The 72,089-nt window shown below is 35.7% G+C and overlaps 1 protein-coding gene and 1 pseudogene across 1 annotated transcript; one reads left to right on the top strand and one right to left on the bottom strand.

Moving 5' to 3' along the window:
- The first annotated feature begins 32,210 nt into the window (after positions 1–32,210).
- On the top strand, positions 32,211–34,485 carry LOC149203745 (palmitoyl-[acyl-carrier-protein] 4-desaturase 3, chloroplastic-like). The gene is made up of 3 exons (XM_089400238.1): positions 32,211–32,380; positions 32,670–33,171; positions 33,605–34,485. The coding sequence occupies exons 1-3, from the start codon at positions 32,247–32,249 to the stop codon at positions 34,163–34,165; spliced, it is 1,197 nt and encodes a 398-aa protein (XP_089256364.1). The 5' UTR covers positions 32,211–32,246; the 3' UTR covers positions 34,166–34,485.
- Positions 34,486–35,994: 1,509 nt separating this feature from the next.
- LOC149203744 (U-box domain-containing protein 13-like) lies at positions 35,995–37,245 on the bottom strand (annotated as a pseudogene).
- Positions 37,246–72,089: the final 34,844 nt, after the last annotated feature.

Here is a 72,089-nt window from a genome sequence, read left to right as displayed (position 1 = left end):
CCTCAACAAAATGTTGTTGTGGAAAGGAAGAATATGACTATTATGGAAATGGTAAGGAGTATGTTAAAGGGAAAGAATTTTCCAAATGACTATTGGGATGAAGTTGTCGCTTGTGCAACATATATCATTAATAGGTGTCCAACAAAAAGTATCAAGAATATGGTTCCTGAAGAGGCATGGAGCGGAAGAAAGCATAGTCTCACTCACATGAGAGTGTTTGGATGTGTGGCTCATGCACATGTCCAGCATAAATTGAGGAAGAATTTGGACAACAAGGGGGAGAAATGCATATTTGTTGGATATAGTGATGAATCCAAGGCATACAAGCTCTACAATCCAATAATAAAGAAGGTTATAATCAACAAAGATGTGGATTTCATAGAAGAGGAAGCATGGGATGGAAGTTTGGAGAAGACAATCAATGTGAAAACATGTATAGCACATGAAGTCAAAGATGAATTGAATGCAACAAGTAATTCCTCAATGGTCACACAGTCAAGAAAGTACTACTCCAAACACACCACAAAGATCTGCAACGTCACCTACCTCAAACACAACATCAAGTCACATGTCAAGCCCATCTTCCACAAGCATAAGAAGACAAAAATTTAGAAATTTAAGTGAAATTTATGAGCAAAATGAAGTTGATAGTAGTGTTGGTTTGAATTCCTTATTTGCATTGTTTTGTCATGTAGATGACCCAATCCATTTTGCGGATGCATTTAGAGAGGATTTAAAATGGATCGTAGTAATGGATGAAGAAATAGAAGTAATAGAAAAAAATGATACATGGGAGTTAGTTGACCTTCGGCAAGGAAACGAAGTCATTGGAGTGAAGTGGGTTTATAAGAAAGGCTAGTTATCAAAGGATACACGTAGCAGCATGGAAGAGATTATGTAGAGACATTTGCGTCAGTTGCTAGGATCGAGACAATGCATACATTTTTGTCAATTTCCACACAACATAAATGGAAAGTGTATCAAATGGACGTAAAATTAGCTTTCCTGAATGGAGTGCTAAAAGAGGAAGTATATGTTACGTAACCACCATGTTATGAGGTGGCAGGCCAAGAGGACATGGTGTATAGGTTGAATAAATCTCTTTATGGGTTGAAGCAAGCACCGTGTGCATGGTATAATAGAATATATTCTTACTTGATGGATAATGAAATTGGCAAACGTGATGGTGAACCTACTCTCCACATCAAAGAGAGTGATGGTAAGCTTATTATTGTTGTTTTCTACGTAGATGATTTTATTTTTATAGGGAGTGATGATTTCCTCATTGCTGATTTCAAAGAAGTCATAAAAAGTGAGTTTGAAATGACTGACTTGGGGTTGTTAAGGTATTTTTGGGGCATAGAAGTGAAGCAAATAGAAAATGGTATTTTTATTTCCCAAGCAAAGTATGTAGTAGACATTTTGGAGTGGTTTAATATGTAGAACAACAAGCTCACACCAACTCCAATTGTCATGGGGTTGAATTTGAGAAAAGAAAATTGCAACAACAATGTCAATCTGACACTATAGAAAAGTATGGTGGGAAGTTTGATGTGTTTGATAACAACTAGGCTGGATATTACGTATATAGTATTCTTGGTTTCAAGGTTCATGGAGACACCCAAGGAGATGCATTGGCAAGCAGCGAAAATGATTTTAAGGTATGTCAATTAGAGAAAGGAGTATGGTATATTGTACACCATAGAAAATGATTTTAAGCTGGTTGGTTACACTGATAATGACTGGGTAGGAAGTGTTGATGATAGAAAGAACACATCAGGATATGTTTTTCATTTAGGTTCGAGAGCCATTTCATGGGCCTCTAAGAAGCAACCAATAGTATCATTGTCAACTGCAGAATCTGAATATGTCGCCACAACAACAACAACATGTCAAGCAGTTTGGATGAGAATAATGTTGAGGGGTTTATGCCATCAACAAGGGGGAGCAACAACTATTTTCCGTGATAATAATTCTACAATTTCATTGTCAAAGAATTATGTTTTTCACAAGAGGAACAAGCACATTGACACTAAATATCATTTTATTAGGGGATTTATTAACAATGGTGAAATTCTGTTCTAGAATTGCAGGTCCCAGGAATAATTTGTAAACATCTTCACAAAGCCATTGGCACGTGAAATTTTTATCTACATAAGAGACTATTTGGGAATTTTCAATAAAAACACTTGTTATTAAGGAGGGCTATTGGAAAATTAATCCTGATCACCACAGTTAAGTTACTAATGACAACCGTCCTTTAAAAGTACAACAAAAAATTGAAGACCATTTTTCCTTGCACGGAGAGGATTTTGTTTATAAGATGGACATGAATTAAATGAAATTCTAAGTGGGAGCATAAACTTCCCATTCTGAAACACATCAAGTAGTTAAGAACAAATAGGAATTTAATGTAGGGTTGGTAAAAAAATATTGTGGACTTGTATTCTATTAATTGTATTCCGCAACATGTGCAGGCTCATAAAACTACTTTTCATACAAGTATCCATACTATGTTTTAATTCTTTGACCTGTCATGAATTGATGTGTTGAAATGTATGTTTGAATATATAAGTAAGCAGAAATCCCTTTTTGTGTGGAGAATGCAATTTTGAGAAGTCAAGGTGAGAAAACTGTGGACCAATTTTTGGTGGGTGCTTGAAAACAAACAGTTACTTGGATTTACAGTTTGTTACTGCACAAGAACTAGTAGAGTGTAAATCTCAGTAAGAACTATTGTTTTTATTTAGTGAAGGAGCCCCATCTTCCATATGAATCTATTTCATGCATTTGAAATTATAATCCAAAATTTTATTGTATTTCTCCCATTTTATTTGTTTTTCTCTGTTTGGTTGTGCGTAATTGTTTTGAGTTTTTAACCCTATCTTAGTTGTGCAAGTCAAACTTTGATTTAATATGCGCAACTATTGTCTTGATGAAAATACTCCGCCTCATATTTCAATATGGACCTAACTCCCTTATGGGAGGGCCCACGATTAGATAAATGTGAAAAGTATTTTCTATAGAAGTAGATTAACTTTGATGCATGATGACAATGTGTTTTTTAATTCTTTTCTTATATTGTTAGGGTGTGGCCACTGAGTGTTTGTGACAGCTCACAGTGCAATTTTGATGTTTCTCGGAATCTTATTTCGGATTTCACATTACAACGTCGTAGTTCTGGTTCATTTCTAGATGTATATCTGTGTGAACCTAGAGACATGAGTGTTGCCCTACGAGATTAATTGTATATAGTGTGAAGTTTGTGCGAGAAACAAAATTTTGCATGGAGTTGTTGAGTCATGTGAATAAGAAGCTTTGCGTTCTGTTTTGAAAAGAAACGAGATGCCACATTGTAACTGTTGTTGATTTTTGTTGTTGGATATAGATCATTGGTTGCCTAATCTATGTGATTCAGTTGTCTTTTTTGTAATCATTGGTTGGTTCTGGGATCCTTGTGAATGAGCTGTGTCTCGTTGTTGTAATCCCTGACGATTGGAGCCGCCGGAAAAGATCGCTTTGGAACATTCCTTTTCTTGGGGATATGTTGTGATGATATTGGTGAAGAGATGACACTGCATATTGCACATGAATACCACACTGATTTTTGGATTAGTTGGTTGTTAGTAGAGACACATTGGTTAACCCAAGTTGAAGTAGTGTTAACCGCTACGAAAAATATCCATTCTTATGGACTGTAGACCTCTAGTGACTTGAGACCATTCTAGAGACTTGTTGCCACATTGGACACAGTGGAGAACTCATTTGGTCTCGCTGGCATGCTAAACAGAGTAATACAGTTATATATTAGTCAAGTCGAGCCTACATAAATATAAACCTTGATACTAGGATTCATTTTTCTTTTCCTTTTTTTCTACGACAATCATGGAGTATAACGGAAGAACGTTATAGTTCTTTGGAACGAACGAGTTTGAACACCCATAGTGTGAGTATGTCATAATTGAAGGAATGGAAACTTCATATTTAGGGTTATGCAGTTATAACCACGAAATCTCTGTAGCTTTGAAACTTTTTCTCAAGTTCCAACGCTAATCTCTATACTCATTACTTTTTATGCGTTTCATTGTATTTTGTCAACTAATATCATGGTCATGCTAGTTTTCCAACGACGTAACATGTTTCCGGTTCAGTTTATATTGGCATATTTTGGGTTTTTAAAAGTCGCAAAACAAATTATTGAAGAGTGTTGCATAATTCAAATTAGTGTTTTTTGGTACTCAAAAACCCTTAAATATATCACTAGTTTGATTGTGTTTATATATTGTTATGGTTTAATGTTATTGGCACTCTGAAATTTCCGAACAACAGATACAAGTTAAATAATGAGATCTTTGTGTGAGATGGGTCAAGTTGTTTGATCAATTTTTGAACAAACTCATTATCCAGAGTGTCTTCCTAGAAAGTGACGGATAGTTGAAAGAGAAATATCCGACAGATGGTGGTAGGTCCATAGGGTGGTTCATTATTTGAAAACTCTTATATTGGAAACCCCGACGAGACGAGATGTCAATATTTTTGATCTTGCAAAATTCATCAACGAGGGTTAGAGACAATTACGTTTTAAATGTAGGTCAAGTGGTAGATTGAATATGAGATGGTGAATAGAGAGTGGTGTTTGCGAGATTATAGAGTGGATGTGAGTGTTGATGAAGACCAGTAAGACATATGAAAAATTTTAGAAATGTAATTTGTATTTCATGTAATGTAAATGTTATGCAAGGGACTTGGAAATAACACTTACATTAGTAATTAGGTAGATTTTGTTTGTCGATTGGTTGAGTTGTTGAGATATTTTCTCAACCAACAATCTCTTAGTTTAGAAATTGTTGGGTCTCATAAGCACCGTGGATAAAGTAAAGTAAAGTAAAGTAATAGAGGAATAATTTCTCTATGGTTTGCAATTTCTGTTTTCTTTCCCTTTCCACATATGTATTGTATTTCCATTTAATTTACTCAAAGAATAAGTATATGTACGACATTTGTGTTATAGTGTCACATGGAATAAGTTAACTATCAACCATCGAAACATGTGAACAAAATATAGGTTTAAATGAAATTTGGTTAAAAGGCATACATATGTGTCAATTAGTGCCTCAATTCTATAGCCATTACTTATTGTTCCCTCATATTTAAACATTTGCACTACATAATGGGGTATGAAATGCATATTGGGCACTACATAATTTGTTGGCTTTGAAATGGACACCTGATAGTATTATTGTGGGGTTTTAAAATGAACATGTGCATTATATTGTCTAGTGTATGTGGCAACTAGTTATTGGATCCTTCTCTCACCTTCCTATAATATCCCTTTTCTAGTCCCTACATTTTGTAAATATAATTAAAGGATGATAACATTGTAGGGAAAATATGGATGTCATGCCAAAATCGTTTGATGTAAATATCGTATTTGAATAAATAATAAATTGATAAAGCTAAAGAAAAAGGACCACCCTATATCGATTCCAATATTCGAAAGGATAACTTGATTAAGCAAGTCATTAAGGGGAAGTAGAAAGATTCATATCTTCCCTGAATTTAATGTTTGTGACCCTTAATGTTCTATTTAAACCACCCAACTCCCAAGAAATTATGAGAAAGATGGCAGTGAAGGTACTAAATTTCCCAAGCGTGGGCTATGTACTATGTGTTAGTTCTAGTTAAATATGCAACTCAAGGAGGGTCCCTAAATATATCATGTGATGATGTGGTGCTAAGAAAAGTGAGATTTTCCATTTGTGATGATTAAAGGAGATGGGCTATGTGATGTTAATTGTAACAATTGGAGATAGAGATGCTGGGGAAAATCACCTAGAACTATTTGTGAGACTAGTAACCTATGAAACCATGTGGATTTCAAATCAAGAAGGCTTAAAAGAGTGACTACAAAAGAGGTAGACGAAGTAGTGACTTGAGTTACAGACAACATGTGAGGGATTCCCTCCTTTAAATTTTGACTAGAAATCAATGAGAAACCCTCAAACTACGTCTAGTAGACTGAAAAGGAATTCGAATATTTAGATGTATTGTACACAATAAGCACTAAAGAGGGGTGGGGGGGATCACCGAGGGACCATGGGAAGTATTCAAGGGGTCTCCTAGTGTGTTTTGCAGACACATAGTAGCCATATCTTGTTTTGTGGAAATCCCATCTTAGTGTTAGTGAGGAAACACTCATATTTCCTATTTTATGTGAGTGAAGAATGAACTTTATGCTCCATACACTGAATTGAACCCTGGTTGAAATTCCATGAGAGAATCATCCTTTGGATATTGAATATGGCTCAGGGGTGTTCAATTGCAATAATATTATAGTGTAGTTATGCCTACAATTGAGTTGAGAGTGGCTTCCTCTTCATTAGTTTTCAACAAATTCAAGTGGAAAATATGAGTATATTTCCCTCTTTATATGTGAGATTTAAATGTTTCTCAATACTTCATGGTTAAATGTTATGATCGATTCACTCTTATGTAGGCTACAATATGTTGAAAACTATTGTATTGTCATATTGAATATGTTTGGCCAGTTTGCTAAGTAACTAACTTGGCTTGCTTGAATTTTAACATGCACTTTTTTGTGATGGAATGTTGTATTAATTGGAAGCCTTTCACATATGTTAATTGTGACCTCTATATGTTATATATTTATAAATTGAGATGTTAGGCTTGATTGTAATGACTACACTTAATATTGTTCCATATATGTTGTCATGATGGATTATTGTGCATAAGAATTGAATCATACATGAGACACATGACAATTATGACCACCAAAAGTAGTTACAATTTCCAACACAACAAACACCCCTCACATGTTAAGTATCACCCTTTTCAAAACCATTTTGGCTTTAATAAATCTCTAGTGAACATGATCCCAAGGTCAATTTAAAACTAGTATGTTTTCCCTTTTAAACTAAGAAAAGGTGAGGATAATTTCAATATGAATTGGGAATAATGAATATAATATGCTTATAATATAAAAATTTCTTCATTGCTTTTGTAATATGCTAAAACAAAAGACTTTAATCTACTCTACTCATCAGCAGAAACAAAAAATTGATCGATGAAAACACTAAGCAGAAAAAAGAAAGATTTCAATCACATACAACACATAAAAAAATTGGCGAAAGTAACTGCTCAAAACCCTGACTACCTATATTGAATTAATCATAAAATCTGAGAATTAAATACAATGCGTGTTCAACCCTAACAATTCTTGCACAAGTACAATCTATCTATCTACTTCACAAACTAGCTCAATCCAACACTTAACCACTATTGCCTGCCAGGCCGCTACTTCCTTGCACAATTCCTGAGAGAATTAGCCCATATTTAATTGGGAAAATCCCTCACCATAATTGTGCAATCCATCATAGGCCTTCTACTAATTATATGCACCATCTTTATAACTTAGAAAATTATACAACTGATAGTACATTGTCCCTAAACTCTAATTTAAACTGGATCTTCCTTTGAACTGACATGCATGAGTTATTTATGAGTGAATATGTAGTTAACTGGTGGAGCAGTTAAATTGCACTGAAGCTACTCCCCACTATTAGACCTCCTACTAGTTCCTCCAACTGTTTGAACTAATTTAACTGACTATAACTCAATTATATTGAGTTAATTAATTACAACTCAAAAGAACTCAACCTGGACCCCTAAAATTTAGGAATCACTCTACATGGCTCCAGATCGACTTAAAACTCGAATTTACTGAGCCAACGAAGTCAAATTAACTTAGTTAACTATTACAAGTTGCTATGAGAATAGAATTTCAATTTAATTCAAGGACTAATTTAATTATGATTTCTTGTTATTATTTTAACACCCTCTCAACAAGAAAGGGATTATTTTCTACCTTGATCCTGCCTCTGTGAAACTCGAATTTTCATCTTGACAAGGCCGTTTTCAAAATATCTGCATCCCACTCCTCAGTGGGAATGTACTCCAGCAACATGATTCTCCTCTGCACACAATCTTGAATATGATGATACCAGATATCAATATGATTGGATTGATCACGAAAAACTGGATTCTGAGAGAGCTTGATACAAGACTGATGGTCAAAATAAATCATTGTTGGATCCATTTGCTGAACAAACAAACCAACAAGAATATTCCTCATCCAAATAGCCTCACAAGCTTCTTGACTAGCAACCATGTACTCTTCTTCTGTTGAACTGAGTGCAACTGATCTCTGTTTCTTTTTGTACCAAGAAACAACTTCTGGCACAATATTAACGATCCCACATGATGTGCTCTTCCTGTCGGATGGACTCCCTACCCAATTTGCATCAATGGGCCTTGAAGCTTCATTCCCTTTGTCCATCTATATGAAATACCAAACTGAGTGATGCCTCTAAGGTATTGTAACACATGTTTGGTTGTCTTCCAATACAATTTGGTAGGTTTAACCATAGCTTGACTAAGCTATTTAATTATGTAACACATGAATTTCAATCACACATAACACCATATTTTTCTAGGGAAATAAACTGCTCAAAACTATGACTATATATATTGCATTAACTAGAAGACCTAAGAAGAAAATACAATTCTTGTTCAACTCGAAAAATTCCTACACATTTAAAATCTATCTCTCTACTTCAGAAACTAGCTCACAACAACACTTAGCCAATTTTGTTGCCTACCAAGCCCTACTTGCATGCACAATTACTAGAATTAGCCCTTATTTAATTGGGAAAATCCCTCACCGCAACTATCCAATCCATCATAATCCTTCTACTGATTGCATGCACCATCTGTACAACTCAAAAAATTATACAACTGATAGTACACTGTCCCTGAACTCTAATCTCAACTGGGTCTTCCTCTAAACTAACATTGATGAGTTAATTATGAGTGAATCTTCAATTAATTGGTGGAGCAGTGAAGCTGCATTGAAGTTGTTCCCACTACTAGACATCCTACTAGTTCCTCCAATTGTTTGAACTAGTTTAACTTCCTATAACTCAATTAGACTGAGTTAATTAATTACAACTCTAAAGAACTCAACCTAGACCCCTAAAATTTAGGAATCACTCTACATGACTCTAGATAGAATTCCAACTCAAATTTACTGAGCCAACTGAGTTAACTATTACAAGTTTCTATGAGAATATTTCAATTTAATTCCTAATTTAATTCAAGGAAAAATTAAATTAGGATTTCTTGTTGTTATTTTTAACAAGTATCACCATTTTCCAACCCATTTTAGCTTCAATAAATATCTAGTGAACATGTTACCAAGGTCAAGTTAAAACTAGTATGTTTCCCCTTTTAAACTAAGAAAATGTTGAAGATACTTTCAATGTGAATAGTTAAGAATGAATACACCACATTTAATGATCATTAATAATTAATACTAATATAGAGTTGCAATGGAACAATAACACTAGAAACTTTGAATGATATATCCCTCTAATCCGTTAGAGTATCTAATCTCACTCATTGACCTAATTCAAATAATTAGTTAGTTGTTTTTCTATTCTATTATTGGTTAGATAAAAAAACTAGTTTTTAGTTGCATTGTTATTAATATTTGACAATTTTAAACATTGATTGGTTTCTACTTAAGGATGAAAAGCACAACCTAGCCCCAATATTTTTCTAGTGTTTTCTTTCATACTTCAACATGGTATCAAAAGATGTCCATAAGGCTCTTCATAAATTAGAGAGTGGATAGTTAGAAGTAGATAGAATGTGGAAGAGAGAAATGTGGGTGAAGAATTGTTGCAAGTAGGTGAAGCTAGGTGAAGTTGGATCTAACCACAATTTAAAAACCAGGATTAGATTTTCAATTTTTGGTTGCAATCTAGAAACTACCTCATGTTTGGATCCTGACGAGATTGAGTCGTGAAGCTAGTGAACTGAAGCCAATAGGGAGGTAAACTAAAAGGTATATTTGTTCCCAATCAACTTTGGATCAACTAGAAAATACTCCAAAGAGTATTTTCCAAGAGAAATATTGGAGTCTAATGTGTTAACTATAATTTCACTCTTTGAAACCATGTGAGAGAAGAGCATCAAAAGTTTGTCACCTAGATAAATGTGTTGAGGTTGCACACCAATTTTATTTTTCATGGAATTAATTGCTATAGCCTACTACAACTACGAATTTGAGGAGATATTAATTGCATGCTTGATCCTCTCATTTCAAACTTACATGTTGTAGGCTTCATCAAATATGTCATTTTAGTCGAGACCCATTTTGTCTGGTGATTTCATATTAATGTGTAATGTTTAGTGGCTATTTAATTCCTTTTTTTATGCAAAGTTCCCTTCACCTTCATCGGCAATTCCATGATATCCACATTGTTTAACTATGAGATGATTCATTTTATGGTTCCATGGAAAATTTTAAAGGGGTGAACTACAACTTATATTCTATAGTGGAAGGCTTTTAGTATATTGTCGAAGTATATAATGAAATAATTTTTTCCTCTACCATTATCACTATGATTAAAAATAAATAAATTATTTTCCACCATTTCTAATCTATCATTGAAGTTTCATTTTGAAAAATTAGCTTCTACAAGTAATATAGTGCAAACATAGGGATAATTTCTTGTTGGAAATAACTATGAGTTCTAATATTTTAGGATGAAAACCTTCCTACAAGTATATGGATGCTTGAAATTAGTGGATAAATGCTTCTTACAGGTTTATCAAGCGCCTCTACAAGCCATGACTAATTATGAGAGAAATGATCTTGCATAAGTGACGAAAAACTAGAACAAGGCGAAGCGTTGGATCCTGATTTTAGTGAATGAGGAAATTTTCCCTAAGATAATAGGATCATCTAATGCAAAGAAATATCATGTATTTATCATATAAATCTAATAGAAAAGTGAATATAGTGGATCTTCAAATTGTAAAGAGAGAGTTTGAAACCTTGAAGATGAAGGAGGAAGTGAAAATTGGCCACCTCTCGACCAAAGTGATGGGAGTTGTGAATCGGATTAGGTTTCTTTGAGAGAATATTGGAGATCATATAATTATTGTAAAATTTCTTAAAAGCTTTCCAAAGAAATTTGAAATGGTTTTCATTGCCATAGAAGAGTCCAAATGCCTATCTTAATTTATAGTAGAAGTATTTATGAATTCTCTTTTATCCCATGAATCAACAATCATATCAGAAGATGAATCCTTATATCATGCCTTGAAGACTCAAGAATTCATTGGTAAAGGTAGAGGTAGAGTTCAAATAAGTAAAGGTAATACTTAAGAATAAGAGATAAAAGCACTAGAATAGTCAAGCCAATAAAATTTTCCTAATCCATCTCTGAAAACTAGAGTGAAAGAGGCATAAAATAGAAAGACAATTCCAAAGTCCAATGTTACTACTACAAAAAGTGTGGTCACGGTGAAAGAAAATACAAAAAATAAATAGTCACATTTGAACAAGGTTAAATCTAACATCTCCAAACAATGAAGAACGAACATTTAAGGCAATGTTCATTTCATGTCAAGTCACTAAGAAGATAACGAGAAGGACCTTTGGTTGCTAGAAAGTGGTTGCAACAATCATATGATAGGTAATAAAGAATTGTTATTTAGTAGTGATAGTCATGTTAAATTTTAAATTATTTTAGGAGATGATTATCAATCAAGGCCTTATGTAAAGGTTTTGTGTGTCTTAACCAAATAATACAATAAGAAATACTTTCTTGATGTCTTTTACATGCCTAATCCTAGGCATAAATTGATGGGTATAGGAAAATTAAGTCAAAATGGTCAAGACATTATATTTAAAGATTCCACATGTATAATTTTAGATAAGTGAGGAAAGTTTATTACAAAGGTTTAAAGTACCAAAAACATAATGTTCCCATTCAATTTGAGTAGTGTGAATATGTCACAATCATATGTATAAAATGTCTGAAACATTGATGAGTCTTCATTGTGGCATTTTATATAAGTCACCTATCTTTCAACAGTGTTAGTATTTTACAAAGATATTCAGTGGTTAATGGAATATATATATATATATATATATATATATATATATATATATATATATATATATATATATATATATATATATATATATATATATATATATATATATATATATATATATATATATAGATAATGAAAAAACCAGCCCTTGATAATGTTGTTTCCATGAAAAACATGAAGAATAAAACTTTCCAACAACCTCCAACAGAGCTGAAAAACATCTAAAACTAGTCCACACAGATTTATGTGGGCCCATGAAAACTTAGTCCATTGATGGAAGTTTTAGTTTCTAATATTTGTTAATGATTTTAGCAAGAATTTTTGGGTATACTTCCTTGAAAACAAATCTAAAACATTCGCAAAGTCCAAATAATTTAGCATTTTAGTAGAAAAACAAAGTGTCAAATATGTCAAAGAGGTCATATTGTATGGAGGGGGACAGTATGAAAGTAGGGAAATAAAAGAAATTTCACCCCCTGTTATACTCCACAGTAGAATGGAGTGGCTAAAAATAAAGGTTATGCCATCATGAACATGGCAAGGAGCATGATCAAAGCTAAAACTCTATCAAATGGTTTTTGGGCTCAAGTTATTGCTTGCTTAAGATTCTACATAATAATCAGATCTCCAACAAATAATGTGAAAGATAAAGTGCCTCAAAAAGCATGGATTGGTGTGATGTCAAGTGTCTCTCAATTTAGAATTTTTGGTTCTATTGCCATTGCACATGTCCCAAAAGAGATAAATAGAAAACATGAGAGCAAGAGTGAACATTGCAACTTCATTGGCTATAATGAACTATTTGGAGCCTACACACTTTATAACCTAATCAACAATAAATTCTTGTTGAGAAGAGATGTAAAATTCTTGAAGGACAAATCTTGGAATGAGTAGGAAAAGGTATCAATGGACAATCGAAATCCATTTCTCCAAATAGATGAACATGTGGAAATTTCAAGACAAGAAGTACCTCCACCAAGATTTCCAAGGTTATAAATGTAAATATAAGAAAAATAGATTGAAACTAGTTCTTCTTCTAGCAATGAGTCAATAACTTCAATGGGAATTTAGAAAACAACGAGCTTTGGGAAACCTATGAACAATGTGATGACATAGATCAACAAGATCACTTTGCCTTATTATCAAATTAGCAAGACAAGATGGGAATTTAGAAAACAACGAGCTTTGGGAAATCTATGAACAATGTGATGACATAGATCAACAAGATCACTTTGCCTTATTATCAAATTAGCAAGACAAGTTTTTCATAGTTTTTCTTTATGTTGATGATATGATAGATACTTGATATCTAATGTTACATGATTTCAAAGCTTCCATGAAAAGAGAGTTTGAGATGACAAATCTTGGACTGTGAAGTACTTTTGGGAAATTGATGTTAAGCAATCTACTTAAAGAAATTTCATATTTCAACAAAAGGTATGCTACAAATATGTTCAAGATGGATAAATGCAAACCAATAGAAACACCAATTGCAACATGAACAAAATTGAGAAACCAGTATGAAGCACTAACAATTGATGGAAGATAGCAGATAACCTTATTTAACTTACTGCAATTAGACCGGATGTTATGTCATATAGTTACTTATATTTCTAAATTTATGTTTATAGATTTATATTTCAAAATATATGGCAGGTAAAATTAATTATAGATTGTAATACACAACTTCTAAAAACAATACATTTATACAATACACGAATAATGACTTTATTAGTAGCACTGTTGATAGTAACAACACCTTAAAATATGCATTTCAACTAAAAATGAGTTTGAGATCATGGGCATTAAGAAATACCCCATTCTCTCAATACATGGTACAAAGCAGAATATTCATCCATTGTTACAACTTCATACCAAATAATATGTTTAAAAACACTGTTAAAAGATCTTAAGCATGTGGAGAAGGAACCGACTTCTATTTTTTACAAGGTTACTGTTTATTCCTTATATGATTGAGATGTTATTCGTTTACCACGTTATGCTTCAGAAGAATGAGATCAGAGTTTTATTAGAAGGCTATTGCAAGGAATGTAATTTTCAACTCATTAGATGCTAACTCTCATCCCAAAATTTGCGTAGTGGGTTACCTTAAAACGTACAAATATCATATGTTATTCTATTTAGATACGATAATTCTCTTGAAGAGTTTCTTGAATGTAAAATCAATGAAATGAATGCAATCCCAAAAGAAAAACATCATTAGGGGTTAGAGAATCAGAGATTCATGGTGAAAAATTACTCTGGGTAATTATTCTTCTCTAACAATTAAGTTAGTTTATGTATATCGATGGATGTACAAAATGGGCAAGAGCTAACCAGCCTGCCATAGGGCATTTAATGCCCCTACGGAGGTTGGTTCACCCTACATGGCCATGGGAAGATTTGACAGCATCAGGCAGCCTTGGTTCGATGGTCAAACATTTTCCGGCTTCCAACACCTTCACGGCTCTCCTCTATTCCCGGCAGCTTCACAGCTTTGACTCCCGCATTAATGCACATCGCCTGGAGGACGCGGAAACAGTCCTTCTATTTCAATTTTCAAATTTGAGTTTTGAGCGTGAATGCGCCTTTGTATACGATACATATACCACGAGTTACTTGAATTTTGAAAACCCTCCAAACTTTGAAATTTGAATTTCAAATCGCGCTCAAAATTTTTGAAATGTACTGACCACAGAACCATTGCTGGGTTTCCACCATGGTTTTTGTGTTACATTCGCCCAGCGCTAAGGTTTCAGGAAGTTGGTGGTGACAATATCAAAACATTTCTAATATTTCAGTACAATGCCAGGTGAGCTCTGAAGAAATTCATGCAAATTACAGAGAGCTTTCAAAGCTCTCTCATTTCTACCAAGTGAAGTTACTCCTGGTGAAATTGGACAGATTCATTTCCAGGGATTGTGAACCAGGACAACTGTGTTGAAGTTTTGAATATGGATTACTAGTATGATTTGGAGAGAAGGAGAGAGGTCGCTATGAATGTTATTGTTAGTATCTCAAAGATGAGTTGTATGACATAGCCTTTGAAGTACTGCCGCTGGACCATCCATGGATGGCTCTGATCTTTCCAAATCTATTTATAAACGGTTGCGAACAAACGGTTGAGGGAAAAAACAAGAAGAAAATGACTACAGTGTTTTCGTGACAGTGACCCAATTTGTTCTAACTGGTTCTCCTCTATTCTTTCGTGTTTTCCTAACAGTGAATTAGTTTGTTCTGCTTGGAATTTCGAGTTTCGTCTTTAAGTTTCAGTATCTTGTTATATAATATAATAAGGTCTGAGCTAGATAGTTATTTTGGTTACTCGTCTTTTCCTTGTTATAATTTATTTATTTTATGGGATTTTTAAGTCCATAATTCTTTTTATTTTGGGTTTTGAGATTTTTTATTGGTTTTTTCTAAGATTTTATTGGAAATAAGCGAAATTGTTTTTATCCAATCCCAATATGTTATTGTTTAAAATGTGTTTTTATTCTAATATGGATTTGGTATTTTGGAATTTTTTTGGAGAACTTGATTATAAGAATTTACAATTTAAACTTGTAATTCCAATAAATCTCTATCCAATTCAAAACAAATTCACTTAAAAAATATATCTGAAAAATTCCAAATTTAATGGAGATAAACTATAGAGTTTTATTTTATTTTCCAACCAATCACTTCTATAACTATTTTATTTAAATTGTAAAATATGATTATTCAAAATTTTATATAAATACAGTGTATATGTACTTTTCTTGAGATATTGTTTGCTTTGAATCAATGTATTTTCACTTCTTAATGCTTCGGTTAACCATGATTATTGATATTATGTTCATGATTATTGATACTATATTCTAGTGAAAGAGGTTTATTCTTAGCTTTATTTAGTGTATTTTAAAGAAAATATGTCCATAAAAAATGTGTATATTTTTAATTATTTAACATACATATATATATATATATATAATAATTCAATTCTAAAATTAATATATTTTTAAAAGGTTATTTATCAAATATAAAACAATTGTCTATCATGTTAAGTTGTAAATTAGGTTACTCGCTACTTTTTTAATATATATAAAAATAAAATTGATTTTTATATTTTATTATTTCTTTCCATATATTTTAATTGATGCATCTGGAGAAATATAATAGCATTTGAGAAACTTAAATTCGAAATCTCTATGAAGAATGAAATAGATTCCAAGTTGCTTTGCACCCAAGTTGTGCATGACTGCTTTTTAGGAAAGAGTTTTTAACTCATTAGAGTGAATGCTCATGTAAAGCATAGGGTAGTCTATGTTACGTTCAAGTAGAATAAGTCAATATTCACATTCAATTTTGTGATTGACCTTAAGAAAGGATTTTACTCAAAGATGTTGATTTAAATGATCATTATAATAATATTGGACATCAAATTTAGATTAAGAAAAGAAAAGACATTGCAAGAAAACAATCCATATAAATAAATGTGATGTAAAAGATGTACTTAATTTACTTGATCGAATTTAATATTATCATTTTAAAAATCTATTAATATATATGCAAAAGCAAATTTCAATATCTTTTTTGTATTAAATATTCTTTAGTAGTTTTGTATATATATATATATATATATATATATATATATATATATATATATATATATATATATACAAAACTATATATATATATATATAGTTTTTGTATATATATATATATATATATATATATTAAACCTATTGATGTAAAAATACATCATGAAAATTATATTACACTATTAAATTAACATAATTTGTCACTATACTAAGTAGTCATAATCAAATTTAATAAACACTTAAAATCAACATTTTTTAGTCTTGGTTTATTAAAATTATATTGAAGTAGTTACATATACTTTTCATGGGTTCCCAAATTCTTGTTGTTAAACTTTGAGACTCTACAATAATCATTTTGTGGAGAGCCTTTAAACCTAGGCTGGCTTATTCAAGCTCCTTGGATTCTTTCTAATTTGATTTTATTTCGACCCTATGTGTTTGTTTTTTTATTTACTCTAGATTTGAGTCCCTTTGTGTGTATCCCTTTCTCTCCCCGACACACCCATACATTCCCTATCATCTTGTTAGATGCAACACTTAACAAGTCCTTGAGCTTTGGTATGGAAATTGGTTATAATGGTCTCTAGTTTTGGTGCTTTGCTACTCCATGGGATAATTTTGGTTTTTAATAGACTTTTTTTGCTTGTTTCAAGTTTCTTTATCTTAAATTTTGTTTGATTTCATAGTTGAATTTATCGAATATCAAGATAAACAAAAAATCTCCAAAAAATTGCAAGCACAAGTGAAGATGATCAATAATAACAAGTCTACTATTTGCACTTTTTAAGTGAAGGTCCAAGACAAGTAACCTAGAGACAAAGTGCACCATGTTAAGGAATTTGGGTGTTCCTCTAAGCAAGAATGTCAACTCAAATACCTCAAATCAAATAACTCTAGACAATTTAGTACAAGGAGAACTCAAGGAGGAAGATATTGTGGATATCTCTTTGACGTTACAAATCAATGAATAAGAGCTAGAGCTACTTAATCAAAAACCTATTGAAGCTATGAGCTACAACATATTCTATTTAAAAGAAACGTGTTGGAGTTATGAGACTCAAGAGGATGAGACTCAATGAGTAACAATGACACTAGAGGATGAGACCAAGGCTAAAGTAACAATGGCACTAGAAGGATGAGACTCGGGCAATATGTCAATTTCCGCATATACGATTGTCCTAAAAGAACATCAAAAACTTTGAGTGGGGAAACATCACACAATACCTCATCTTTGAAGGGCTTAATGCCATAGGGCATGTGCCATTGTTCGCTAATGAAAATGTATCATCCATGGCTCAACCAACAACTAGTGTATTGGTAGGGATGTGGCACTATTGAAAACTTCAATATATTGATTAACTCAATTGAGATTAGGTTCTTTTATCTTCCACTGTCAATGATGAAATGTAGTGGGGTCCCCTACCCACATCAAAATAGAAGAGTTTCCCCCCTCTTCATGCTTCTCTGGCTCTTTTAGCTATATATTCATGGTTGAGATGGTTGTATTGGGTTATACATCAATGGACCACTTTCCAATATCCTATTCTAAATTATAATAAGAACCAAAGCCTATTCCTTTTCTTTAAGGTTCACCAACAATGATTGTTCTGAGCAACATTCATGAGTGTTATGCAAGGGGATTTTATGGAACTTACACCACTTTCCAATGTATTTTTTTTACTTCCCATTACCCTTATTTTTTCTGTGACTTGGGATGGTTAGCTTGAGGCTGGATCTCCTTGCTTTGTCCCTATTAGAAAGTGTAGCAATAAAGGCTCAATTTGACTTTATCCTTAGTCAAATTGAATTTCCACATCAGTAGGACAACCTGGAGGCGGTTAACTAGTTGACATGGTTCTTGTCATTCAGTTAGCTCAGTAAATTCAAGTTATAGGCTTGGATTTGAGTGATGCATGAGTTGACTACTAAATTTTAGCAATATAGCTAAGTTATTTTCAGTTGTACTTAGTTAATTAACCTTTAACAATTAATAGAGTCAGTTGAAGGTAGAGATCTTAATACTTTTTGAATGATCAACTCTTCCTTGACTTCATCACCAAGTCCTCTAATCATATTAACTACTTCTTCAACTTTGAGGAAGTACTCAACTATGCTTTCATTCTCAGACATCTTCAAGCTTTCAACCTCATTCTGAAAGTCTAAAGTTTTGCTTGCTTCACTTTTTCATCTCCTTCATGACACTGGTTAAGCTTCTCCCACATCTCATAAGCAAACTTACAGTGCATAACCTTCACAAGTTCTGACTAATTGAGCCTAGCAAGAATGGCATGCTTGGATTTACCATTGCTTAGATATAGTTTCTTGCCATATTCATCTATGGGGGGGGAATATCTGGGACATTGTAATTTACTAGTACTGAGGTTCAAACATCTATCCCGAGGGACATAAGATTGCCTTTATTCTTACTTTCCAAAAGGCATAATTAGCTACATCAAAGACGGTACCCTACTCTAGTAAACTTCTTGACTCTCTTGCCTATTCATAATTCCTATAGGATCTACCTTCCAGTGGTTAAATTGTTACTCAAGGAACTTTGACTCTTTGAATTCTCCAAAAAGTGATTTTACTTATCTAATAGTATCAAGAATAGGTGAGATGTGTTTCCCACCAACCTCGTACATGTATACAATGATTTGGTTTTGAATAATAAAAAAGAGAAATAGAAGTTTCATTACAAAAAAAATTAGAAAGGTGACCTTGGATTATTAGGCATGTAAAACCCCCTTTGACAACCCCTTTATCTTCTTCTCTTGTGGAATCATAACCCCCCAACATTATCATACAAATCATATCTTAGCTGACAATGTATTATGATTAGTAATTCTAATGTGCAATTTACATATTATGGTCTTCATCCATACTACTTGACTCATAGCCTTAATCACATATGCAAAATTACATTACAATTTCATGGAGATAAAAACTATGGTGTTACAAATGAATGTTTTCTTTTAATACAAGTTAAAGGTGCAATAAAATCCATATTCAAATACAATATCACAAGAAATAAACATTCAACAATAAGTACTTGTTACAAGATTGCATATTGCAACATAAATCCTACTTATTATTCTTGTGTATTACATTGTTAAATGAAGCCAATATGTACACGACCTATGAGTTTATGTTGTTCATAAGTCATACATGTATCATATGTAGGTTGTTGATGAGTAATACATGTGTCATACATATAGAAGGTGTAGCTAGGAATGTATTAAAGTGTATTTGATTTTGCTAGCCAATAAACTTAGACAAATACATTCTTGTGTTAATAATTAGGAAAATAAAGAAATGTTTGGTAATTTTGAATATTAGATGTGCATGAGAGGTAAGCCTTTCATTAGAGAAATACATTCTTGTGTTAATAATTAGGAAAATTAAAGAAAAAGTTAGTAATTGAGAATATCAAATGTGCATGAGAGGTAAGCCCAAGGTATTTGATTAATAACTTTGAATATATTGTTTCACAATCTAGCTTATATTAAATTATTAAATTAATAAATTTAAATTTAGTTAAATTACAAATAACTATCATAATACTTCTTCATATAGAAACAATATAATTTTTTTTGTTAATTAATATTTTCTTTTAAATATATGTGATCCATTATATCTACATATCCATATATATATATATATGAAATGAAATATAAAATGTTACTAACATATATTTTAAATTTAAATTTATTATTTAAAAAATTAGATTGAAAATTCTATATATTTAAAAATATGTTTTATTTAAAATAAATATAATATTATAGAAAATTAGATTGAAAATTCTATATATTTATAAATATATTTTATTTAAAATAAATATATTATTATAATAAAATATATAGAAAAAATAAATATATATTGAATTTTCCATAATTTAAATTTATTATTTAAAAAAGATTGAAAATTCTATATATTTATAAATATATTTTATTTAAAATAAATATAATATTATAATAATATATATATATATATAATTATAATTATAATTTTCCATATATATATATAAAAAGTAAATGAGTTTTATTTTCCAATTTTTTTTTAGTTTTTAGAATTTGATGATTTTATATTTTTATTTGGGAATACAATATTTTATGTAAATTAATCAATTTTCATAGATACAATCATATTTTCTATTAAAAAATCCATACATGGCAGGTAAAACTTATTAAATAGAATTACAATAATAATATAAATACATTATGCATTGTCTAATAGTTTTTGAGGAGTTAACTAGTTGAATATGTACATGTTGGCATGCAAGTAGAAGTCACTTCTTAGTAATAAATATATAAAAATAATAATAAAAGTTGTTTGAACATGTAGTGTTTTTTGTCTTCTTTGAGAAAAGTAGTAGGATTCAGGCACAAGTTGCAAGCCAACAAATCAAAGCTTCAAGGTAAACGTAGCATTTGGCTCCCACTGAAAATAATATCTTATACCAAAGAGCATTGCTTATGTCAATGCACAATCCACAAAGTACTAGCCTAGTGGAAAGACGTCAATGGACAATCCACAAAGTACTAACATAGTGGAAAGATCTACATAAAAAAGATGCAACATCGGAATCAATAACAACTATATAACAATTTCCTTACCTACAAAGGGCAAATTGCTACTTTTGAAAAATAAGAGGATGTTGAAGTCTTATCCTAACCTCCTTACTTTTATGTACCTAAGAGTTGGTCAATTAATGCGTGCACTCATCCTTTTTAATAAATCCATTAAACAATAGTGATTAATTACTTAACTTAAAAATATTGTATTTCTTAAATAAGACCATGAAATAATTGATATTCACCACTGTAATATGAAGTTTTTATTATTGAAAATCTATTAAAATAGTTAAAAAGACTATAAAGTGTTTTGTCAAATGCTCTAGCATTTAGAGCTTTTCTTAATAAAAAATCATAAAAATAAGTAAATATTATTTATATTTTTCTAATTATCATAATATACTATTATATTTTCATATATTTCTTATAAATTTGTTTATCATAAAATACTTACAACTTTTATACTCTTTATTTATGTTTTAAATTTAAATATTAAAAAACATTATACGTAATTTTATTTACAAAACTTATATATTTATATTTATAAATAACATAAAAATAACCAATTTATGTATATGTGACATTATAATCCATGTAATAATAATTTAAAAACATTTAACATAGTATAAACATCTATTTAAAAAACTTGCAACATAAACTCAATGATTTCCATTTCCACTACTACCAGCAATGATAACATATCATAATGTATAATCTCACAAACCAACAAAACAATATTCAATAATAGGTTTTTAAACATTGCTTAGCATCTAGTTGAAAGGAATACATTGAAGTCCTTTAGCTCTCTTTTATTTAGTGTGGATTTTTTATTATTTTTCTCTTTATGGCTTATTTTTAATTTACTATGTGTAATCTTATTTATTTTTAAATTTTATTATTTTCCTTATAACATTTTATTATTTTCTTTATAACATTTTATTTTATATATATATATATATATACTTAGCTCATTTTTCACGTTATTATTTTTACTATAACATTTATATATATATATATATCTTTTACTTACTTCATTTTCCACATTATCCTTTTATTGCCTTTCCCTTTAATTCTTTTTATTATTTAAAAAAATTGTAATCCTTCCTCTACGAAGAATTACTTCTCTTCATCTTATAATATAATTTTATTTCATGATACAAATCATATAAATCTAGTTTGCACATGTTAATTTAAATATTACAAATTAATTTAATTTAAAATGATATTTAATATCAAAAATGTTTTTCACTCAAATATAGTATTAATAATTATGAACATAATATCAATAATCGTGGTTAATCGAAACATTAAGAAGTGAAAATACATTGATTCAAAGCAAACAATATCCCAATTAAAGTACATATGCACTACATTTATATAAAATTTTAAATAATTATATTTTACAAATTAATTTTAAACAATCATATTTTACAAATTAAATAAATTAGTTATAGAAGTGATTGGTTGGAAAATAAAATAAAAGTCAGTTTATTTGCATTAAATTTGGAATTTTTCAGATATATTTTTCAAGCGAATTTGTCTTGAATGAGATAAAGATTTATTAGAATTACAAGTTTAAATTATAGATTTTTTATAATCTAATTTTCCAAAAATTTTCCAAAATACCGAATCCATATTATAATAAAAACACATTTTAAACGATAACATATTGGGATTTGATAAAAATAATTTCACAAATTTCCAGTAAAATCTTAAAAATAACCTAATAAAAACTCTTAGAATCTAAAATAAAATAATTATAGACTTAAACACCCATAAAACAAATGACAAATAACGCTATAAAATAAATAGATTAGAACAAAGAAAAGACCAGTATCCAAAATAACCAACTTATTATATTATATCACAAGATGCCGAAACTTAAATCAAAAACGAAACTCGAGATTCTAAGTAGAACAAACTAACTTAAATCAAAGACGAAACTCGAGATTCTAAGTAGAACAAACTAATTTACGTTTAGGAAAACACGAAAGAATAGAGGAGACGCCAGTTAGAACAAACCGGGTCACTGTCACGAAAACACTAAAGTCATTTTCTTTTTATTTGTTTCCCTTAACTGTTTGTCCACAACCGTTTATAAATAGATTTGGAAAGATCAGATCCATCCATGGACGGTCCCGCTGCAGCTCTTCAAAGGCTATATCATAGAACTCATGGTTGAGATCACTAACAATAACATTCATAGGGGCCTCTCTCGTTCTCTCCAAATCATACAAGTAATCAATCTTCAAAACTTTAACACAGTTGTTCTGGTTTACAATCCCTGGAAATGAATCTGTCCAATTTCATCAGGGGCAACTTCACTTAGTAGAAATGGGCAAGCTTCACAAGCTCTCTGTAATTCACCTGCCTTTCTTCAGAGCTCACCTGGGCATTGCACTGAAATATTAGAAATGTTTTTGATACTGTCACAACCAACTTCCTGAAACCTCAGCGCTGGGCGAATGTAACACAAAAACCATGGTGGAAACCCAGCAATGGTTCTGTCGTCAGTACATTTCAAAAATTTTGAGCGCGATTTGAAATTCAAATTTCAAAGTTTGGAGGGTTTTCAAAATTCAAGTAACTCGTGGTATATGTATCGTATACAAAGGCGCATCGGCGCTCAAAACTCAACTTTGAAAATTGAAATAGAGGGACTGTTGCCGTGTCCTCCAAGCGATGTGCATTAATGCGGGAGTCAGAGATGCGAAGCTGCCGGGAAATAGAGGAGAGCCGTGAAGGTGTTGGAAGCCGGAAAATGTTTGACCATCGAACCGAGGCTGCCCGATGCTGTCAAATCTTCCCATGGCCATGTAGGGTGAACCAGCTTCCGTAGGGGCATTAAATGCCCTATGGCGCTGGTAGCCCTTGGCCGTACAAATGTACCATGCACAAATAAATAGCAGAAGGGTTTTATTTATTTATGTTTCCAAAATGTGAACGAAAGAAGGCAAAGAACATCGAATAAAATCATTAGAGTCAGTTGTAGAACGAAGCAACTCTTCTAAGTAATCATTCCCAAGGTCCTGCAACTCCACAACGACAGAGTCTAAGGCTAAGCATAAATTATCATCACTACTACTCATCATCGCATCGTTAATCAGTCCGCAGAGCCCAGCATTGTGTAATTCCAGCTTCTCTGCTGGAGGGGTTCCCAATTGCGAGCGTACCTCTTGTATGTGTTCACTATTACTTTCCCTCATCCGTTTCCGCGACATGGCAGTCATTCCATCGTCGTCTTCTGCGATATATATATGTTAAAATCCATTCCTAAAGAGTCAACGGATGGCACTTCCATTTTCTTTCTGAGTTTGATATGATCCTGAGAGATTCTAGCGCGATGTTGCCGAGTGGATATAAGTTTAGAGGAACACCGGTAATTAGTGTCCGCCAAACCTTTCGTCACGATCTCTATAGGAAAATTTAAAGTGGCCCGACTTCCGCGAATGAGAAGAGCAGCTTTATCATAAGCCATGGCAGCCTCCTCGGCTGTGTTGAAAGTCCCCAGCCACACTCGGGCCCCTTGCCTCGTTGAATCCCTTATTTCCGCTGCGAATTTTCCCCACGGGCGTTGGCGGACCCCTCTGTACCGCTTTGTAGTCGACCTTTCTGTGGGTTGACCTTGTGCCCGGGTTGTCTTAGTGTTGCAGATTACATGGGTGGAGACTGTTGATTCACTCTCTCGAGGGATCGCCATCTGAGGCTGTTCTTGAGATGCAGAGTATCCAATCTCGGCGGCCTCGTTGAGAAGTTGAAAGAGTATCATGTCCTCTGAATCATTCTCCTTCATAGGCAACACGGATATTTCAGGATATTGTTGATCTGGGACATTGAAATAATTTCCTTTCGCATGATTACTACAAGCAGCTGGTTGCAGCTCATCATGTATTGGATGATCAGCCCGTGGTGCAATGAAATGAGTCCATACATCTTCTAAAAGCCTTTCTGCTGATACCGCTACACCATGAGGATGTTGACGAGAGCCCTCTGCGACATGAGGAAAAGCTGTTTCCAACGCCATGAGTTGTAAATATTGCAGATTACAGTATTCAGCTAAAGTTTGGACCAAGCCTTAGAAATTCAAAAAGACAGAGAAGATTTATAGACAACGTTTTTAATAGAAATTTGAGGCGATCAGGAACTAAACAGTGGAAATCTCACATGACATGATTCAGAAAACTAAGAGGCTTGAAAGTGGAGAGAGAGATTACCCATTTCTTTGGTTAATGGAATTAGCTGCAAATGAAGGCTCTATTTCAGCGAGTTTCCATGACGATTGGTTAAATACTGTCGATTGCAGGGAGCAGGTCGTGATGGCGCGCGCAAAACCCGATGGAAACAGGGAGTTGCTTTCACTGCACTCCACTCGTTTTTCCTGCCAGCATTTTGTCAGAAATGATGATATTGGGGAATCTGTGTTAAGTCAAACGAACCTAGTCCCTCATCGGAAGCATCTGGCATTTTGTTGGAAATGATGATATTGGGGAATCTGTGTAAGTCAAACGAACCTAGTCTCTCATCGCAGGCATCTGTATCTGCATTCCACAAGATCAAAAATATTATATATAATATAAAATAGAAATACATTAAAACAAACAGAGTTCCGAAAAGAAATTCATGCTTTGTAGTTTCACGAGTACGGCTGTAAACTGTTGCTGGTTTGTTCAGTTCTGTTTGGACCTTATAAAAGAGGCGAAAACTTGTTTCACATGTCTCTTTTCAAAAGGTAAAATAAGAAACGCAAAAGACATAAGTTATGATTTTTCGTTATGAAATAAACATGTTAATACATTCATTTTTTTCTTTCTTTTCTTCTTTTTTCCCATATGGATTGGCTTTTTTGGAAAAGTAATTATTTTCTTCTTATTCCTCACCTGACTTGGTTTTTTTTATGGAAAAAAGAATTAAAACACAATTAATGAGTTATCAAACTGAAGATTAGTTAGGAAAAATGAGTAGTTTTTTGGATGAGTTAATTATGGATGTTAGAAAAAAAGAAAGAAAAATATTTTAATATTTTAATGTTTACTAGGTTAAAGATAGCCTATGATTAGGGATTTAAAAAAAAAAAAAAAATTAATATTTTAATGTTTACGAGGCTAAAGATAGTTTATGGGATAGATTGCTTATTTCTCTGGTTTTCCTGTGAAGCTTTACAATAAACCCTCGCTAAAGGATAGATTGCTTATTTTTCTGGTTTTCTGTGAAGCTTTACAATAAACCCTCACAAACCCTCGCTAAATAGATTATCCCTAGAGCTAGTTGCAAGAATATATGCATAACTTTCCGTGTTGTCTTTAAAGACCTTACATTCTAAAATGAAATGTTTTCTTGTTTCCACTCTTCTTGAAGAACAAAAAATACATACTCTTTCTTCCCACACTTATTTAAATACATATTCTTTCCTCACACACTTATTTTGGCCTTTAGCCTTATGAAAATCAATTTAATAAGTTTGTATTTGGTTTTATTTCTTTGGAATTCGGTGATATAATTTTCTTTTTAAATTTAGTGGTATAATTTTCTTATAAGATAATATTCTCCATTTTTTTAATGTATATTAATGTTTAAAAAATCTATAAATTATTGAAATCAAATTATATAATTCAAATTTATTTAAACATTAGCCCATGGGGTTTTGGATTGACGATGAATAGGTGCACTATGACCTTGTGATAGGTCACTGGTTCAATTCCTTGTGGGTGCTTACCTATCCAAAAAAAATTATTTAAAAATTATAATTTCAACAAATTCAAAATTTCAAATTTATAATTTGGACAACAAAATATTAAATAAAATTTACATTAACTTAAAAAAGAAAATTGACACCTTAAAAGAGGTAGAGTATGACATTTTAAATTATAAGGGTCAAAAACTTCCATATTTATTTTTAATCATTTTCAAAAAAATATTAATATATTAAAAAATATTTTAAAAATATGTGATAAACAAATCAAATGACAATTTACCTATCAAATTCCCATTCCGCTGAAAGAACGTACGGCCATACTAGAAGGCATTGTTTTTGCACATATCATGTTGCCAAACGCCATTTTGTTAGGAATTAGAATACCTTTTGAACAAAGGAGATTTCTATCAACATAATTTTCTAGGAGAAGTTTCCGTTGAAGTTGTTGGCTTCTTTTGAATAAAGGAGATTTCTATCAACATAATTTTCTAGGAGAAGTTTCCGTTGAAGTTGTTGGCTTCTTCCGGGAATTAACGGCCTTCCGGAATGGGCTGGCCTGGATGGGTGTTGCTGAAAACATTTACGAAAAGGTGCTCCTTAACTGCCAGGGTCGAATGCTATAATTATATTCATGTCAATATCTCGAAGATATCAAATAGTTGAACTTGAAGTCAAATTTTATTATTTAAGTTTTTATTATTTAATTTTTTTTTTTTCAAATTTGAAGGTTGTAGAATTTGAACCTAATCTTTGAGCTACAGTGGTCTAGATTTATCTGAATCTCATATCTATCATGAAAACATATATTAAACTGAAAAGAGATTTGATCCTTCTTGGAGTTTGATAGATTTCGGGTTAAGGTGGATCAAGGCTAGTTTTAATATACACATATTATATCTAGGTTGTATCCATCTCTCCCAGTGTCTCTCTCTTCCTTATATACTCTATTTTTCCCTCTCTACCTCATGTATCTCTATGTCTCCCTCCATCTCACCTCTCCTCTCTATAAACCCTCGTATCCTCTCTCCATCTTTACATTGTGATTATGTCTCTCTCTACCTCTATCTCTCTATGTCTGTGTCCTAGCCATTGTCCCCGCTCTCCCCCTACCAACTCCATCTTTCTCTCCCTCCCTCTCTCCTTTCGCCACCCTCCTCTCTCTCTCTTCATTCCTCTTTCTCCCTCTCAATTACACCTCCCTCTCTACCCCCCCTACCCATCACTCTCTCTCTTCCCTCCACCTCTCACTATCTCCCTCCCTCTCTCCTCTACCACCTTCCTCGGCCCCTCTCTCATTATTAGTCCCTACCAAGGCAAAGCTCTAACAATCAATTTGTCTATTGATCACTATTAGTTTACCATTTCCCAATGCAAATTATAATGTTTAACTTTGAAAAAAAAATCAATATTATAGGGGGGAAAAAAAAAAAACAACAACAACAACATTTCATTAGACCATAATATAAGGCCTTATTGTAGCATTTGCACAATATAATTCCATGTGGATAATTGACTTACATATCAATATACTTACAAGAGTTACTTCCCACAATTATTTATATTTTATTTAACACTTATGTAGAAGCAAAGTTGTAAATGTGTAGACTTTTACTACCCACCAAAAGTTATGCAGGATTTTTTGGTTGAGTAAGCCATTTAGTTAACCACTTCACATCTCAATTTATTTGTTAATGTTAAAGCAAGACTATAGGATGATTTTTCGATCGACCATTATTATTTTACCATTGACCAATGTAACTTGTAATTATTTATGCAATTTTTCCTAGAGCATAATTTCTAACTTGAGATGGAGGGCTAACCTGACATACAAATTGAAATTATAATAAAACAAATAGAATTTTTTTTTTGTTACTTTTAACTTTTTTATTATTAATTGAGCCAACTTTTAAATGTTTACACTACAAAATTATGTTTTGTAGGGCATTTTAACGCCCCGAAATCAAGTTAGAAATTGTACTCTACCAAAATTTGCATAAATAATTATAAGTTACATTGGTCAATGCTAAATAATTAATGGTTGATAGACAAATCATCCTATAGTCTTTATTTAGTATTATCTAATAAATTGCGATGTAAAGTGAATAAGTAAATTGCTTGCAAAGAACTTTCATAAATTTTGGTGGGTAGTAACCACTAGTAATTCTACACATTTACAATTTTACTCCTACATAAGTGCCAAAGAAAAAATAAATAATAGTGGGAAGTAACTCATCTAAGTATCTTATTTTTATCTTATTCCTATCTATTGTTATGCAAAGACTTGCTTAAATGATGGTGAGAATTAATTGGTGGTAGATATGTTATTTGCTTGAGTATAATTTATTTTCAAGTATTTTATTTTTGGATGGTTTTGTTGAAAAGCCTATCAATACAGAATTACTACGAAAATATCTAAAAATGGTGCATGGATATCGCAACCATATCCATTAATTATGACATAAAATATGTAACTCAAGTATCCACATGGTATTATATTGTGAAAAGGCTCCATTCAAAAAAATAATATTGTGAAAAGGATACAATAAGATGTTGAATTTATGGCACAATCAAATATTTGAATTTTTTTAATAATGTTGAAAAATAAATATTTATTTTTCAATGTTTAACATTATAATTTATATTGGCAAATGCTAAGCTAATAATGATTCAATAACCATAATTATATTTAACTAATAAGCACATAAAAACTTAATACTTACAATAAACTTTCAATATAACAAGTTTCTTAACCATGGATATCCAACCCCACTTTACCATGGATATTATTAACTTGTAAATAGGTTTTTCTACAATACCATTGACTATAAAGCCCACATGACAAAAAACATAACTCATTTCATGATAAAAAAGTAAAATGTGAAATATTTTAGACATTACATATAGAAATGATTAGATAGGGTGAAAATTATCCATTATATGGATGGAGGGGGGAGAGAGAAGGAGATAGTGAGAGTGTTAGAGGATGGAGAGAGAGAGAATGATGGGGGTGGGAGATACAAAGAGGGGGAGAGAAGGAGATAGTGTCAGCACTAGAAGATGGAGAGACAAAGAGTGATGGGCATGGGAGAGAGAAAGGGAGGTGTAAGAGAGAGGGATAAAGAAAAATGAAGAGAGAGAGGATGGGAGGGGGAGGAAAGAGGGAGGGAAAGAGAGGGAGAGAGAGGGAGAGAGATGGAGTTGTAGGGAGAAAGAGAGGGAGGGAGGAATACACACATAGATAGATACACGTAGAGAGAGGGAATGATAAGGGAAAGAGGAGAGAGAGGGAGACATAGAGATGGAGAGGAGAGAAAGGGGGAGAGAGGGAAAGACAAAGGGAGGGAGATAATGATAGATTTGGAGGGTAGAGGGAAAGAGAGAGATGGGGGAGAGGCAAGGGGAGGTGAGAGAAAAAGCGGGATAGAGAGAGAGATGGGGGAGAGACAGATGGAGGTGGGAGAGAAAGGCAGAGAGATGAAGGAAGAGACAAGATTTGAGAGAGAGATAGAGATAAGGTGGGAGAAAGAGATGGAGTTGGAAAGGGGAGAGAGAGGGAAGAAAAGAAATATAGAAATGTGGAGGTGGAGAGAGATAGGGAGTGACAAGGGAGATATGGATAGAGAGTGAGTGAGAGAGGAGAGGAGGGAAGAGAGAGAGAATAATATGAGAGAGAAAGGGAGAGAAGGGAATGAGAAAAATGGAGACACGAAGATGGAGGAGGGAAAAATGGGGGGAGAGAGAAGGAGATAGGGAGGGAGATAGTGATAGAGTTGGATGGAAAAGAGAGAGAGTGATGGGGAGGAGAGAGAGGCGGAGGTGGAAGAGAAAGGGAGAGAGAGGAAGGAAAAGAGAGTGGAATTGAGATAGATAAGGAGAGATGGAGGAAGAGAGAAATGGAGTTGTAGGGGGGGAGAGATGGAGGGAAGAATAAATGCATAAAGAGGGAAATATGGAGAGAGAGAGAGGGTGCCAAGGGAGAGATGGACAAAGAGTGAGGGGGAGATTAGAGTGGGAGGGAAGAGAGAGAGAAAGGGAGGAAAAGGGGAGGGAGAGATGGATCCAGCCTAGATATGGTATGTGTGTACATAAAAACCAACCTAGATCCATCATAACCTTTGATCTATCAAGTGCTGAGAGGGATTCAATTTATTTTCACTTTAAAAGAGGTTTGTATGTCAAGAGATTTGATCTCTCTTAGTGCTTGATAGATTTGGGGTTAAGATGGATCTAGGTAGATTATTTTTTAATTGAGCCAACATATAAATGCTAAATGTTAAACATTTATGCCTCTACATCTACCTCAATATCGATTTTTAATTAGGACCCACAGTGGTATTAGATTAAATTTGTTAAATGTAAAATGTTAAATGTTTAAGCTTGACATCTTTCTCATATTGGGTTCTAGATCTCTTCTTGATGCAAGGACATAGGTTTTAGATGGAATTTTTAATTTACAAAATTTCTTAGATGGAACTTTTAGTTAACAACTCCATACTGAGTTGTAGAGCACCTCTTAGCACAATAACCTAGGTTTTAGATGACATTTTTAATTAACAAAATATCTCATATGATACTTTTAGTGAACAAAATTTTCACAACCTATTACCCAATATTATGGTTAAGCTCTATTGCAATGCAAATGATTTCAAACACCATTTCTTAAAATGTGAGAATTAGAAATAAACATTTACATGCTTTCATCATGTTATTCTTACTTATAAGTATGGGAACCAAAAAACAAAACATTATTGAGATTTTAATAGTTATTGGTTTAAATTTAACTGGAAATTTTAAAATTTTAATTTTACTAATTTTGATTTAAAAGAAATATTATATTTGTTTTTCCTTCTTTTAACAAATAACTTTTCCTAATACAGTATTATATAATTGTAACATTTCAATATAATTGTCAGATTTTAATTAAATTTATTTTTCTTATAATTTAAAACTTTATTTTTAATTATGTTAAGAGTTGTTTCTTTATCAATGATTAATAATTTCTAATAATTTCCTCAATCACATAAATTTCCTTTCAATGAGTAATAATTTCCATTTCAAGAAATGGTCCAAACTCTGTTTTTATTCCCCCCACCTAAATTTACGCCAAATAGATTAAAACATAGTTTACTAAACAAGTACAAGTATAGTTGTTCTCTTTCATTGTATTTAAATTAGTAATATTCACTATCATGAATAATATAAGTTAAATAAATTTTATCCTCCAATATAAAACAAATTTGATGCCCGCGTGACAGATACCTTCCGCCTCGGATTTGATTGATCAACAATCGTCAATAAATAAGTCTGGAGATTCTCTTTTGTCTATAGTGGTACTGGAGCTTCTCTCTTGTCTATATTTCGGTTTGCTTTGCAGTTACGAGTAGAAACTCGTTTTTCTTCTCATCACCAGAAGACATGGCATCTGCTCTCTTTATTGCAAACTGCACACCATTCTCTGCGCCTTCGCCATTGTTCCGCGGCGCCAAGCTTCGTTCGTCTGCCCCCCGCTCTAATTTGGCCACAGCGAACAAGATTTCCTTGACCCCCAGGTTGTCTTTAATGTCAAAAGTGTGTTACAGAAACATTTTATTAGCAAATTAACTTCTGGAATTTCAGAATTTCCATGAATTAAAGTGCAGATCCCTGTTAATCACATGTTTGGTAATGTAGTCATAAGTAGATTTTGTCTACCAGTGATCCCTATTTTAACTTTTAAGACTTCATTTGTTATTTTGCAGAGCACCTGCATTTAATTCCCTACATATGCATTTGCCATCTCATGAATTTCTGATGTTATCTTTCAGTGCCATCTCATGAATTTCTGATGTTATCTTTCAGGGAAGTTGAAAAGATCAGAATCCATTTCCAACCCCATGAAGCTCGCCAACAGGTGGCCCATTCCATGCCACCTGAGAAAGTTGAGATCTTTAAATCTTTGGAGGAGTGGGCAGAAAAAAATATACTGATTCATTTAAAGCCGGTTGAAAAGTCTTGGCAGCCACAGGACTTTTTGCCTGATCCTTCTTCTGAGGGGTTCATTGACCAACTTATAGAGTTGCGGGAGCGATGCCATGAATTGCCAGATGACTATTTAGTTTGTCTAGTGGGAGACATGATTACTGAAGAAGCATTGCCTATTTATCAGAGTCAGATGAACTCATATGATGGTGTAAGAGACGAGACTGGTGCCAGTCTCACTTCATGGGCAACATGGACACGTATGTGGACGGCGGAGGAGAATAGACACGGTGATCTTCTTCATAAATATCTTTACTTGTCTGGCCGAGTGGACATGAGACAGATTGAAAAAACCATACAATATCTTATCGGGGTGGGAATGGTACAGTACCTTAACGTTGCAAGCATTTTCTCAAAGTACTTTATTACGTTTACTGTTGGTAGCAACAAGATGTGGGATTCCACTTTATTGGTTTATTATACATATTGGATGCTGGTATTTTTATCTTGATGGTGGAAATTCCTAATATTTTGATATTTGATAGACATAAACTAGGTTAAATAATTGATCTTCTTATGTCCCTCGGATTCTGAAATATTCCAGCAATCAGCTCAAGAAATGCGTGATGGAAGCCTTGCGTGTAGAGTATTTTAGTTCTAGATGAGATTTTTTTGACATCAGCATTTTTGACTGTTCAGTATCCTTCTGAAATATTCCAGCAATCAGCTCAAGAATTCCGTGATGGAAGCCTTGCGTGTAGAGTATTTTAGTTCTATATGAGATTTTTTTGACATTAGCATTTTTGACTGTTCAGTATCCAGGTACAGAAAATAGTCCCTATCTTGGATTCATGTACACTTCCTTCCAAGAAAAAGCAACATTCATATCACATGGCAACACTGCAAGATTTGCTAAAGGATACGGTGACCTGAAATTGGCCCAAATATGCGGAATTATTGCTGCAGACGAGAAGCGCCATGAGACAGCATACACAAAGATTGTTGAAAAGTTGTTTGAGATTGATCCTGACACCACAATGCTAGCTTTTGAAGATTTGATGCGCAAAAAGGTTATAATGCCTGCACATTTGATGTATGATGGGCAGGATGTTAATCTGTTTGACCACTTTTCTTGTGTTGCTCAGAGGCTAGGAGTTTACACAGCAGGAGACTATGCTGACATCTTGGAATTTTTGGTTGAGAGATGGAATGTGAAGGAAATAGGTGGTCTTTCTGGTAAGGGAAGGAAGGCTCAGGATTATGTATGCAAGTTGGCACCTCGTATCAGAAAGGTAGAAGAGCAAGCCCAAGAAAAGGCAAAACAAGGACGAACCTGTGCTTTTAGTTGGATATTCAACAAAGAAGTCCTGCTCTAGAAACTTTCCTGTGCTGCATCTTAGGAAAACCGTTGTAGTACGTTCTCTGTGTCTGTGTACGTTGTAATAAAGTTCTATGTGTCTGTAAAATTATATCCCTGTATAGGAAACCAGTGACCTCAGTGGATTTGTTGGATTGATAGCCTTGGTGAGTTTGTTGGATTGGAAAATTCGAGCTGCACACTCTAGCATGGGAGGTGTAAAGGAAAACCTAGGAAGGCTAAATGGTCTCGGCCAAAATGTAAAATGTGTTCTCTGGAGTTTATATGATATAATAACTTTGTCTTTTAGGATGTTTGAATCGTTGTTTTCCGAGCCCTTTCGCGGTCGGTATCATGGGTAAAATTTGACGGGTGACCTTACTCTTTAAGGAATTTTTTTTTATGAGGTTTTTATTTTTAAACTGCTCATCATATGACACTTAAAATTTATTTGTACAAGTTTTATCTAATTTTAAATTGTACTCATAATTGTTCAAATTTTCCATTTTTTGTTGTATCATTAAGCTCAAGTCTTATTGCTACACTTTGTTTTGAGACCTGCTGATCAAATTTTTCTGCAAATTTTCCAGATTGTTTAAATGTTCTGAGGTTTTTTTTGTTTAAAATGGAAATAGTGATAAAATAGATGGGAAATATATATAGAAACAACAAAAAATAATATTATGAAGTGAAAAATATATATTCATAATTACTTTCACATGAAAATAATGAATGTTAATATTGTTGTAACAAATTTGACAAAAATAATTCACTCACACATATTATGTTTTCCATTTGAGTCACTACCATTCACACATACTATGTTTTCCATTTGAGTCACTACCATGTTAATCCCATTAAAAAAACAATAGTTGTGAAATAATTTTCAAACCAAAAACATATCTTGAATATTAATAAAACGTTTGGTCACATTTATAAAAATAAATCAATATAATGATGTGCATTTATTTATAAAAATAAATAAATATAATGATGTGCATTGTTTATTGTTTATTAAGGGCAGTTGGTTCTTAATGGAATAAACTTTTCACATTACAAATTCTCACTGGAATAAACTTTTCACCGTACAATAATGTGTTCATGTAGGGTCTTGTTACTTGGCGGGCACTGGGCAGCCCAAGAGAATGTCATAGAATTATTATTATTTTTACTTCAGTAAAAAAGCCTGGTGGATGCCAACTGAAATATATGAATAAAGAATGGAACGCGCCCCTCGTGGGGGGCGACTCAGGGGCTACCAGTTTCAAAATCTGAGGATGACCAAATCGACCTCTGTTTTCCTTAATTACGAGTGGCACTGGTCTGAATCCACCCTTTGAATTCAAAGCTGCTTCAGAGAAGCCGGAAATTTTCAATTCCGTTGAAGATTTGGTCATGGTGGGAAAAGCCACACTGGACATTACTGTTTTATAAATTGAATCTTTTGAAAATGGGGGGAGAGAATTTGATATTTCTTTTCCCAAAGCAAAGAAAATGAAATTTTCAATTCGGTTGAAGATTTGGTCATGGTGGGAAAAGCCACACTGGACATTACTGTTTTATAAATTGAATCTTTTGAAAATGGGGGGAGAGAATTTGGTATTTCTTTTCCCAAAGAAAAGAAAATGTTGAAAAGCCAAATGGCATGGTCTTCCATGTGCTGAAAAAGCTTTGATTCCAATGATTTTATAAATAAGTAAGCAATTCAGAGATGAGACAAAATAAAAAATCATGGGAAATGGGGAATAAGTAACCAAGACAAGCTTGATGGCCCGCGTTTCTTATTTTTTATTAGGCCTTGCTCCTATGTATACCTGATTTACTTCGATAGAAAACCATAACCAACTGCTAAATCCCAGGACCAGCCTTAACAATGTTCTGAAATTTTCTTACCTTGCTGATGTCCTGTCTTGCAAGATAACATAAGCATTCCATTTCTTTGAGTTGAATTGACTCCCATTGAAACGCTGTTAATGCTAATAGTCTGGGGATCAAATTTTTCTCTTCAATTATCTTACTAAAGGAGCTCCTTTCCTGGCATAAATTACAGAGCTCTACAAGGGCTGCCTCTATCTCTTCGTCACCGCCTCCTCTAGGTGAGACCAATGTCTCTACTGCATTTTCTAATCTGAATTTGGCATTGTTCTCCTTCCACTCCTGTATGAGCTCCCTCAGACTGCGGTTAGGAGTCAAATGCTTAGTCGTGAGCTCGCATTTCTTGACAGGGCATGTAGTGTTGCCACTCTCAAACCACTTTTCGATGACAGATATTTCACAAGTAATCTCCGACTCCAAATTCACTGGATCCTCCATTATTGTGTCCTCCAGTGGGCAACAGAAATGCGAAGGCGCAACAGACTGGTAATCAGGAGAAGGGAATGGAGTAGAAATAATACAAGACCTACCTAGAAATTCCTATATTTGATCAAGCATGTAAGCCTCGACCCTTTGTTTCTCATTCTCGAGGTCTTCCTTCTTCTTTCTTACAACTTCAATCTCAGACTGTAGAAAGCACTGGTCTATGGGCACACCCATGGCGTTGGCCACCTGTACAATTAACTGCAACACTTGCTGGCTGTCATTGTGCATCTCTTTCATTTTTCTCTCAATCTCACTTGCAAGGGACTCGCTTCCAACCTCCCCCTGGAACTCCGCGTTCCTCATGGTCTCACACATAGCAACTATTTTCTCCTTGATCTCCAGTGAAACGTCCAAAGTAACAATCCTGAGAGCATTCAAAGACCGTTCTATTCCTTGAGTGATTTCCTTCATTTCATCTGGCATAATCCTGCACTTGAGAAACAAATACATCCAGCTCCCTAAAGTATATGTGTTTATGAGCTTGGAGGCATTGGTCAACTGTGTTTGCAGGTCTTCCAGCGGAACTCTTAGAGAGTTTGAAGACCCATGAATGTTTCTCTGCCACATCTCTAATAGAATGGGCTCTATTTCGTTTAAATGGCTTGAAAACTCTCTGAAACTCCTCTTTGCAAACAACACCTTGTGCACTACAATGCTTGTGTCTTTTATTTGCATAAACAACCTTCCTATCAGATCACTGGCAATGTTTACGCCTATTGAAGCCAGTGCGCCTGTCATTTTGATGAATTCCTTTGTGGGTCTCTTTGCCTCGAATTATATTCTGAAAGAGGTAAATAAAGACCTGCTCCCCTTAAATATCGTTGTACGAATGTCCATAGCATGACTGCAAATGCCAAGGCAACTGCAAACAAAATGCCTAGCATTTACAGTGAGGCCGAAGTGGGTCCTCTTTGAAACTTCTTATGCTCAGCCCTGTGCCGCAGTCACTGTCCTTTGTCCGCGGTCACTGTCCTTTGTCCGTAAATGCTAAACTTGCAAGTTGCCAGAGATTATACGGTTAAATTTTTTAACCAAACATAACTTGTAATGTTAAATATATATATATATATATATATATATTTTATAAAAAAAAATTTAAAACTTTTAATTTTTAAACATGCCCATCAAAACAACGTTTTTAAAAATTAATGGCCAATTACGCATGACGTGGAGATTTGAAATTAAAACGTATTTTACAGGTAAAAACGCTAAATATAAACATACGGGCGTCAAATTTAACCCCTAACGCCCACTCATTCGTTTCCTATCTTAAAGAGCTCATGGGCACAAGGAAATCGTGATTGATAAAGTGACACATCGATAGGTTTTATTAGCATATGGCCCTAAATTTATAAGCAAGGCAACGAAAAACCATGAAAAGAGAAAGAGTTACTTCTTCTTATAATGCTCATGAGATATGTGTTTTAGTGGACCAGTTTCTTCCAACCTATATATATATATATCTTCATGAAATATTTAGTCTACTATCCGTAATATTATATATATACACACATAGAGTCCACCACCCATTATACACATACCCATAGCCGTTACTCTCTTTTTATATATATATATATATTTATTTGAGCAATGAAAATATGTTGTTTTCAGTATGTTTAGAATTACTATTGACTTTAATCTATGTACGGCATTCATGTCATAATATCGAGTGTAATAATGGAGATATCAGTGATTGAAGCGTGTTGAATGAAAATTTTATGAGGTGAAGGAGTTGCTTGGAAAGTTATGGAAATTTAGGTTTATTTAGAGAAAATTTGCCAAGGATTTGTGTAAATTTAAGTTATAGTTGTTAAATTTCAAAATTTTAGGTGTCCTAGACGTTTTTGATGGCGCTGAATCCATTTCCACAATAAAAAACACCATTCAAACACTATTGCTACAAGATTTTTTGAAAAAGATTCCGACCACTTTTGGCAGTCCAGACAATTTCTCTGCCTCGTTAGAAAACTCCAAATTTTATGTTGCAATGTTACACCCTGTCATAAATTATCACCACCTAAAATATGGGGCTGGAAGTTGCGGATGCCGTAGATGAGCTTTTGTTTTAAAGGAAGGCCTGGATGGGCACAAACACGCAACATTCACTTCGGATTTGAAATACCTAGGCTACGGCGGTTTTTTAGGAAATTATATCACAAAAGCAAATGATTTTAAATTTGAGGGTAAAATTATTGTCCCGACAGGGGTATTCTACAGGGCAGTATAACTTCGAGAGACTCCTTTTAGAGCGCAGTGAGACTATATTGTGTTTTGTTGTGTGTAGTATGACAATATTGTGTTTTGTTGTGTGTAGTATGACTTTGATGTATAAGTATGTTACATTTGCAAAAATAATGTGTAAGTATGATTTTGATGGTTATTATTGGTCAAAACATTAACTTGAATCTTAAACTATATATAACTTTAATCTTTAGATTATATATAACTGTTTACTAAGATTAATTATTAAATATAACTATCTATTGTTATATATAATTTTAATGGATAATAAATTATTTCATGGTTATCATTTAGCTGAATTTGAATGGATCATAAATTTACTTTTAACAAAAAATTTCACTACATTAAAATTCCAAATTAGGTAAAATTTTAAACATTTTACTCTTCACTAAAGCGAATTCCATTTCTTAAATGAAAAGAAAAAGGTTAATTCAATCCAAAGATAAAAAAATCTTATTCCAAAATCTTTTAATATATTTTTTAATTAAATATTTGTAAAATTAATCTTTAAAAGGAAAAACTATATCCTATGGATATATTAAAATCTTTAAAGACATAAATATTTTCACGTTAAAGTTATAATATTTGAAACTATTAATTTGATGTAGTTTTATTATAAATTTTGTTACCATGCCATGTAAAAAAACCATTAAAACTAATATTAATATTAAAAGATTAATATTAATATTAATATTAAATTTAATAACTTTAAATTAATACAATATTAAATTTAATATAATATCAAATTTGTCATATTATAATATATATTAATATATTTGATAGATATTAACTATATATATATATATATATATATATATATATATATATATGTGGAGGGAAGATAAAATGAAGGAGAGGGGGGAGTGGGAGTGAAGAGAGAGAGAGGGGGGTGGGGAGACACAGAGGGAGTGAAGAAGAAAGACATAGAGAGAGAAAAGTGGAGAGAGGGAGAGAGGGAGTGACAAAGGAGAGATGGAGAGAGAGTGTGTAAGTTTTGGGGTGAGATAGAGAGACAAAGAAAGAGAGATGGAAGGAAGGGGGCAGAGAAGGAGAGAGAAGGAGAGGGAGGGAGATAATGATAGAGTTGGAGGGTGAAGGGAGAGAGGGAAGGAGATAGAAGGAGATGGGAGAGAAAGGGAGGGATAAGGAAGAGAGAGAGGACGTGAGAGAGAGAAGGAGAGATGGAGGAAGTCAAAGGTCGAGTTTGAGGGGGAGACAGAGGGAGGTAAAATAAAATACATAGAGAGAGAATGGTGGAGAGAGAGAGAGGGAGTGATAAAGGAGATAAAGAGAGGGAGAGAGGAAAGCATGAGGGAAGAGAGATAGAAGGGGGAGAGAGGGAGGGAAGGGGAAGTTAGAGGGAGAGGGAGAGGAAGAGGAAGGGAGAAATAGTGAGATATGGAGAAAGAGTGTGTATGTTTTGGGGGTGATATAGAGATACAAAGGAGAGGCAGAAGGAGATAGAGATATAGATGAGAGGTGGAGAGAGGAAAGAAGAGAGAGATAGAGAGGAGGAGGGCGGGAAGTAGAGAGATATATATGGAGAGAGAGAGAGAGTGTGTGTATGTTTAGTGGGGTGAGATAGAGAGACAAAGAATGAGAGATGGAGGGAGATAAAGATATAGATGGAGGGGGGAGAGAAGGAATAAGATTTCTTGCACTAGATGCGTTGATTTCAATGTAGATGATTATTTCTAATTCTATTTGATTGCTTGCATTAGATGAATTGATTTTAGTGTAAATGTCAATTTCGAATTATATTTGATTTTCCGCACTAGATGCATTGGTTTCAGTGTAGATGTTGATTTCTAATCCTATTTGATTACTTTCTCTAGATAAACTAATTTCAGTGTAGATGGTGATTTCTAATCCTATTTGATTGTTTGCACTAGATGCATTGATTTTAGTGTAAATGTTGATTTCTAATCTTATTTGATCTCTTGCACTAGATGCATTCATTTAAGCGTAGATGTTGATTTCTACTCTTATTTGATTGCTTTCATTAGATGCATTGATCTTACTGTATATGTTATTTTTTAATCCTATTTGATTGCTTGCATTACATGAATTATATATTATTAGATTTGAGACTATTGTGATCCATATTGTAGATGAAAGTCTTTCGGATTAATCACATCATTAGGATTGGGTCAATGTTTTGAACCAACTAAGGTGGTTCATCCTCAGGACAAGGTGAAAAAAATCATACAATCTTTGAGAAGGGGGGGAGAGGGTGGAAGATTTCTTGCACTAGATGCATTGATTTCGGTGTAGATGATGATTTCTAATCCTATTCGATTGTTTGCACTAGGTGCATTAATTTTAGTGTAGTTGTTGATTTCTAATTATATCTTATTGTTTGCACTAAATGCATTGATTTAAGTGTAGATGTATATTTGTAATCCTATTTGATTGCTTGCACTAGATACATTGATTTTAGTGTAGGTGTTTATCTCTAATCTCATTCGATTGCTTGCACTAGATGCATTGATTTCACTATAGATGTTGTTTTCTAATATTATTTGATTGCTTGCATTAGATGCATTAGATGTTGTTTTCTAATATTATTTGATTGCTTGCATTAGATGCATTAGATGTTGTTAATCTTGAGGATGTAGATTATTAAAAAAATATTTTCAAGATATATTTAGTATTACCTAGAGGAACACTATTAAAAATTAATTAGTTGTCAAAAGTTGTGATAGCTAGACTTAAAATGAAATAGATATGCAAAATCAATCCACCCACAAAGTGAAAATTAATCCTTCACAAGATCATATCCCTTCTTCATCGCCAACTAATTACTAATATACAAGTATAAATATTCAAAATATATTCAAAACTACATATATTCAAAATTACTAATTGATAATTGCATACAACAATGTATTCAAAGGTTTTATAAGAGGAAAAGATATACTTATAAATATTCAAAATAAATCAAAATATTCTTGAAGGAGATGTGATAATTGTTTGGGGAAACAAATAATGTAAAGATTTTATAAATTTGACCACTCATTACAAAAAAACAATTATTTCTTGACTTTGCAAAATAGACTATAGAGAAAAAGAAATCATCAAAATATGTTTGAAGGAAATAATTATTTAATACATTAGCAAAGAAACAAATTATTTCTAGAGTAATATATTTAGCAATACTTGGAGGGACACAATTAAGAATTAATTAATTGTTAGAAGTTGTGATCCCTGAAATTAGATAAAATAGATGTGCAATATCAATCCTCCTGCAAACTATTGACAAGATTGTCACCCTTCTTCATCACCAACTAATTACTAATAGATAATTACATACACATAAAAATATAAAACAACTGTAACATTCACAAATATTACCATCCAAATCCAAACACATAAACACACAAGCCTCTCAAAGCATCCAAACATAGACGTATAAACCATTCAAAGTAAGAAACGTAGACTAAATTAAAGAAGAGCATGATATGGCCATGCCAAGCAAAGAAAAGAGAATGTGAATTTTGAATTTTATCTCAAACGTATACATAATAATGATAATCTAAAAATGTGGCATTTCTTCCCTCAACTCGAACTATCTTAGCTGCATCATGCACTGAGAGGGATCAAATCCCTCGAGGTGCAAACATTTCCTCAAGTTCTATACTCCAAACAGAAGGTTTTCACCTCGATGGATTTGATCCCTCTTGGCGCATTATAGATGGATCTAAGCTGGTATAATTGCATTGCGATTTATTTTGTCATTGAAAATTTGGTCACTCGTAATAATAGAAGTTGGATCGGCCTCAGCGATAGCAGTAGTAATTTTTGCGAACTCTATTAGTGAAAGGGAAAATGATTGGTCGTGGTTGTTTTTATTTAAAAGGGAAATTGTGAAATAAATAATTTTTATTTGGAGTTAAGATAGATACACAATGAATTATGTAAATGTTTAAATGAATCATTTGTATTTGGAGTTCTGATAAAGGCACAAATAATTAAATAACTTTTTTGAATGAATAATTTATATTTGGAGCTTCAGCGAATAGACAAATATGGGTTTGGTGTATGCCCTAAAACTTCTTTTTTTTTGGCTAAGAGTTCTTCTTCCTTGGATTTAAGGAAACAGGTTAACAACCCAAGAGGCCGTTGGTAAGATTGAAAGCTTGCCCCTTACGGACCATTACTAGATTATTACAAGCGGCGTGGTCTTCCTTGAATATGTAAATAATAACCAATGATGATTGTGCCCAATGCTAATTCCACAACTGAATTATGATCAGTTTTCCCATTTTTTATTATTATTATTTTTTAAAGAGATCAATAAAAGATAATTATTTTCATGAAGAGAATAAATTAGACAAATTGAGTTGATCCATTAATGAATTGATTATATAATCAATTAAATTTGTGATATATGACTTACATATATTATATCATTTGGAATGATTTGATTATATATTCAATTAACTTTGTGATATATTATTTACATATATTATATCATTTTCAAATTATTCAATTGTAGTGCATTTTTTCTCATATTAGTAACTTTTGGATCGAAAATAATAAAGATCATTCTAAATATCGAAAAACCCATTAATTCCTTACTTTTAGTTGAAACAAGTTAAAACCCTATACCAAAATTATCCACATGGAGGAATCTGGATAGCTTAGTTGGTAAAGGAGAGGACCGGAAATCCTTGTGCCACCAATTCAAATATGGTTCCTGGAAAGATGTCAATATCCATGTCTTTGTACCCATCCATCTATTCTATATAGATCTCCATCAATCTAAATATATTCTGTCTAGATGGATATGTGTACATGAATATGTACATATATGTATGTATATTTACATATGCAGACACCCATATCAAAGTAGATAGATAAATAAATATATTCTCTCCCTCTTCTTTGCTGATGTTTTCCCTCCATATTCATTCCAATTGAATCTCGATACTTTGTACATATGAAAAAGTAGGATCGAGAAATCAGAGGACAAGATTTAATGGTAGGAATAAGAATTTGGCTATGATGCTAGTCAAAATGTATTCATCCTATTCCATACGAATCAAAATGGGATATATTATCCCAACAATAGATCTATAATTGCAAAGTTGAAGTAGATCGAAACTTTTTACAGGATATCTTGAAAGTAGATTCGAATTGAGGTTCAAAAGATTGATGGAATAAATTTTGATCATAGCTTCTAGTATGAATACTGGATCAAATATGATGATCGCTATGATTTATAGTGAAATATTTCCTTTTTCCTTGTTGGAGTTCAAGCCTCATATATCCATCGAACTATCTTTTCTTTCATGAAGTTTCATTATAGCATCTATAATAGCCTCTGGTTCAGGTGCTCAATTTGGTAAATAGACATCCATAGTAATTAACTTATCTACTTCACAAATGGTACTATAAGAATCTGTACCAAACATTTATTTGTGATAGTACATGCTCCTACGGAAACTACATATTTTGGTTTTGACATTTGTTCACATAATCAGTCTCACTACATAAGGATATTTTTCATGGTGACAGTGCCCATTGTTATAATGAGGTCAACTCATCTAGGACCATATCTTGGCCCCACACCGTAACGATCAAAGTCGAATTTTTAACCTATTAATGAAGCAAATTCGATGAAACCACCATTACTATTGTAAAGGAGTGGTCATAAAATGGAGAGTCTAGCTCAATTCATTCAACAAATCTCTTGGAATAGTTGAAATACTTGGATTCAAAATTGTTTGATCAAGTAAAGGTAAATCCATAAGATTCGTCATTGGCTTTATGTGATTTTGTACTTCCCTCCCCCGCTCAAAAACTAAGGACCATTCCAATGTACATTTTCATCATGCATGGAATGAACGAACATTGAAAATCAGAATGAGAATTGATGCTCCTACAAATGAAGATATGTACCCTGTATACTAGAACTCATAGCCCATGGAGAAAGGGAAATTTTTCAAACATGAAGAACAACAAGAACTAGAGCGAACATATAATAATATTAGAGTAGATCCAAGTATCTCCCCAATGGTTCGATACTTGATTCATAACTAGTAGTCTGGTTCTTCACCAATGGGAGCCAAAGCTTTAGAAATCAAGGATGTGAGAATAAATAAGAATGAGATTGGATATTAATAAAAATATCGAGTAAAAAATTATTATGTTCGCGAAATAAAAACATGAATATACGCTTTTAAAATAGACCAAATTTTTATATTTTTCCATTAAATTCTTCATCATTCTCTTACTTACCATAAGTGAAACACCAAAAAACCAAATAGTCAATTCTAATTGATTCACATATTATTATTCGTTTCGTCCATAACTTATTATAAAATTCATTCAATAACATGTTATTTGAATATCTATTGATAATAATTAACAAGTTGAATATTATCAATTTAAATAACATCATAATTTTTTAGGAAATTGATCTTAATAGGAAATGCACTCTGAATTATTATGAATTGTGAATGAGATAAGTTAGTTATATATGGCTTCGAAACTGTTAGGTGCAGAATGGAGCTCTGCAACTAGGGTTTGAGCAAGACCTTACAATGGCGTAGAGTCCATCGTCATAGCCACACCACAACAGTAGCTGATCAAAGAACAACAATTATCCGCTGGTATAGCGAAAGCAGAAATGGGCAAATCTCAGGGGGGGCCTCAAAGCCCTCCCCCAAAGCTGATCGAGAACCCTCAGTGCAAACCAAGTCTCTACTTTCAGGGTTGGAACATGAGGAAGAGGACCATAGAGAAATACCTCTGCAAGACAAAACAAATGCGCCCCCCCAGCCAGTCAGAAAGAGACAACGAGATACCAAAAAGAAATATAGTGCATACAGAAGCACCAAGGTCACCTCGAAGACATGCAAACCCATATCAGCTGAAACGCCCATGATAGAACTACCCAGTCACAAAATCAATGGGAGAATCCAGTATATGAGGGATCATGCACTCATTGGAAAATTTATTGGATTCTGGCCAACAGAAAAAGCATTGCATGGATGGATCTCAGCTAAATGGAAACCCAAGGGTCATGTCACTCTGCAGCTAGGACCAAAAGGGTTCTTCATGGTGATCTTTCTCTGCATCGAAGACAAAAACCGAGTAATGGATGAAGGGCCATACTTTTTCAACTCTGCAGGCCTTTAGCTAAGGGAATGGGCAGCAAGATTCAACCCGGACAAGGAGGATCTCAGCTGGGCAACAGTGTGGATCAAGATTTACTCACTACCAGAGGAATATTGGGATGAAGAATCGCTTAGAGATATAGGAAACGAGCTGGGGGAATACATAAAAGTAGCAGAAGAAACGAAGTTGCACAATTATACATCCTACGCCCGCATCTGTGCTTTCATGCGCCTGGACAAGGCCTTGCCCGACTCGGTAAGTCTCTCTCACGATGATTATGAATGGACTCAACCATTGGATTATGAACATGTACCCTTTCAGTGTCGCAAATGCCATGCTCATGGACATCTCTTCAGGGACTGCCCGCTAAATGTCAAGCCTCAATCCCCCGATCCCTCTGACATGCAGACCCAAGACAATTTCACCAAGGTAACTAATCACAAAAGATCGCATAGAAAACCCTCAAATGGGAAAAAACCCCAGCCGGAAGCCGCATCCTTTCCATCTACCAGCAATAGCTTCGAGATTCTAACCAACACCTCTGAAGATCAGCCCCTGCATTCGAAATCAAGGCTCCCACCCCTCTCTGCTTTCGTCAACCCTCCTCCCTATGGATCCACTACCATTCTTAGCCATCTGGAAAAGGACCATGGGCCTCCCAAAGAGAACAGAAAGCTCTCGAGCGAGAAGGCAAAGGATATGGATGTGGATGCCTCTCCCATCCATTCTATGAGCATAGCCACAGCCCCAGAAGACATGAACCAGCCACAGGTGATGGACGAAGAACCAAAAAGCTTCGACCTGGGAGGACTTGACATTCTGGAGCTCGAAGCAGCATGCAAAAAGAAGGAGTTTGACAAGATTCCAGAGCACCAACTTAGCACACTGGAAGTCATCCTAGCCAGGGCGTACCAGCAACATCAGCTAGGCATCCAACCTGGCAGTCATTGGGACAGTAGTCTCACTCCAAGAGACTCCAAGAAGAGGGGGAGAAGAACTGATCTTCAACGAACAATTGCATTAGGAAAAATCCTGGTTGACTAAGGAAGATATGCGAAGTTGACTAAGTACTACAAACCCACTGCCAGTAGTGAAATATGAAGCTCACTTCATGGAATGTAAGGGGGCTCAATAGCCCAGGGAAACATAGAATGATAAAGAACATGATAAAGCAGGAAAAGCCATAGATTTGTTTCCTTCAAGAAACAAAGTGTAACAGTAACACTCTGGGAAACATACTTTCCAGAGCTTGGACAAGCAGCAGTTCAGTAGTAGTAGATGCCTCTGGGGCCTCAGGCAGACTGGCTATTGCGTGGAATCCGCAAGCGATAGTGCTCTCAAATATACATGCATCCCACCACATTATTCAGGGAACTTTTCATATATTAGGTACTAACATCCACAGACATCTTACAAATGTCTATTTCCCACAGGAGGCAGGTAATAAAATGGCTTTACTAGACACAATAGAAGCACTGAATCTTCACAGAGTCCACCCCCTATGGATTATTGGAGGAGACTTTAACATGATAACTAAATTAGAGGAAAAGCAAGGAGGACGAACCAGGATGGAGTAGGAAAATGAACACTTCAAGGAGTTCATTCAAAACAATGCTCTAATCGATCTTCAGTTTTGTAATGGAATACATACATGGAGTAATCGCAGGACTGGAAGGCATCAAATTGCATCCAAACCAGACCGATTCCTCTTGTTTAATAATGCGGTGCATTTAGGAGGAGACATAGCGGCAGCAATTCTCCCATACGTAGGCTTTGACCACTGGCCCATTTCCCTTCAGTGGCAAAGACCAGGCAATGCCAATAAAAGACCATTCCGCTTTGAAGTGTTCTGGCTTACTCATCCTGCATTCAAAGACTTCATCAGAAATACCTGGAACAACTTCCATCCACCTGAAGGATCCAAAATGTACCAGTTTCAACAGAAACTCAAATATCTCAAAACTCGTATCAAGCTCTGGAATCAAGAAATCTTTGGAAACATTTTTCAGGCGCAACAGGACCTAAACAGGGAAATGAAACAACTCCAATAGAAAATAATCATAGAGGGACACAATGAAGAAGCTTTGGAATAGGAGAAACACATTCACAATCAATTGGAGGAGAGGAGAAAGCAGGAGGAAATATTATGGAAGAAAAAATCAAGGATAAGGTGGCTGAAGGAAGGGGAGGGAAACACCAAGTTCTTCCACAGAACAATTGTACAGTGGAGAATGCACAACAATATCCCTTTCATTTAGAAGCAGGATGGGGAAAGAGTAGAAGAGCATGATGAGATTGAACAAGAATTCATAAGGTACTTTTGGCAAGTTCACCAAGAGCTCCAAAAAGACAGACGACCGGCCATTGAAAAAATCACACGAAATGTGCCAAAACTAATCACTGAAGAACACAATAGGCTCCTTCTTTGCCCTATTCAACAACAGGAAGTAGACACTGCAATGCATTAGCTCAAGGAAGGAAAAGCCCCTGGCCCGGATGGCTTCACTACCACCTTCTTCCATGCCTTCTGGGAATTGATAAAAGATGAAGTCTGGCAGGTGGTGGAGGAATCACGCTCACTTCACTGGCTTCTGCCCTCTCTCAACTCAACATTTATTGCGCTCATTCCAAAGGAAGAATGCAACATTACCCCGGACAAGTTTCTTCCAATTGTTCTATGTAATGTAATTTATAAGGTGATATCAAAGGTCATGGCCAATAGATTAAAGCAGTTGCTGCCCTTGATCATTTCGCCTGAAGAATCTGGCTACGTGGAAGGGAGACAGATCTTGGATGGCATCATCCTCTTGCACAAAGTCATACACTGACTCAAGCACACCAAACAAGCAGGTATGATTCTCAAGCTGGACTTGTCAAAAGCCTTTGATAAGCTAAGTTGGATATACATACAAAAAATGTTAATAGCTTTTGGTTTCTCACCAATGTGGGTTCGATGGATTCTAAGTCTCATATCCTCATCTTTCTTCTCCATCCTTGTCAATGGCATTCCATCCCATCCCTTTAGTCCCTCAAGAGGCATTCGGCAAGGCGATCCTCTCTTGCCGTTCCTCTTTGTTCTTATGGTGGAAGGCTTAGGATGCCATATTAACCAGGCTCTCCTTTCCCAGCAAATCAAAGGCCTTTCCATCCATAACTCCCCAGCTATAACCCATCAGCAGTTTTTTGATTACAACATGCTGTTTGGGTACCCATCTGTTCAAGAAGCTTCAATGTACAAATCTCAATTTTTTTTCTTCCACACTCCTCCTGTTGTTCAAAGGGCCATTGCTCGAATTCTGGGTTTCTCCATAGACTCCCTCCCTTCCAAATACCTTGGAGTCCCCCTCATTGACTCGGATATCAAGCATACCTCTTGGCGCTTGCTCCTTGAGAAGCTTGATCACCGACTCAGCTCATGGACTCACAGATCTCCGAATATAGCTAGCAGACTAGTACTAATCAAGGTTGTACTACAGGCAATGTCGCTCTACCTTTTTTCAATCCTTGCATCTCTTAAATGGGTGATTAAAAGAATAAAGAATTTACAGCGCAAATTTCTCTAGGGAGCGACCGACACAAATCGCAAATGGGCTTTGGTAAAATGGACCACTGCATGCAAGCCTAAGGAGCAAGGGGGTATCGGATTGAGAGATCCCAGTCACAACAATGCTATAATGTGCGCAAAAATCTGGTGGCAATGGCTATCTACCCCCAACAAACCATGGGCGGCCATTTGGATAGCTAAATATGCCAATCACAGGCCACAGGAGGAGCTCATCAGACTAACGCCCAATGCAAAAGGCTCAGGAATGTAGCTAAACAACACTTCCTAATGATACAACAACACAGTTTTTAGGAAGTCTGAAATGGCAGAATAGCACGCTTTTGGATGGATGCTTGGAACCAGCTGCCAAAGCTCAGCGGCTTTCTCAGTCAACTTCCAGGCCACTCCGGGGAAGAGCAGCATCAAGAAGAGATATGGCACTACTGGACTCAGGAAACAGATCGAGGATACAGGCAGTGGCAGCAAAGTGAAGCGATAATCAGTAGAGCAGATCACCAGACCATCAAGGAACTGGAAGGGGAGCTCCAAAAACGCCGGGTGAGATACTCCGAGGGAAAAGACATCCTACGTTGGGGCTACTTGCCAAAAGGAACTTTCACCACCACAGAAGCTTACAAAATCATAAGTTCAAATACCTCGCCCCTAGATCCTATATGGGGAAGAATATGGTCAGCAGGTACCTGGCCCAAAGTCTCACTCTTCCTATGGCTGGTGGGGCATAGGAAAATACTAACATGGGACAAACTCAGGCGAAGAAATTATCATGGTCCCTCAATATGTGTCAATTGTAAATCGCAGGAGGAAACCCTTCAGCACCTTCTGGATTCCTGTACCCTGGCTAACCAAATGTGGGAGAAAGCCAGCTTTCGATGCCAAAGAAGATGTAGGGTATCAGACGATATCACCGACTCAATTCGCCAATGGCACCAGAATCCATACAAAAGTGAAGTTCTCAATCAATTATGGAGATTAATACCTGGGCTCCTCACTTGGTGTATCTAGAAGGAAAGGAACAAGTGCATATTCAAAGACCAAACAACCCCTCTAGAGATCATCTGGGGCAACTTCTGTTTGAACCTCAAGGAGACATTGGCGCTCCGCACATGGATGCCAGATGATTTTCCCACTCTGGCAAATGAGAAGGCCATTTGGGCTAATTGGAATTTGCCTCTCCCACAGGGAAATCCATCTCAAGCCCCCTCAGAAAGTAGCAAAGAAAAGACGGAAACCTGGACCCCCCCTCCAAAGCATACTTTCAAGCTCAACTTTGATGGAGCATCAAAGGGCAACCCCAGAAATGTTGGATATGGGGGAATCTTCAGAAATCATGAAGGCTCGCCCCTCCTTATTTATTTTGGCAACAAGATGGGACACCAATAATTCAGCAGAATAGGAGGGACTGTGGCAAGGACTTCTTCTTTCCAGAAATCACAACTTTCACCCCCTGGAAATTGAGGGTGACTCCCTCGTCCTCATCAACATGGCCAAACAAATCCTCAATGGGACTCATGCCAGGAAAATTGCCAAAAGCTGGAGACATGAAGCTAGATTGGAGGCCGTAGAACAATGGCTTCACAATGATCGAGCCATCATCTTCACTCACGTCAAAAGGGAAGGAAACAAGGTTGCGGACCTCCTAGCCAACCTGGGGGTGGAATCTAAACACACTCTTATCATAGGGACGCTCGACATAATCCAAAACCATGATCATGCTTAGGAATGCAAACTTCTGGTTCAAAAGGATGCTGCTCTCCCGGATGCGGGTGCCTGCGGTGCGATTTAAGATGACGGGACAGGGGCTGGGCAAGGCAGAATGCCACTTGCCTGACCAGTACAAGGATCGTGAAGAGGTTACGACACTTGGCGCACGACGCAATCGTTTGAGAGGTTCTTTGGGATTTCAAGGCCACCGGTTCAGTTGGAACACCAGGTTTGCAGTGAGGGAGATCAACTTCGCACGCACCAGCATGCAGCAGAGAGCATGAGCCATCAATGTAGCAGTTATTGGAGGAGCCTCCCGAGAAATGTCAAGGAATGTTAAAGCCAAAGGAGGGCCTGGGGGGATGGACACTTCATTGGCTTTGTCGCTCCTCCCACTTACCTTCGATCTTGCAAGGAATTCTAGGGAGCATGAGGGGAAACAGGTTCTGGTGTTGATGGGCTTGGCCATCCCTGCGACGCTAGTTTTTCTCCTTCCCGGGTATCTTTTAGGTGTTACAAACTGGTCTTTTCATTCACATATCTCGGTAACTGATTCCTTTGTCTGGTCTTTGGTTTCGCATACGAGCAGGGATTCGGCACACCAGAAGGAAGGGTCCAAGCTCGGCAAAGGAGGCTCAAAAAGAAGGCAAAGCTGCTGCCAACAATTGGTTATTACTTTGCATCTGCAATCTCAGACCTGGGCCGTCGTCAAGAGAAGGATGCGTCATCTAAGACCAAGGATGGGTAGCCACAGGGGATAGCCGAGGAGGGCTCCAACTGAATCATCTTCCAACGACTTGTTAGGGAAGCGCAGGCTTTCATCACGCAGTAGAAGAGGAAGACCTCGCGCCACCAGCTCTCGGCCCGGACCTATCCCTACCTCTGGCTCCGCCATATTTACCTTTGACAGTGCTCTGAACAGGCCCATGATCACTGCCTATTTTACAGTGGTTTTTCAGGAAGAAAGTCAAGTAGAAGATTTAAGGACACAGTCAGGGAATTCAAGGGAAATCCTGGATCCCTCTTCATCATTTCAGATGGCTGTGGAAAATGCCCCTCAACAGGAAACAAATGAACAAGTGGGCAGAGCACAGGAAGCGATGATGGTTGATCCGAGTCCCGTGGCTTAGAACGCGACTCAGACAGAGGAATTACCAGATATGGGTTGGTGCCAAATCATAGAAGAGGCCCTTGATGAATAGCAAGTCCACCCACACTTCTTTTTTTGGTAGAATGCCCTTCACCACTGGGCACGGCTGTAAGGCGACTTGGTTCTGGGATCTTTGGTATCCCTTAGTTTTTTTGAGTTTTTGAAATGTCTTATGTATCAGAGATCGTTCCCCTGCGAGGGACACAAAATTAGACAGTTTTCAAATGTGTTTGTTCTGGACAGTTCTGCCTCCTACAGGAGCAGAGTGCTTGACTTCGATCATGATGTAAATTCACTGTTACCCTGTTAATATAATAGATATAGTCTTATGTAGAAAAAAAAGTTGGTTATATATATATATATATATATATATATATTTTTCATGTGTATTAAATGAATTGTGAATGAGATAAGTTGGTTATATATATATATATATGTGTGTGTGTGTGTGTGTTTTTAAATTATTTAAATTATTATTATTGTTTTTTATTTATTTTTATTTTTATTATATGGTTAAAGAATTAAATTAAAATTTTCTAGTTTTATTAAGTAAAATTGACATTATGGTTTTTTCCAATTTGTGTTTATTTTGAAATAGAGATTTCAAAATTTTAATTTAATTATTAATAAATATTAAGTGTATAGTAAGGATCTACCTTCAATGGAATATTATATAATATTTATATAGTATTTTACATAAATCAATGATTGAGATTAATCTTTAAAATAATTATTCATTTTCAATTATTTTAATTAAATTGTTTAATTGAAAAAAAAATCATCTGAGCAAGTGCTATATGAAATGAGTTATGGTTTTCTGGGTATGTGGTATTGATAGGCCATGGTATTGAAGAAAATTATATTTACATATTAAGAATCTCTATGGGATGTGGGGGTAAACCTCCATTCATAATAATCTTGTTCTATGATTTTTATTAGAAATCTGTTGTCGCTGCGACAAACACTCTCCAAAATTTTCCTATAATTAAATTTTGGAGCCTATCGTGGATCTTGTGATCAGTGTTTCAGTAGTCACTTCAAGCTCTATTAAGTCTTTGAGCTCCCTTTTGGATTGGAAGTGTCGAAGTCACTTGCTCACACATGCTTAGTCTGTAACAAGTGCATGAGTGTGTTCTTTTATGCAAGCTTGAACAAGCATAACACGATCCATCAAGAGTGTGCCTATTGTTGATTTTGGTAGCATCAGATGTGCTCTCGACATGAAATTTGGTGGAGAGGTTGGGGCACATGAGATCTCCAATACCTAGAAAGGGTTTGGGCAGATTCTAAACAGTTCAGGAGATATTAAAATAATTAATATTTTTAATGGAGTCCCTAAGTCTAAACTTAGGGAAATTATAATATTAGTGTGGATTAATATGAAACTATGTTAGAATGATCCAAAAGACATGGATCAAACCAGATATAATCTTAGCCATTGATTAGGCACTTAATCTCGGCCATTGATATATCAACGAGAAAAGTATAAGAGGAGGCTTGAGGGTCACTTGGAGAATACACCAGAGTGATCAGTCATTCTATTCTTTAGAGCATGGTTTGCTAAGAGAGATAGAATCAGTGATCGAAGTTGCAGCTAAGGGGAATGGAGTACAAAGAAGCAGAGATAGTGTCGGAAGAGCAGTGCAGTAGCCAGATAGAATAATGCAGTAGCATCCAGGGCTCACGCAGGGCCACATAGAGGCAGCTGGGAGCTGCGCAGAGCTTTAAAGAGGTTAGCATTGCTGACGCGGAGGGCTAGAAGGCTGACACAGAGCCTCCTAAGGCTAACGTAGACCCATTCAAGGTGACACAGGGCCAGCGCTTGATAGAGAGGGGCTGACGCAGTCCAAAAAGGCAGATGCTGGGGTTTTTGGGGCAGATTGGAGCTGCGGAGCTACTAGAAGGTTGATCCGAGGTTTCAGCCGAGACGTTTGTCTCAAACTGTGAGTTATTACTACCAAGGAAATTCTCTGTTGTGTAGGCTGGATTTGACACCTAGATTGTACTCTGATATTGCTTAATAAGAAAACCCTCAGATAGCTACACCAGTTTTCCCACATTAGGTTTTTCCAAGGACATTGGTCCAAAAATAACGATGTCATTTGGTGTGATTGTTTCTATTTCCTTTGGTTGTTGATCTGTAATATGATGAGCATGCACTAGTGCTTATTTTTAGTATTTACATTGTAAATAACTTGTTAAGTAATCGAATAAGTAGGTAGGAATAAATCAGATAAAGTGCATGGAGGGTTTCTAACATGTAGATTTAGAAACTTCAACATGGTATCAGAGCATGATTGCAAATCATAGGAGGACTGAGGACATCAGCCGAGCAGAGCAATAGCAACAAAAAATCGATGTACTAAGGTGACAAAAGTTGATTCTAGCAGATCAGCAACAAGGGAAGGGTGACGCAGTGCCTGCATCATCAAGGGTGAGCTAGGAAGAGGCAATAGAAGAGGCAATGCGGAGGCTAAGGAAGGAAAAGGGAGCCTCACACAGAGCCACACAGAAGCTAGGAGGGCTAATGTAGTTGGTTGAGGAGGCTAAGTTGCTGGTTCCAGGATTACGTAGAGCCTAGGAGCTCTCACCTTCAGGTTCCTAGGCTTTAGAGGGCCGTGGGAACATTCCAGAGTGGATCTGATGAGGTATTGTAGTCAGAACAGTACCTGATAGGGCAAGGCCAAGAGGAGGGAATTTCTGCCAAGGGTTTCTAGCCGAGAAACCCGGATCAGTGGTGCGGTTGCACAAACAATCAGAGTAGGGGGTATCTCAACATCAACAGAAGGATTTCTAGGAGGGAAATCAAGACTTGGAGGGATTCAGATCAAGAACTTCTAGGAGGGAAGCAGAAGAGCATCATGGCACTACATGGAGTAAGAGAACAGGACAGACTGGACGGAGCATCGAACTTTGCAGTCTGGAAGGCCAGAATCTTATCTGTACTTAACAAAAATCGTGTCAAGAACTTTGCCTTGAAGATTATAGCTGTCCCCGTCAACCCAAACGATAACGACAAGTACGAGGAAGAAATGGTGAGGGCCAAGAGCAACATCCTTGATGGGGTCAAGGACCATGTAGTACCACACATTTTCGAGAAGGAAATGACATATGAGATGTGGGAGGCCCTCAAGAAATTGTACCAGCATACTTTTGTGCAGAGAAGAATATTATTAGAAAATTAGCTGAGGTCGTATCAGATGAATAAGGGAGAACCGATTGACACCTTCCTCTGAGGACTGAACAAGATCCGAGATCAGTTGACTGCTATAGAAGCCAAGCCAGATTCGGAATTGATGGTGAGGATGGACCTGAATGCAATCTCAGAAGACTGGGAGGTATTTGTCCAGAGTATACTGGGCAAAGGGACACTTCCACCTTGGGATGAGATGTGGGCTACTCTTCACCAAGAAGAGATCAAATGATAATCGAATACAGCTAGCAGCAGCAAGGAGATGAAAGTCAAGTAGGAGGAGGAAGATGTTGCCCTAGAATCTGAGGAAAGTAGGAAAAGCAGAAGAAGAAGGATCTCTCTAAGACCAAGTGCTTCCATTGTGGGGAGCTGGGTCATTATGTAACCCAGTGTCTAAGGAAGAAGAGAAATGGAGAGTCTTCCAAGACTAAGGCAACGCCAACAAGGGTAGAGAAGGAAGTGTTGACAAACGATGATTGTGCCATGAGTGAACACACACCACTTGAGTGGAAGTGGGGAGACATCGAGTTGTAGTCAGGTGAACTATAAGTGATGAGGGGTAGGATCCTTGAGGTACCCAACCTCTTGGATTAGACCTTACTATGGAGCCCTTAAGAGGAGTAGCAGGATTGGATGATGTGGGTGGAGATGGATGTGGATGGAACCGCAAAGAGAGCTACAGTGCAGGAGTTCCGAGACAGCACGAGGCTAGCAGACTGCAGAAGTACGAGAGGCACATGAGTAGTGCACTAGTATAGGATGTCACAAAGAGGTGTGCAATGATGCGAGATGAATGGAGTTGTTGCAGCAGCGAAGAGTTCAAAGAGGGAACACTTGTCAGTGGCAGAGGGAGCTTCAACATCAAGAGGGTCTCTAGTCCAACAAAGAGGGCAGAGTTGGGAGATCAGTTACTTACTCCTCAGTAACTGAGCTACAATGCATCAATGTGCAGCACGATGCAACACGATGAGAGGAGGTGCAATGTGGATGCAGTGCTGGGAGAAAGGACCAGCAGTAGCACAGATGCAGAGGGAGCTGTTGTACAAATGTAGCAGTGGCAGTGGAAGAACCATGAGAGGTAGTACAGGATACAACAATGTAGAGGATGTTCGGCAGCAGGCCTAGCATCAGCACAGGGACTAATGCTCGATGATCAGGGTGATACTTAATGAGGAGTATTACTAGAGCACACTCCTCGCTAAGAGGGAGTGTTGATTTTGGGTAGCATTGGATGTGCTCTAGCCACGAAATTTGGTGGAGAGGTTGGGGCATATGAGATCTCCAATACCCAGAAAGGGTTTGGGCAGATTCTAAACAGTTCAGGAGATATTAAAATAATTAATATTTTTATTGGAGTCTAGGGAAATTAAAATATTAATGTGGATTAATATGAAACTATGTTAGAATGGTCCAAAAGACATGGATCAAGCTAGATCTAATCTTATCTGTTGATTAGGAACTTAATGTCGGCCATTGATATGTCAATGATAAAGTATAAGAGGAGGCTTGAGGGTCACTTGGAGAATACACCAGAGTGATCAGTCATTCTATTCTCTAGAGTGGGGTTCGCTAAGAGAGATAGAATCAGTGATCAAAGTTGTAGTTGAGGGGAATTGAGTATAGAGAGACACAGAGGCAGAGATAATGCTAGAAGAGCAGCGCAGTAGCTAGAGAGAGAAATGCAGTAGCAGCTAGGGCTCATGCAGGGCCACTGTTATGTGGAATTTTACATCTACGAATAAACACAATTTCCTTAGGTGGGTAGCTACACCTAGAACAATAGAATTGAAGATTTTAACCTTTTCTTATAGAAGATAAATAAGACAAGGTACCTACTTGTTATCTTTCGCTTCCTTTTGTCTCCTTTGCATAGCTCTCTTTGCTCCTTCTCGAACTAAATCCACTCGATAAGTACCTGCAATCATAAACAGTGGACAAAAACCAATCAAATCAAGAGATATCTCTACTATAAGAAAATTGAATCGAAATCATTTACACATATAATAATCATACATAAAGACAAGAATATGGGAAAAGGTGTAAACATCTTTATTAAGTAGAAGGAAGAGTTACAAACAAAGAAGTCTAATCCCATGTCACACATCCAACTTGAGTTCCATCCTTCATCACACCAAAAGCACAACACTCTAGCAGCATAACAATACTCGCTATAATCTCAAACCTCAAACCAAGAGTATCTCCTCACAAATTCTTCAAAGTCCAGCCCCTGATCACTATGATGAGTGCTCAATTTATAGGGAAATGTAGGTGGTTTTGTCATAAATTGGATAGGAGGTTATTTGATTCATTCCCTGTCCAAATTTTGATCTCATAGGAGAGGATAAGAGGTAGGAATATTATAGAATGGTCTAGAATGAAATAATATTGCTAGAACCCTATGAAGATTTAACTCAATCTCGGCCAGCACAAGTCAAAGTGGGCCTAGGTGTTCTGCAGAGGAGGCTTGAATGGACCTAAGTGCTCCACAACGCAGTTACCCCTGACCAAGGCTATGCTGGTCCCTCAAGGAGTCATTTGAGGATGTCTTCAAGCCAAGAAACTCTCAGGAATGATGGCATTCAATGTGATGACTTTTCTAGGGCATGTAGCAACAGAATTAGGGTTTGATGAGCCCTAAAAGTACTGATCTGAATGATGGGAGTGATGTGCCCACATAGAACTATAATAATTTCCCCTAAAGCATGAATTCAAAAATGATAATGTTGAGTGATATTCTTTACGATATGTTGAGGAGGTTCTAAAGTGGATGGTAACCTGCATCAATCACAATACATAATATCATGTTATTTCGGATTTTTCATGAATCGCTGAGGGAAGGCATACCCATGCTAAGCAAATAAACTTTCATTACATGTACATAGATAGTCGTCTACAGATATAGGCCCATAATGGGATGACCATCAGTGTAAAGCCATCGTAAAGATGATTTAGTAATTTCCTAAAATCGCAACCTGAATGGATGAAACTAGATCCGGGGTCTTCTATCTCGTCCAATCGTTTTCTCAAGTAAAAGTCTAACCACATGAATATGTGATTTGAAGTCGAACATCAGAACACACCACTTGATTAACAACTAATGATGTAAGTCGTTAACGGACACGAGAGAAATCACCGATAATTATAATGATCCTCAAGGTACACCAATACATTCTGCATGGTGTGAATGGATGTTTTGATGTCGAACACCATACAAAGTCTTCCGATCGAAGGCCAGTGATGTCATCCTATTGCTAGTAGCGAGAAACTTTCCATTGATGTATGAAAGCCACAAGGTACTGGAAGGGTGTTTCTAAGTCAACTTCTTAGATAATGTGCTGATGTCGACAAGAAGCGACTCATTGCAAGAGGGCCTTGATGTATCCCACATCAACAACACGAAACAAGTGTAATGATTTTTGAAGACAGAATGTGACTGACGACAGAAGGTTCAAGAATGACGGTCATGAAAATGAAGGTTTATGAGTATTGCAAAGGATGAATTTAACTGAGTGACTTCTCTTGAACATGTTGGCGACATTGAATGAATTGGTAGCATTGACCCAAAATCAAAGTAATGGATGGTATGGTAGACCATAGGTATGATAACCATCAAGCAAATAACCCAACCCAAGAAGTCATAGAGATGAAGTGAAAGTGTGATGTTCAAGAGTGACCTGCTGCCCTAAAGTGGATTACCCCTTTTCCCATTTTCCCTAGTCATTGTTGACCAGTACCTCTTTATTTTGTATCAAGCTTGAGGAGGATAACATATGCTTGTTGTATAATTCTCCCTTCGGGTGAATCCATCACTATGTGATGTTTTGACGAGTCTAGTGAAGGTGAAACTCGGTCTTGTCATGATGGACAAGTTTGTCGCTATTTGATGTTTTAACGAGTTTAACGACAATGATAACTGGGTCCTTTTCATGTTTAGAGAGTCTGAAAAGGGACAAAACGAAAACTACACAAGTTATTTTTCATAATTTTGTCTCTCAAGTCCAAAAAACATAAAATAATACAAGAGAGAACCTATTGATCATGTTCAATCAACGTATTCTTTTTTCGTAAATAATCTATCTCAGTCCAGAAAAGGGTTAAACTTATACTAAGTAGATGTCATTTGCAATCTGTTAACGAGATGAAAAGGACAAAAGTTTGGCAATCTTTTCATATTTAGAGAGTCTAAAAAGAGCTTAAAGAGGACTCCACTTAGAGTAACGAGTGGTGTCTAGGATAGCAACTAGTTCTGGTGATGTTGGAACTTCTCAAAACATGTTGATTTATGTGAAGAGGCTGGCTAATAAGACCACTCATTGCAACTATTCCTCAAAAAGGGTAAAACAACAAAGTGAAATCATATGATCAACCAAGTAGATAGTGACGATGGAAGGAGAAAAACCAAGGCTCATCTTACGGAAAACGCTGATAAAATGGCAATCATGAGGCTTAAAATGGAGATGGGTTCATTTTTACACAAGATTGAACCATAGGAAACTATGTTTGGATTCTGTTTCATGTTTACACAAGCTTGAAATGAAAAAATATGCTTGGATTCAGTTTCATTTTTACACAATCTTGAAACAAAAAACTATGCTTGGATTCGTTTACATGCCCCCCGCATGATGACTCAATTCTAGGTGCATGCCCCCCAAGCTTCATTGCATTCACCTAAGTAGAGAACTAGTGGCTATTAGGTGGATGGAATGAAGGTTCATTTTCGAGATCAAGTGAAAGACTCGACTGGGATTTTATGAGATCTAGTCAAAGACTCGAATTGGAACTTTGTTCCAGGGGACCTTGTTTCATTTTTTAATGAGCTTGACACAAGACAAGGAACTCTGCTTAGATTCCTTGTTTCATTTTTTAATGAGCTTGACACAAGACAAGGAACTATGCTCTGGGACCTATTTCATTTTTTAATGAGGTTGACACAGTAAAAGAACTATCCTCATATTCCTTGTTTCATTTTTTAACGAGCTTGACACAAGACAAGGAACTATGCTCATATTCCTTGTTTCATTTTTTAATGAGCTTGACATAAGACAAGGAACTATGCTCATACTCTTTGTTTCATTTTTTAATGAGGTTGACACAAGACAAGGAACTGTCCTCATATTCCTTGTTTCATTTTTTAACGAGGTTGACACAAGACAAGGAACTGTCCTCATATTCCTTGTTTCATTTTTTAACGAGGTTGACACAAGACAAAGAACTATCCTCATATTCCTTGTTCATGACCCATAAGAGGTCATGACTTCCAAGAGGTTCTCATTAGATGGGAGAAAAATGCTCTGGAAGGGATCCGTAACAAGGAATCTGAGATCTAGTTCCAATGCCCCCAGTACATAATGTACAACATCATGGAATTGATCATCAGTTGATGTAGGCATGGAACAGGTTGCCACATAATTGACCCGTGGCTGGGAAGATACCATTGGGACAAAAGGACCATTTAGGGAAGATGGTTGACTAGAAGCCATATTTGGACCAGAAAATGGAAGTTGTTCAACGGTGACAATTCTGCCTTCATGCGGGAAACACATCACTTAAAGAGTGTTGAAACAATAGCTCCCATGTCATAAACATAGTCGCACCCAAGAAGTAAATTGTAATCTAAAGGGCCTAGGAATACCATCACATTGAGATAAGCAACTTTTCCTCCCAAAGTAATAGGAAAATGAGGGAGGATCCCTAATGGTTGACTGGTTCCTCTGTTAAAAGGCAACAGATTCTGGGTAATTGGCACAAGTGGTGGCGAACCAAGCACTTTCCAAGCAGTGGAGGAAGGATACTCACAGATGCACCTTCATCGATAATAGTGCCAGGTACAATCATATTACAAACCTGTATTATGATCTAGAAAGGTACATAAGAGGGAAGACAACATCTTGCCAGTGGATTCCAATAAAGGAAGTGACCAGACTACTTAGAGGGGTTATCGTAAGAACAGGAGAATTACCCTGTTGAGTTATGAGAACGGGAGGATTTTCCTCCTGTCTTAATGGAACAGAAGGGTTTCCCCCAAGCTCATTGGAATCTGAAGAAACGAAAAGAACCTGACTGGTATCATACTCACTCTCTACGGGAAAGGTACGATTAACTGATGGTGAAATCGGGTCAAATTTTTCCTCGACCTATGATTGGTTGGGTATAAACTCATGGGATTCACATTCAGAGAGTGTGGGTTTGACCGACGGTTGATTTGAGTTAGTCACTTTATCAATTAGTGAAGGATTAAGGGAGAGGCTCTTGTAACCAGATGGAAGTCGCTGCGGAGACACAGGATAGTTATCCAACACTTTTTTGGCTTCATCCAGATAGGGAGAAAGCTGAATGGGGTGATTCCCTTCACATAACCTACAGGGAGACTTAAGTTTACCCTTATTTCCATGAACTTTACTACCGCTAGTTGATGGTGTGTCACGAACATGATCTCTAGAAGTTGATGACATAGGATGATGTGAATGAGAAGACCATTCTTCTAAGATCTGAGGAATATCGGGACAATTTCGAAGAAGATGGTCTCGCGTACAAAGTTTGCATGGATATCGAACTTTGTGAGGCTTATTGGATGATTTCTCATCAGAAGTTGCATTCAAAGCAATTGTTGCCTGGTTGACCCCCTGGTGAATTTTCTTCTTCTTCTTCTTCTTCCCTTTCCTCTTCTTCTTTGCCACCTGGTTACTAGTGTCAATACTTTCACCAGGTGAAAAGGAAGAAGGGGAGGAAGAAAAAACTAAGGAAGAAGGCAAAAGGTCAACTTTAGGATGAATTGGAGGTTGACTTTGTCCAGTTGGAGGAGTACTTTATTGCGGAGAAATCACGACATTTTGAACCAAGGAATTTGAAAACAACCATACTGGAAAGCCAATGGTAAATATTGGAAGGGAAAATGTAGCCATATAAGGAGCACCAATATTTCCGAAAGGAGGAAAAGGACTAGGATTCCCATCAAAAGGAATTCCTTGATCGGTGGACTCCGGAGTTGTTGCCATATGTCTCAACCTAAGATCAACTAAGGAGTGAGCATGGAGGATGTTATCCGCAGTCAATTAATTTTATTTTAATAAAAATAACATAACAAAACAAAAGAGGGATAATCTAGGCAAAAGGATTACCAAGCAACTGTGAACTGCAATATACTGCCTCAGTAAACCAAGGACTTAACATATGTGCAGGAAATCTCCTCGAATGCTATGTTCAGTGTATCATAGTGTACAGGGCAGCTGACTCAGTTACCTAAGGATGGATAGCAACAAAATGTAGTCCTCCCATATATACCCAAAAGTACGTGGAGGCCCAATCCGTGTTAATGTTGTCTAATGTGAAACCGCACAGTGAGAGAATTCCTTTATACTTTACGTACTATAACACCGCCCTATATACCCAAAGGTACGTGGACGAGCTACAATATACTAACGTATGTGGAATGAGGTATCACACTCGAAATGTATCGCAGACAAGTTAGCGACAGCTGCTATGTTTTATGATGCCGGAACAAGTCTCTAGCCTAGAACCTCTAAATGTTTTGTGTTAGGTGACAATGCTCCATTAGGTTAATTGAGATTAATTTTAAGTTGATCTTGATTAATAACTTTCCTTTCAAGGTTCACTGCGTGATGTCTTTGAAATTCCTAGAATGCAACTATAATGAGAAACATTCTTTCCATTTGATTTTGAACAATGAATACCTTAACTAATAGGGATAGAGCAATCAGATTCTTTTAATCAAAGAACAAAGAGAACATCTAATGCAATTTCCCTAAACTATTCCTATAAGCACACACAAACTTTTCAATGCACAATATAAGTTTTTCTTTTCAATTCCCTTAATGTTGAGATGAACAAAAGGAAACTAATCCACGTATAATCAATCAATCTTTTTGCAAGAACGAACACTTTACGACAATTCCTTTTCGAAAGAAATGAAGACTTTTACCACACTTTATTTTCAACAAATATTAATCTACTATAAGCTAACTTTGACAATGAATTGATAATGATAAAGAAATCATTTAAGAAACACTAAACAATCAAGGTCAAAGTAGGGCCACGAGAAAAGATACAAGTTGATTTATGAACCATAGAAACATTGATCTTTAAACAAACAACTTCATAAGAAAAATTGGAAAAATCCAAGCCAAAGATGGGTTTTTAAGTTTAAGGAGGATCAACACAGGTCAAAGTGGGAGTAACTGCGCTGCAGAGCACTGTCTCTATGCCAAGGGTTCTCTGCAGAGCACTGTCCCCTGACCAAGCTTGCGTTGGTGCCAAAGAGGTCAATCAAAAGACATCTAACCTCAATTTTTTGACCAAAAACACTTCAAATACTGAAATAAGATCAATGAAAGCAAGTAAAGTTTACTAGGGTGTACTATGATGAGGATAAACTACCCAGAACAATGGTTGTTCCCCAGCGGAGTCACCAATTTGTTATGTGGAATTTTGCATCTACGGATAAACACAATTTCCCTAGGTGGGTAGCTACACCTAGAACGATAGAATTAAATAGTTTAACCTTTTCCTATAGAAGATAAATAAGACAAGGGACCTACTTGTTATCTTTCACTTCCCTTTATCTCCTTTAAATAGCTCTAGTCACTCCTTCTCGAACTAAATCCACTCGATAAGTACCTACAATCATAAACATAGGACAAAAACCAATCAAAGCAAGAGATATATCTACTATAAGCAAATCGAATTGAAAGAATTTACACATATAATCATCATACATAAAGACAAGAATATGGCAAAAGGTGTAAACATATTTATTAAGTAGAAGGAAGAGTTGCAACCAAAGAAGTTTGATCCCATGTCACTCATCCTGCTTGAGTTCCATCCTTCATGACACCAAAATCACAACACTCTGGTAGCATAACAATACTCGCTATAATCTCAAACCTAAAACTAGTAGTATCTCCTCACAAATTCTTCAAAGTCTAGCCCCTGATCACTATGATGAGTGCTCAATTTATAGGGAAATGGAGGTGGTTTTGTCATAAATTGGGCATTGAATGGCTTTCCAATTTGGGAGTTAGTTTCCATGGAGAAAGGGATGAGAGGATAGAAGGTTATTTGATTCATTCCTTATCCAATTTCAAGCTCGTAGGAGAGCATAAGAGGTGGGAATCTTCTAGAATGGTCTAGAATGAAATAATATTCCCAGAACCTTATGAAGATTTCGCTCAATCTCGCCCAACGCAGGTCAAGGTGGGCCTAGGTGCTCTGCAGAGTAGGCTTGAATGGGCCTAAGTGCTCTGCAGTGCAGTTACCCCTGACCAAGGCTACGTTGGTCCCTCAAGGAGTCATTTCAGGATGTCTTCATGCCAGGAAATTCTTAGGAATGATGGCATTCAATGTGATGAATTGTCTAGGGAATGTAGCAACAGAATTAGGGTTTGATGAGCCCTAAAAGTACTGATCTGAATGATGAAAGTGATGTGCCAAAGTAGACCTGTAACAGCCATGCAGAGGTAGCCGGGAGCTACGCAAAGCTTTAGAGAGGCCAACATTGCTGACGCAGAGGGCCAGAAGGCTGATGCACACCCATATAGGGTGACACAGGGACAACACTGGGTAGAGAGGGACTGACGCATTCCAGAAAGGTAGATGCTGGGGTTTCTAGGATAGATTGGAGCTGAGGAGCTGCCAGAAGGTTGATCCGGGTTTCAGCGGGGACATTTGTCTCAAACTGTGAGGTGTTACTGCTAAGGAAATTCTCTATTGGGTAGGCCAGATTTGGCACCGAGATTGCACTTTGATATTGCTTAATAAGAAAACCCTTAGATAGTTGCACCGGTTTTCCCACATTGGGTTTTTCTGGGGACATTGGTCCAAAAATAATAGTGTCATTTGGTGTGATTGTTTCTGTTTCCTTTACTTGTTGATCTATAATATGTTGAGCACGCACTAGTGCTTTTTTCAATATTTACATTGTAAATAACTTGTTAAGTAACAAAAAAGGTAGGTAGGAATAAATCAGATAAAGTGCATGTTGACAGTCTGTGTGCACTGACATTGATGACTTCTCACTTGTAGCTATGTTTGTACTTCTATTTTGGTGAGTTTTGCAAATTTTCACTTCACGCACCTTTGTTTTTGTGAGTGTCATTTTCATGTTTTTGGTTGTCCCTTTAGTTAGTGTCATTTTCATGTTATCTTCGCCTTGGCATGTGTTGTATTTTCCATTGTTCACATATCGCAAGTGTCATTCGCACTTTTACTTTGATATAGCAAGTGTCGTCTTTTAGCGTGGGAATTGTCACTTATCATGGAAAGTGGAGTATTGGTTTGTTTCAAGGAGAAATATTTATGATAATGAATTATTCTTATTATGTATACATGTCTCGCACTCGCACTATCTCCCAAGTGTTGTCCTTGTCGTTGCAAAGTGTGTCTTTAGTGTCGCACTTGGAATGGGTTGTCATAACATTGTTATACTGAGGAAAGTATGTTGTTCATGTGTTATGACTGTTCTGTGTTGTGTCTTCAGGTGAACTAAGTGTGTAATCATGTTCAAGTCTTGCCTCTATTCAGCTTCCTTTCACTAATCCAACACTTAGTCAAAATTGGAAAAACTCTTGACTAGGCCACTCAGCCTCATCCAACACTCCCGAGCTGCGCAACGTGTAGTCTCATTCCTAAGTCAGTAACCTTGTCTCTTGGCACTACACAATGCGCAGTGTTTGCCTCCCAAAACTGTGCATTTCGTAACCTTAGTGCTCAAGCCTAACCCCTGAGTCCCATAACTATGTAATATTTCTCTGTAGTCAAGCCAACGCTACACATTATGTAATCTCATTCCTCAAGCCTCAGTGTTGATCTCCTAAAATACACAAATGCACAATCACCTAACCTCTTGTCCTCCCAGTACTACACATTTCACAATTTTAGTGGTTAATCTGAGGCCTTGTCCTCCAAAACTACTCAATCATGCCCTCCATCCATGACTAAATTGCTCATTGCGCAATCTAAAACCTCAAGCCCAACCCTTGAGCTCTAGATCTGCATAATTGCATAGTCACCTGTCATCCTCTTCCTTCCAGAACTATGTAGTTGGCTAAAAAATTGCAAAACACACTCCCAAAACTGTGCAATATTCTTACCCAGTCTAGCCTAAACTGTGCTTTGCGTAGTCTTAAGGCTCAAGCTTCACCCCTAACTGTCAGAGTTGTGCAACAGTGCAGTCACTGATCCTCTCCATCGTCCGGTCACTCGGTCCTAGCTCAGTCAATGGATCTTCATGCAACATCTAAGATTAGAGGTTTATTGAACTGTTCTCATCTTTTCATGAGTGAATTGCAGACGTAGGTACTCAAACATGCTATGGAAAGAAGATGAAGAAGGAGATGGAGAAGGAGGCCATGCTAGAAGACACTTTATTATCTCTAAATACAAGCCGATCAATCAAGAGAAAGCAAAAGGGACATCAAATTGAGACAAAAACTAGAGATCAATTTCCACTAAAGGCTCCTCATCTCTAAGCCATTTTGAGGAAAAAGAAGAAGATCATGACCCATATTTTATAAAACACAAAGCAAGAAACAACAAAGAATGGCTTGAAATTTCTATGTCATCATGTAGCCCATTCCAGTAGTTTCATGTCATGTCTTTTCACGAGTCGTCATATGCCAGATCATTATTGTGGATTATGTAATTATCTATTCAAAATGTATTGTAAAGTAGAAGTCCAAAGGACACATATAGAATATAAAGAGTGATGAAAATTAGAAAAGTCATAGGATGCCAAACAGTCATGAGGGTTGTCAAGGAGTCACAAAGAGGTGAAGCATCACCCTATTGGTTATATATACACCATCATTGTATGAGAAAATGACATTTCACCTTGGCTCCTCTCGCAAGGCATAAGAGAGACAAGCTAGTTATTTTTGGGAGCAAGGAGTGGCTTCAACGCTCCACCATTGGGCCTAGTGGTGTTCATTTTATCCATGTTTCTAGTGATTTTTACTTAATATCAGAAGCCACAAGGCTAAAACTTTCTTCTTGCATGGATTATGAATATTTGTAAGACTATTCTTTGGATGTATGTAATTTATGTTTTCTTTCATCTGTGCTAAATTAGCTGAATTATTTTAGTTATTTTGTACTTATCATATTGATAATGTGTTCTAATGGTTGTTATAACTGTGACATCCTTGTGGACTATTCCACTAGTTGTTATAAATATCTTTCTTGTTTATAATGGTTGCAATGACCGTCACACCTTTTGGACTATTCTGTTGGATGTTAAATTAATATTTTCTATGTGTGTGTTTATACTAGGGTGGTACTATTAAGTCTCTCCTAGAGGCTTAGTGTTATGAAACCAGCTCACAAAAAGATAGAAAAGATAGATGCACGCCTTAGAAATAAGCCTCTTCGAGGAGGAAACCTCCTTTACATTACACAAATGAACAATTCTTGGATGCTACAAATGACAATATCCCCTTTCTATATATAGGAGTCTAAGGGGTCATAATATAATCAGAGTTGACATAACAGTAATAATGTAAGGGCACAATAATAACAATAGTGGGCTTCTATGGGGCACAATAATAACAATATGGGAACTACATGGGTACAACAATATAATAAGGGGGTTGTACTAATAAAAATAAGGGGTTACACTGGTAGTATATGGGCCTAACATTCCCCTCTCCTTCAAAAAGTGTTGCCCTCAACACTTGCGTAGTTCTTGATGCTTCTGTATAAAATTCTTGTCCTCCCATGTGGAATCTTCAGCAGGTAAGTTCTCCCACTTGATGAGATACTCTGAAATTGATCGATTTCGTAGCTGTCAATTTCTTGTTTCTGTGACTGCTCTAGGTTCCAATATGATTTTTCCTTCCTCTTCAAGTTCTGGCAATATTGTCTGAATTGGGATATTCTGCAACATTTGAATGAGTGACCACACTTCTTTGTCCTTATTCCATTCATCCCTTGCTTCGTTTATCCATTTTGGTTGGATAATAGAAATGGCACAAAACAATGCTTCCACATCCTCATCCTTTCTTGAGAGTGCATCTCCAACAAAGATTTTCTTCCCTTTTCTGTAGATGATGTCAAAGTCATAAACCAACATATTTGTGACCCATTTTTTCTATTCTTCTAAAGATAATATTTGTTCTAAAAATTATTTAAGAGTATCATGATCCATTTTTACCTTGAAGTGCCTTCCCGTTGGGTAAGGTCACAATTTCTTAGGTGCATGTAGTATTGCCAACATTTCCTTCTCATATATAGCTTGCTCAAGATGTAGCCATAAAAATACCCAATCATCTACATCAAAACATTTTTCACTGCGATGTTGATCTACCTGTTGTTTCATTCGATTCTGCACCAAAGTGGCGTTATCCTTTAAAAGTTGGATAACATCTTGTTGATGCCCAATGTGATCTTTCACTGCTTGAACCTTTTTCTTCTTTATATGTCCTTCTATCTTGAGATTTTGACGAGTGGTAATTTCTTCCAATGCTTTACAAGATATGGTCGGATTCATTTCTTGATGCTCGATGTGATCTTTCACTTCTTGAACATTTTTCTTCTTGATATGTCCTTCTATATTGATAGTTTGAAGAATGGTAATTCTGGCCAATGGATTACAAGATATGGTTGGATTCATTTCTTCTTTCTCAATGTGACCTTTCACTTCTTGAACCTTTTTCTTCCTCATATGTGCTTCTATCTTGAGAGTTTGAGGAGTCGTAATTCTTGCCAATGCTTTACAAGGTATGGTCAGATTCATTTCTTCTTTCTCTGGGGTTGGATCCTGGCGTATATCCTCTTCTTTTGATGTTTCTTGGTCCTTTTCTTCCTCCTCTTCATACTCTATGTAAAATAATTTCTTCTCAACACACTTATGACCTTTAGTGCATTTGCTATCACAATTGTAACAAAGCCCTTTTTCTCTTTTTTCTTCCAATTATTGTGGTGTAAGCCTTGTAGGTTGTGGAAGGATAGGAGAAGAAACATTTCCATAATTATAGTCGTGAGTTGTGGGATTCCTTGTTTCAATAATTTTTCTTTCAATTTTTCTTTCCCACCTGAATGCCTTATCTAATGAATCAGGTTCCCAAAGATGAACCTCATGTTGAATGTTATCCTTTAAAGTACCTATGAAGACTTCAATCCTTTGCTTCACTGGAATATCACTTACCCTTATATTCAATTTTTGAAAGTCCTCAATGTGCTATGCCATTGAACGCTTTTTTTTGAGATTTATCAATTGGCTAAAGAAGGTGTTTCTCTTTCTATCCTCATAATGTACTATCATTTGCTCTGTGAAAATTGACCATGTGACAAGTGGTTTATGGGAGCAAAGCCCTTTATACCATATAAATTGATTCGGTTCTAAATAATTAGGTGCAATACATACCTTTTGTAACAATGGTACACCATATAGATCAAAATATTTCTCCATCTGTAGTATCTAATTTACTGGATCCTTGCCATCAAACTTCCTCATCTCGCTTTTTCTTGATTTTAGGAGCTTCATCTTGAAACGAATGTAACTCTGTAATTTCAAATCTTCCAGTTCTGAAATCATGATATGAAGTAGCCCTCTGCATCCTCTTTCCAATGCCACCAGTATGATCGAATTTAGATTCTCTAAGAAAGACTTATGCACAATCTCCCAAGATGACCTAATTATATATCTTTTTGGAAGAGTGAACTTGTATGAAGTGCCACGTGTCACTGTTTTGACCTTAGGATCTGAAAAATATACAAAGGAAAATACAGTTCGTCCTCTTTCTGTAACTTCTTACGGCATTTGAATATGATGCTCAAAACACAAGTTATGACTATTTTCCCTAGGTCACCTGTTTGGAATGTAATTCGAGAGTCTGCAAAAAGGCCAACTTCCTCAGATCATATCTCCACAAACATAGAGTGAAAAGATCTGAAATTTAGACTTGAGGTTTAGAATGATTTCAACCCAAATGGGTTGTTTTTTTAGCATCTGAAACGTCGCAGAAAAAAAGTTATAGCGCAAATTCCACGATGACTTGCTTGGAGCAGCAAAAACCTAGAATCCAAAGCTTTGATACCAAATGTTATGAAACCAACTCACAAAAAGATAGAAAATATAGATGAAAACCTTAGAAATAAGCCTCTTCGAGGGGGGAAACCTCCTTTACATTACACAAATGAAAAATTCTTGGATGCTACAAATGACAATACCTCATTTCTATATATAGGAGTTTAAAGGGTCATAATATAATCAGAGCCGACATAACAGTAATAATGTAAGGGCACAATAATAACAATAGTGGGATTCTATGGGGCACAATAATAAAAATATGGGGACTACATGGGTACAACAATATAATAAGGGGGTTGTTAGGTCCCTATAATACTAGTAATGCCCCCATTACTATTGTAGTTGTATCCCTTATTAATATTGTTGTGCCCCTATTGTCCCCATATTGTTATTAATGTGCCCCATAGAATCCCTCTATTGTTATTTTTGTACCTTTATATTATTATTGTTAGGTCGGCTTGGTTATATTGTGACCCTTAGACTCCTATATATAGAAAGGAGGTTTTGTCATTTGAATCATCCAAGAATTGTTCATTTGTGTAATGTAAAGGAGGTTGCCCCCTCGAAGAGGCTGAATTCTAAGGCATTCAACTATCTTTTCTATCTTTTTGTTAGCTGGTTTCATAACATTTGGTATTAGAGCTTTGAATTCTAGGGTTTCGTTGCTCCAAACAGGCCATCATGGTATTTGTGCTATAACTTTTTTTCTGCAACGTTTCAGATGCTAAAACAAAAAACCCATTTGGGCCGAAATCATTATCAACCTCGAGTCCAAATTTCAGAGCTTTTTACGCTATATTTGCGGAGATATGATCTGAGGAAGTTGGCATTTTTGCAGACTCTTGAATTTCATTCCAAACAGGTGACCTGGGGAAAATTGTCATAACTTTTGTTTTGAGCATCAGATTGAAAGTTCGTAAGAAGTTACAGAAAGAGGACGGACTGTAGTGTCCTGTGTATATTTTTTAGATACTAAGGTTAAAAATTTGACACGTGGCACTTCATGCAAGTTCGTTCTTTGGAAATGTCTATAATCAGGACATCTTGGGAGATTTTGCATAACTCTGCCTTGGAGAATCTAAATTCAATCAGACTGGTGGCATTGGAAAGAGGACACAGAGGGCTACTGCAGGTCGTAATTCTAGAACTGGATGATCCAAAATTACAGAGATACGTCAGATTCAATATCGAGCTCCTACAAAGTGAAAAAAGGTGTGTAGTTTTTTTTTTTTATTTTGCGTAAGCTTGGTTTGAAAAATTAGTTTGAAGGAATTAAAAGGGCATAGTAAAGTAGTATTATCGGTAATTGATGCCCAGAGGAAAGAAAATGCAAACACCTAGTAAGTAACCTGAAAGCTCTAGCATGACTCATGAAGAAGAGGAAGAAATGCAACATGATATATCAAAATTACAAGACCAAGTGCAACAAATGTTACTCACATAAAAAGTAACAGAATCTAAGATGGATGATTTAAAGAAAGATGTATAAGCTAAGATGCATGGCGTGGAAGCTAAGATGGATGGTTTAAAGAAAGGCATAGAAGCTAAGATGAATGACGTGGAAGCT

Source organism: Pinus tabuliformis, chromosome 2_1 (genome assembly GCF_031772625.1).
Source record: "Pinus tabuliformis cultivar Carrire ecotype Pingquan chromosome 2_1, CPIR1, whole genome shotgun sequence".
NCBI classification, from domain to species: Eukaryota; Viridiplantae; Streptophyta; class Pinopsida; order Pinales; family Pinaceae; genus Pinus; species Pinus tabuliformis.
This window is presented reverse-complemented; position numbering and strand designations above follow the sequence as displayed.

Bases quoted from the DNA above. Each gene is read 5' to 3' on its own strand.
- LOC149203745 (XM_089400238.1), top strand. From the start codon at position 32,247: ATGGCATCTGCTCTCTTTATTGCAAACTGCACACCATTCTCTGCGCCT. The intron at 32,381-32,669 runs GTTGTCTTTAAT...GTTATCTTTCAG, and splicing joins AAGATTTCCTTGACCCCCAG to GGAAGTTGAAAAGATCAGAA. The intron at 33,172-33,604 runs GTACAGTACCTT...TTGACTGTTCAG, and splicing joins ATCTTATCGGGGTGGGAATG to TATCCAGGTACAGAAAATAG.